General features: G+C 36.2%; 2 protein-coding genes and 1 long non-coding RNA gene across 3 annotated transcripts; all 3 read right to left on the reverse strand.

Annotated features, from left to right (window-relative positions):
• Nucleotides 1–10,368: 10,368 nt before the first annotated feature.
• Nucleotides 10,369–13,351, reverse strand: LOC145127039 (uncharacterized). The gene is made up of 6 exons (XM_079062291.1): nucleotides 13,313–13,351; nucleotides 11,570–11,653; nucleotides 11,233–11,484; nucleotides 10,724–10,831; nucleotides 10,578–10,631; nucleotides 10,369–10,470 (listed from the first exon to the last, which is right to left on the reverse strand). Exons 1-6 carry the CDS (start codon nucleotides 13,349–13,351, stop codon nucleotides 10,369–10,371), a joined length of 639 nt encoding a protein of 212 aa, XP_078918417.1.
• A 485-nt stretch (nucleotides 13,352–13,836) lies between these two features.
• LOC145123420 (uncharacterized) lies at nucleotides 13,837–19,049 on the reverse strand. The gene is made up of 3 exons (XR_013715137.1): nucleotides 18,700–19,049; nucleotides 17,596–17,664; nucleotides 13,837–17,506 (listed from the first exon to the last, which is right to left on the reverse strand). It is a non-coding gene; the product is annotated as an uncharacterized LOC145123420 (long non-coding RNA).
• A 1,139-nt stretch (nucleotides 19,050–20,188) lies between these two features.
• LOC145127040 (uncharacterized) lies at nucleotides 20,189–32,647 on the reverse strand. The gene is made up of 15 exons (XM_079062292.1): nucleotides 32,599–32,647; nucleotides 32,415–32,495; nucleotides 32,100–32,180; nucleotides 31,305–31,385; nucleotides 30,989–31,069; nucleotides 29,787–30,099; nucleotides 29,510–29,683; nucleotides 28,941–29,059; nucleotides 28,592–28,652; nucleotides 28,240–28,356; nucleotides 22,257–22,397; nucleotides 21,570–22,168; nucleotides 21,156–21,386; nucleotides 20,602–21,048; nucleotides 20,189–20,541 (listed from the first exon to the last, which is right to left on the reverse strand). Exons 1-15 carry the CDS (start codon nucleotides 32,645–32,647, stop codon nucleotides 20,189–20,191), a joined length of 2,928 nt encoding a protein of 975 aa, XP_078918418.1.
• Between the last annotated feature and the right edge of the window lie 39,442 nt (nucleotides 32,648–72,089).

Here is a 72,089-nt window from a genome sequence, read left to right on the forward strand (position 1 = left end):
GATGATGATCAGATCTGTTTAGATAAAACATGAAATCAGATCGATTTGTTTACCAGATGAGATTGTGTTTCAAACCCAATCCATGCTTTCCACGAACACATCCAGGCTTGTTGAACTGATTAGCGACCCGTTTGGATATTTTCATCTTTGGATACGCCCTTTTCCCCAATTTCTTCATCTTCTGCCGCTCGAATTTGTTGTTCAAGCATTTCGGCACCAATTCGTCGTCCAAATCATCATGATCATGATCATCATTGATTTCTTCTTCACCCTCATCTGCATCCTCTTCATACGGATCATAACCACCGTGACCATCATCCTCCAAGATCACGTGATGGAGATCATCGATTTCATACGTGTCTTTAAATTCCTGTTGATTTCAGTGGTCTACAAAATGAAAACACACAAAAAACAAGAGTATAAGTTACCAAATCAAGCCAAACTAACTACCTCACAGTGGTGAGTGATTTCCTCTACTAAATACTGCAAAGATATGACAGGCGACGGACATCTGTAAGCCAAACTAATTGCCTTTTTCATCTCAATTACTTTGTTAATTCATTCAATCCTAACATGCCAGACTTCAATTGAATGAAAATACTTGGGAGAAGCATGGCCGCTGGGGAAGGACCGGTGGTCAATGGCAAAGGTGAGGAACGAGATGTTTGATGAGACCGATAAGAAGGAGATCGAGCAGAGATCCGATGAGAAGATTAACAAGTAAGGTCAGGAGTAACGGAGAAGCAGATCGGAGAGGAGAGATAAGGAGGGAGAGGGGAGAGTCGATTACGAAGATGAAAGATAGAAAGAAGGTAGAAAAGAACAAGGCGGGTTTTCAAATTTTTGGGGATTTCATTTTCTCCCATTATCTGCTAAACGCGCGTTTCATTAAAATTATAAAGCGACAGTTATAGAGGACGTGCGTTTAAGATAAAACGCCCTCCGTGTTTTTAATTTTTTTCTTGCGACACAAATTTAAAGGCTCACAATAACACGTGACCTAAATCCTTAAATTTTTGGAAAGATGACACTAAGGTCACTCTCTTTTGCATAACATAAATCAGTGCGTGTCGTGGTTTGTGTGTCATTAAAGACATATATTCTAGTAGTGAAACGATCTTTATGATTCTCAAAGAATGAGAGGCAAGGAGAAAGATCTCGTGTTAAATTAGATAGCGTTTGCTACATAGACTAGATATGACCGAACAGAACTGAACATAACTAAATTTGATTATTCGTATAGCGGCTGGTACGATTAGAACACAATAAAACAAGATATAAAAATTAACAAGGTTGCCCTTGATTCAAATTAATACAATATATCCAACAAAAGCACCATTGCTTCAAAATTAAATAAGAATAAGAAGACTAACACATGAAAGACCATTAGACCAATAGTGAAGAAACCCAAAACTAAATCCAAAATCCAAGAACACATAAAACAATTTCGTACAGTTTACTCATTATTTTCCTTTTTTTTTTTTTTTTTTTTGTACGTATAAACACAAAAAAAATGTCTTCCATATCACAGAGCATAGCAACAATGATGATAATATCAAAATAAATACAAACCTTTTTACTCGTTAAAGGATACACATTTAACAAAATTGTATTAACCTCTTGAAAATAATAAAGTATCCAAGAAGAATCTGGACAAAACTTCAAAAAGTCTTTTAATTTAGAAAAATAAAACGTCAACTAAACCTTGTTTGCAGCGACAACAAAAAATAATCGAATCAAAATAAAATTTGGATATTTAATCAACAATTCGAGTTCAATACAATCATTATGAAAATTGATGAATCATTATTTTTTTCCGTCGCTGATTGAGAAAGTAGAAAGCCAATTGAATTATTTATTCTTGTCCAGCTTCACCCCCAGAATTTATATTTATATCGTTGACTTCCATGTTAATTTAAGAATACGAAATCGAAACCCAAGAAGACAGTGTTGATTAAATTAACAATGATTATTTGGTGGAGTATACACAGCTAAATGGAATATGTATCGCCGGAGTGGATAATATAGTATTACAGTGCTAGTCTGAGTAATAACTGTTGGTGGTCGAGAGGAATGGTAGACACGTTCTTTATCATTTGGAGAGAGAGAGAGAGAAGAGAGGGGTAGAGATGAAGGGCGTTTTCTGTTGGATTAGGTGTCTAAGCCCATAACTATAATTGGTATGTACTTGAATTGATAGCAGCACAGTCCTTTTGGGTTGCCCTCAACCTAGCAACTGGACAAAGAAATTATGAAAGGAAAGATATTAATTTATAAGATTAATAAATTAATATATATATAAATGATTTATTAATATGTTAATGGATTAATATATTAATTAGAAATCATTATGTTTAATTAATTGTTAGCCAGAAATTAATCAGAATTGATTTTGGGGTTAAAAGAATTAATTATAAGGTACAGGGACTAGTTTGCAATTATCTAATAGTTGAGTGGAAGGCTCTAGAACCCCCTTGGAAGAGGGTGGACGAAATCTTTAGGGGAAACCCTAATAATTTCGTCCATAGGGGCTTGGATAAGGCCCTTGGGTTTGCTTAGGCCCTAAGCAAAGGATAACTAGGGTTTCCCTTAAACCCTAGATCCCTCAGCTATTTAAGGAGCCTCCTGGCTCACATTTGAGGTACTGATTCTTTTGAAGAACACCTTGGCCGAAATTGCATACTCCCTCTCCTCTCTCTTCTTCTACTTTCCTTCTTGCTAGTTTGGGTGTGATTCCATTAAAGGCATTACACTTGTGGTGCTAAAGCTTCCAAGAAGATCAAGATCAAGACCAAGGGAATATCAATTGTTTGCTATAACAATTGAAAGGTATGTAAACCCTAAACCCTAGTTTGTTAATTTCGAAATTAGCCTCTCTCCTCTAGGGTTCTTGTTTTGCAATTCAAAGTTGTATGTTCAATAGTTAAAACATAGATCCAAAGTAGGTTGCATGTGAACTTAGGAATTGTTTTCTAGTTTATTTGTTGTACCTAAAACCCATCAGTGGTATCAGAGACATTGTTGTTTTAAATTGAATTGCTACAATTGTTGAATTGCAAATTAGGGTTTATAGCTATTAAACCCTAAAGGCCAATTTTTCGATTTCTAGGGTTTTGGATCAAAGGGTTTTTTCGAAAACCCTAGCCTCCAAAGAATCCTAATCGAAATTAGGGTTAGGGTTTTGAAAACCCTAGCCTCCTCCCTTATGAATTTCGAAATATGCTAAGAGGATAACTAGGGTTTCTTGTTTTTGGATAATTGTTACTTAATTAGATTAATTGGATAATTATCCTTACCCTATTTTTCGAAATTAGAGGGATAAGGATTAGGATTAAATTAATTGATTAATTTAATTAGATAATCCTTACAAGATTTAATAATTTGATTAATAGTTAATTAATAGATAAATATTAAATCTAGTTAATTGGTTTATTTAAATTTGAAATTAATAGCTTAAATTTCGAAATTTATATAAACCCTTGAAGTTTTAAAAAGTTTTAAAACACACCTTATATATATATTATAATTAAAGGTTTAATATTATATGTATAAGAATATGGTCAGTCAAATCGCTAGTATGCCTCATTCACGAAACTAATCTATAAGGGGGGTATAAGGAAACTGCCTATAAAATGGTAGTTGAATGGGTGTCCACTCTCACCCACCGCTTCCTTGATTAGTGGAGGGTCGTTAGCAGAACGGATTTGATAGGACAACTACTTCTCATTAAAAGTATAATGATATTAAAAGTACTAGAACATTATTTTCAAAAATCCCAACTCTAGTTACTTTAGGAAAAATGTGAAAAGTATGCTAATCCATGAAATTGCACATTATACTTTACTGGTCGTTAGTGGAGCGTGTGTGGTTAACTAGCACACTAAAAGGCACTAATAAAGAGTAGTAATGGGTATCTCATAATTGTCATTTTGATGGAGCGTGTGTGGTTTACCAGCACATCAATAGTGAATGATAAAGACAATGAGGTTACCAAGCACATTTGCATGGTTATTCACATCTTGTTTGTGATCCTCGGCATCCCAGTCACAAATAGAAGAGCATAATCTGAGATTAAAACATGCCATTGAATAGTTTCAATGTATCTCAAAAGAATTAGGAATTTCACTTCGTTTGTTTCGTCTAATGGTGGAATTGGTGAATCGTCATTCACCTACCTTTATGAAATTTGCACTTGGTTCTCGGCATCCCATTTCTAAGTTGTGAATCTTCATAGTTGGATCCTAACCTTGATATTATATCTTTGAGTTATTCTATTAAGGTATCTTGAAATCTAACTAAAACTTTCTTTCTTTTCAGATGTCTACTCCTGGAAATACTTCTGCTTCGTCCTCCTCCAACCAAAACTTCTCTTTGCTCAATATCTGCTCCAAAGTCGTTATGGATGGCTCAAACTATAACGATTGGATGCGCAACATCAAGATGGCTCTTCGTTTCGAGAACAAAGAATATGTTCTTGAAAAGGAGCTCAAAGAGCTTGATGAGAATGAAGCTACTCCTGAAGATCTTGCTGCCTACAAGAAACATTACGATGATGCTACCAAAGTGGCATGCATCATGGTGGCAACTATGTCCCCAGAACTGCAGAGGTACTATGAGGACTACTGGCCTTTCGAGATGAACAAGGACCTTATGGAAAAGTACCATAAGCGAACTCGTCAAGAAAAGTTCGAAGTAGTCAAGTCACTCATGGCTTGCAAGATGAAAGATGGGGAGTCGGTTGTGTCACATGTGCAAAGAATGCAACGCTACATAGAGCGTTTGGTCAAGCTCAATATTCATTTTGATGAGGAATTGGCCATTGACATGGTCTTGAACTCACCTCTTGAATGTTATGGTCAGTTTATTCTAACTTACCATTTGAACAATACTGAGCAGACCTTGGCCCAATTGCACAACTTGTTGCAGACAGCTGAGGCAGGGATGAAGGGTAAAAGTATACCCTCCACACCTACGAGTGCCCCTGTTTTGGCTATTGGACAGGGAAAGGGGAAAAAGAGGAAAGGTCCTCCCAAGCAAAACTGGAAGAGCAAGGCTCAAGCTGGGTCATCTAATAATGGCCCAAAGGCTAAGCCCAATGGTTCCACTCCCCATGTTTCTGATCCAAAAGAGGCAGTTTGCTTTTACTGCAACCAAAAAGGGCATTGGAAGAGATCTTGCCCACAATATCTGCAAGATATCAAGGATGGCAAAGTGAAGCCATCTTCGGCAGGTATTTACACTATTTCTGCTAATAACTCATTATCTTCTCGTTCATGGGTCCTTGATACAGGATGTGGTTTTCATATCTGTTCTGATTTGCAGGGTCTAAAGGAAAGTGAGGAGATAGAGCGAGGAAGGATAAACCTGATCATGGGAAACAGAAAGTCTTCACCAGTAACCAAGATCGGAGTTTATCAGCTTCTGCTTAGTAATGATGTTAGATTAGATTTAATAAATTGTTGTTATTCGTCTGAGATGACGAGAAACATTATTTCATTTCATGCATTGTTCAGACAAGGTTTTACATATTCTTTTAATGATTTGAATGGTTCAATTTCTGTTTATAAGAATGGTGTTTTTATGTTTGGAGCTTTACCTTGTAATGGTGTGTATGAAACAGTGACTTGTGTTGATAGCCTAGGAAATAGTGTACTTAATATTGACTTGTCTAATAGTGTAGACAAGGCATGCTTGTGGCATTGTCGTCTTGGACACATCAACAAGAAACGCATAGCCCAATTCCAAAAGGATGGAGTGTTGGAATCATTTGACCTAAAGTCAGATGACATGTGTGAATCTTGTCTTTTGGGAAAGATGACAAAATCACCATTCACAGGGTCTTGTGAAAGAGGTGAAGGTCTGTTGGATCTCATACACACGGATGTGTGTGGGCCCTTCAGATCAACTACAAGAGATGCTAATCGATTCTATGTGACTTTCACTGACGATTATAGCAGATATGGATATATCTACTTGATCAAGCATAAGTCAGAAACTTTTGAAAAGTTCAAAGAGTTCAAGCATGAAGTCGAAAATCAATTGGGCAGAAAGATAAAGATACTTAGATCCGATAGAGGCGGGGAGTATCTTAGTATCGAGTTTAACGACTATCTGAAAGAATGTGGGATAGTCTCACAATTGACTCCTCCTAGGACACCACAGTTAAATGGTGTAGCTGAGAGGCGCAATCGAACCTTGTTAGACATGGTTCGTTCTATGATGAGTCGGGCTTCGCTTCCTATTCACTTCTGGGGGTATGCCTTAGAGACAGCCGCCCACATCCTCAATCTTGTCCCTACAAAGAAGGTTGCCAAAACACCTCACGAAATGTGGACATGGAAAGTTCCCTCGTTAGCACATATTAAAGTCTGGGGTTGTGAAGCTTTCGTAAGACGAGAGACTCACGACAAGCTAGCAGCTAGAAGTGAGAAATGTGTTTTCATTGGTTACCCAAAGCAGTCTTTTGGATATTTGTTCTACAGGCCTAGTGAAAACGTGGTCTTTGTAGCACGAAGAGGAGTCTTTCTTGAAAGAGAGCTCATATTCAAAGAGGACAGTGGGAGCACTATTGACCTTAAAGAAATTCAAGATTCAGCCAATGAAGGAACCTTAGATGACACTAGCACTCAACCAGAGGAAACAGTTCCTGTTGAACCAATCGATAACTCATTACCTCTTAGAAGATCCACTAGGGTGAGTGTGCCACCTGAGTTGTATGGTTTTCATATTACTTCAGATGGTGACACATTCATAAGTGACAGAACACTGGTAAACTTAGATGAACCAGTCACTTATAAGGAAGCAATGGCAGGCCCAGAGGCTTCCAAGTGGAAAGAGGCAATGGACAGCGAGATTAAGTCCATGTATGACAACCAAGTTTGGAATTTGGTTGATAGTGCACCAGGTCGTAAGACAGTTGGGTGCAAATGGATCTTCAAGAAAAAGACAGACATGGATGGAAATGTGCACACATTCAAGGCTCGACTGGTTGCAAAAGGTTTCACTCAAACCCCAGGGGTTGACTATGATGAGACCTTCTCGCCAGTGGCTAAGATTAAATCTATTAGGATATTGCTCGCCATAGCTGTCTTTCATGATTATGAAATCTGGCAGATGGATGTCAAAACTGATTTCCTTAATGGGAAGTTGGCTGAAGATGTTTACATGAGTCAGCCAGAGGGTTTTGTTGATGCAAAGTTCCCTAATAGAGTGTGCAAGCTTGAGAAATCCATTTATGGATTGAAACAAGCATCTCGCAGTTGGAATCTTTGCTTCCATGAGAAAGTCAAAGAATTTGGTTTCTCTAGAAGTGAAGATGAGTTCTGTGTGTATATCAAGGCTAGTGGGAGTATAGTAACTTTTCTGGTGTTGTATGTCGATGACATATTACTCATTGGTAACGACGTTCCAACCTTGAAAGAAGTTAAGTCTTGGCTTGGAAAGTGTTTTGCCATGAAAGACCTTGGAGAAGCTGCCTATATTCTTGGGATTAGAATATTGAGAGATAGAAAGAAGAGACTAATTGGACTTAGTCAGAGCACATACTTGGATAAGGTACTAAAGAGGTTTAGTATGGAAAATTACAAGAAGGGAGAGCTACCTATCCAGAGCAATACCAAATTGAGTAAGACTCAATGCCCGAGTACAGATGTTGAAATAGATGACATGAGTCGTGTACCTTATGCTTCCGCTGTCGGATCGATCATGTACGCTATGACATGTACTCGTCCTGATGTGGCATTTGCTTTGAGCATGGTCAGTCGCTATCAGGGAAACCCAGGTAGAGCTCATTGGATAGCAGTTAAGAATATACTCAAGTATTTGCGAAGGACAAAGGACTGGGTCCTTGTGCTTGGTGGCAGTGATACTTTGAGAGTAGATGGTTACAGTGATGCCAGCTTTCAGACGGATAGAGATAACTTCCGTTCTCAGTCGGGCTGGGTATTTTTAATGAATGGAGGAGCAGTTACTTGGAAGAGTTCCAAGCAAAATACGGTGGCTGATTCTACTTGTGAATCAGAGTACATAGCAGCAAGTGAAGCGTCGAAAGAAGCAGCTTGGTTGAGGAACTTCATCGGGGATCTCGGAGTTGTTCCAACCATCCAGGAGCCTATGGAACTGTTCTGCGATAATGAAGGAGCGGTTGCCTTGACAAAGGAACCGAGAGATCATGGTAAGACCAGACATATCGACAGAAAGTACCATTTCATCAGACATAGAGTTGAAGAAGGCCATCTTATAGTTAAGAGGGTGTCATCTGAAGATAACCCAACAGATCCCCTCACAAAGGGTCTGAGTAGGGCTAAGCATATTCAGCATGCTCGGAGCATAGGACTGAAAGATGATATTAGTTTTAGTAGTTAGATTAGTTTTTGAAACTTGTAACAAAGTAAATCTAATTGACTTTTGGTGATTAAATAATAAAGTATTATTTATAAGTTTGGCTACTACCTTTTGTCAATTGTTTATTATTGTGTTTCAATTTTGCATGTTTTACTTCCTGAATAATGAGATTATTCAAACTCCACAGTCGCTCGTACTCTTGGAAGTAAGTAGTGAATTAAGACTGTCATGAATTGGATTGCAGATTGTCTAAGGATAGACATGGCAATAGAATTGCTGCAATGTTCATGACTACTCAGAAATTGAGATTTGAGTATTGGATAAACCCTCGCTCAGAGTATCACTTCATGGAATTCATCACGAGTAATACTGAGACGGTAATATCTTATAATCTTGAAACGAAGATATATGAGTTGTAATTTACAAGTCGGTTGTGCATTGGTGATACGAAAACGCATCAGTAACTTGGTGTTATAAAACGTATTGTCATGCATAATTTGATGAGTAAAAGATACAAGCATATGAGTCAACGTTTATTCGTTCCTTTTGCCCTAACAGGAAAAGCGATATCTGTGGGCCCCTCGATGATTTGGTGTTGACTTATGTGCTGGGCCCAGCCAGGACTAAATTGATGTGTTCAATTAGAAGTCCTACATCATCACAAATCAGGAATCGGGAAACATAGATTCTGGACAAAGAGATTGATTACATTCCATGTCTTATGTCTAGGGATATCTAGCAGAACGAAGGATTATATGATCACTTATCTTAGGACACGTAACTGACTGGGTCAGAGTTCGGCAGCAGCTTTTGGAAGCTACAATTTGCTGGTCAAATTTAGTAGGCATACTAGCAATTATAGTTACAGACTTATCCAAGTGGGAGACTGTTGGATTAGGTGTCTAAGCCCATAACTATAATTGGTATGTACTTGAATTGATAGCAGCACAGTCCTTTTGGGTTGCCCTCAACCTAGCAACTGGACAAGGAAATTATGAAAGGAGAGATATTAATTTATAAGATTAATAAATTAATATATATATAAATGATTTATTAATATGTTAATGGATTAATATATTAATTAGAAATCATTATGTTTAATTAATTGTTAGCCAGAAATTAATCAGAATTGATTTTGGGGTTAAAAGAATTAATTATAAAGTGTAGGGACTAGTTTGCAATTATCTAATAGTTGAGTGGAAGGCTTTAGAACCCCCTTGGAAGAGGGTGGACGAAATCTTTAGGGGAAACCCTAATAATTTCGTCCATAGGGGGTTGGATAAGGCCCTTGGGTTTGCTTAGGCCCTAAGCAAAGGATAACTAGGGTTTCCCTTAAACCCTAGATCCCTCAGCTATTTAAGGAGCCTCCTGGCTCACATTTGAGGTACTGATTCTTTGGAAGAACACCTTGGCCGAAATTGCATACTCCCTCTCCTCTCTCTTCTTCTACTTTCCTTCTTGCTAGTTTGGGTGTGATTCCATTAGAGGCATTACACTTGTGGTGCTAAAGCTTCCAAGAAGATCAAGATCAAGACCAAGGGAATATCAATTGTTTGCTATAACAATTGAAAGGTATGTAAACCCTAAACCCTAGTTTGTTAATTTCGAAATTAGCCTCTCTCCTCTAGGGTTCTTGTTTTGCAATTCAAAGTTGTATGTTCAATAGTTAAAACATAGATCCAAAGTAGGTTGCATGTGAACTTAGGAATTGTTTTCTAGTTTATTTGTTGTACCTAAAACCCATCATTTTCGTCATTGTGGTTTATGTTCCATCTAGTTCCACCATTTTGGGTGGGATTAATATTTCATTCTGAAGTAAGACATAAGAAACAAAAGCATGGATCTAAATGTCAACAGACATTCATAAGTCATATAAGTCACAACAAATCCAAGCGTGTTTCAAAATTCTACATACCACAAACCATTTATAAACATATAACATAAAAAGTAAAAACCAAAAGGGTATTCATCCATTCATTTATTGCTTACTTTACTTCTCCATGGAAAGACTAAAACGAAAAACATCTAGAAAGTAAGTCCATCTTGAGGCACCACCATCTCCTTTTCTAACCAAGATGTTCCTTGAAATGCCACCATTGATGTCAATGTTTGTCTGTATTCACTCCTCTGTACAAATATATAATATAATATAATTATCTGTAATAATGAAAACCAAATTTCTGAATCCACATGGATTTAACATCCTCGACAGTAGGAACCACCATCTTCTTAACCTTGAGATACCTGAGTAGCTTCTGAAAGCAGTTGAAGAATAGTTGGAAGTACCTCTGGATTCAATCAATGTATTCATAAGTTTTTTACATACAAATAAATTAAAACAAACTATTGATGTTGAAAATGTGTAAATAAGCATGTTTACCTTTCCTTGGTTGGTTTCATTTGTAGTAACTATTGCAAGCTCTGCAACATCTGCCCAAAATACACGAAACATTCCAGCTGTAACAACCGTTAACCCGCACAATTTACACTTATATTAATTATTATAATTATAACTTTGTATAGCATATAAAAAAATAGAAAATGACAAGTGTGAGCTTACTGCATTGTCAGCATAGCACAATGTACTCCTGTGAAGTCAGAATCGCCCATTATCTACCTATTGGTTAGAGAAAAAGAAAAGAAAAAAAAATAGATGCTAAAAAGAAAAATAAAAAATAAGTAAATTGTTATATATTTGCTTACACATATGCCTTTGATGGAATAAAATCACTTCCAGTAATGGAATCAACAATAGGATTGAAGCATTTTTGTTGCAATCAATGAAAACACCGGCAGAAGTAAAATAAATTGTTATTAATTAATTAATCTTTAGAAGCAGTGAAGAATAATAATAAAATCAATAGTTTATAGTTTATAGATTATACTCACATGAAAGATATCAACAGCTTGTGAAAGCAACACTTTGTTCTCATTAGAAACTTCTTTCCCACGCGAAACAATCCACTTCACATCGGAATTGCTGATTCCGATTCCGTTCGCATCACAGACCATAGACTTCTCCCTGATTAAACACGTAAGAGAATGAGAGACCTTCACGGGCCCACATGCCACCAATCTCTCAAGAACCAAATTAAGTATTCCACAGTCCACACTACATAACCAATTGCCAGATGGCAACTCCTGTAACACATGAACAATCAATCATATGTAATCAAGTGAAAAAAGCAGGAAATTTTAGTAAATAACTAAATTCAAATTCACACACCTTCAGATCAATCTTCTTATGTTCCCTCAAACAGCCAATATGATATTCCCTCTCATACTGTAAGGTCGTAGGGGATAAATCTAACTAACAGAAATGAAAACACAGCATAACAGAATTTTTTAAAATGACCATTTTAACCTTGGACCAAAACTGAAACAAGCAGTATCATAGGGACCAAATTTGTGATTTTATTTTCATTCTTAGTTAAGGTTTATAAAATTTTAAATGTACATATGCTTATTTTGTTAAAAGTTTCATATAGTTAACAACGTTATATCTGTACAAAGCGCAAGGTATTTTAGTGAACAAGAGAAAATTTACAAGCTTGGTCCATATGATATACTATTTTTTTAGTTTTAGTCCAAAGGCACAATGGTTATTTCAAAAAAGATTAACAGCTAGGCTGTTAACTAATACATGCCAGAGACCAAAATCACATGAAATAGTGATATAAGAACCAAAATTGCAACCTTATACCTTTAGGGACAACAATGAAGATATAGAAAATAAGAAAATGTCCAATTAATACCCTAAGTGTAGCAACTAGTCATGTGCATATGAGAGAGAGAGAGAGAGAGAGAGAGAGAGAGAAAGAGAGTGCCACACATGACTAGTCATCATCATGGAAAAAAATGTGGTAGTCTAGTAATGGATTTTGGTACATAGGGTCTTGCCTTCTTAGGTTGTATTGTAGTATTTGCATTTGCCAAATTTTCCCATTGGGTAAAAGGTTTAATGTATATATCTTGTTCATGTAGGTTGATACCAATGTACTCAACATGTATTCATTCTATGGCTTATTTGTTATTTTAGGTTAATACTAAGAAACTTATCATGAATTCATTATAATTTATATTCTTTACCTTTATGGCTTTATCAAGTACCCAACTTCAATGTACTCAACATGTATTCATTCTATGGCTTACTTGGAATGGATAACGGATATACATGTGTTTTCCAACCAAACATGTTTCCTTAAATTATGCTAATTATTACCTTAATATACACAAAAACATATTTCTTTTTTTTGTTTTTTCGATTTTTAGAAAGATATTTTTATCGAAAATTTATTTTAAATATATCAAAATTCATAATTTCTCATTCTCTATAAATAGACATCCATATTGATATAGTTTTAAGATAAAATAAAAAAATATATTTTTTAGAGTTTCAGCTATCGTTATTCATAACTGAATAAAAACGCATCAGATTTTTATTACAGCACATTCGTTATTCACTTATGAATAAAACGCATGCTTAACTTTTTTACAGTTTAAGTATCGTTTATATATGAATATAACATGTTATAAAGTTTTCTTACCTAAAATATATTTTTTACATCATCTTTCGTCACCTGTTATATTTATATATGAATAAAACGTGTATTAATTGTTGTCATATGTTATATTCATATAATAGGTGTGAGACCCGTGAACTCACACGATCATACTTTCATTTGTATCACATAATGCATTATGATGCTATTAAGGGATAAAAAGGCAAGTATGATGTTATTATGGTGTAAAAACGAAATATGAATTATGATGCTATTACAAAAATTCACAAACAAAAACAACACCAGCAGGGGAAATGTGGTAAGTCGATTATATAATTAGAGTGATTTGAGGTTTACATAAATCTTAAATAATTATGTGATTTAAAAACTGCAAAATCATAAAACTAAACACACATATAACTCTATAATGTTAAAAATAAACAGTTAATAAATTAGAATGCTATTACATTATGCATATCCTGTAAAGTTGAATTGTTTAATTTCATTTATTAAATGCAGAGTAAAAAGAACGATAGAATGCAGAATTATGACTTAGTATAAAATAGTTTTTGTTGCAATGCAAAATTATAAAGTAGAATGCTATTACATTATGCATATCTTGTAAAGTTGAATTGTTTAATTTCATTTATGAAATGCAGAATAAAAAGAACGATACAATGCAGAATTATGACTTAGTATAAAATAGTTTTTCTTGCAATTTGTGTATTTTATTAAAACAAACATATTTAATACAGTAAAATCATAAAACTCTATTATATTGGAGTAAAAGAAAGCTAATATGTGCTATAAAGAGAATATGTGTTATAAAGTTGATTTTTTATTTGCTTTTTTGCGTTTTTTAAGTAAATATGTATAAATTTAAGGGCAAACCAGGAACACATAGCAAAACTTGAAAAACTGAATAGAAAAAACAAAATGCAATTTTCACCAAAACAATCCTAATAACTTCATAAAGGTAATTCAAGCCCAATAAAATAATGTCAAATAGTTCCAACCATCAAAGCAAAACAAACCCACACAAAGAAAAAACAAAAGTTGAAATAGTTTTAAAAGGGAGAATGCACTTAAAATATCCAATTGGTTTTAAATGCTTAAAGATGCATTTATTTCTCTATTTTTGGAATCAAAAGTTCCATTTTGCCATGTCCCAAAAAGCCATCATCCATGATAGTTGAACGCACTTTTGTCGATGACATTGCTCGTGGGTCATCAACATCGTAAACTTCAGAAAGATTGTGCTTTAGCTCTGCATTAGGGAGGAGGGAGTCATTCCCTCCCAACCCACTGAACCCACTGCCACATCACATTTTCTCTTTTATTTTTCTTCATCTTTTTCAACCCACAACACACGGAAACCCTATCTTTTGAACTCACTCAACTTATTCAATTAAAAATAAATACAAAACAATCAAAGGTAAAATCTTAATTAGCAATAGAGTTACCGGCGGTACCACTCCCGCTTCTGTTGAATGTGAAGCCACAGCTGGTCAAAAATGGCAGGAACAATGTGAAGTTGTGAAGCCATAATTGTTGAATGTGAAGCCACAATTGTTGAATGTGAAGTTTTTTCAAAGGTTGGCTGAAGACCCAGTTGTGTTTTTTGACTACTTCTGATTTCCATCTCTATATAAGAGATTCATCTGTATTTGTAAAACTTGTATCTAGTGTAACACAGAAAGAGTGCAGATTAGCACCAAGAAATGTAAATTCCTAGTTACCGGTGGACGTAGGTCAGAGAAGGACCGAACCACGTTAAATCCCTCATGTTCATCCTTGTGTTCTTGTTTTTCGTGAGCTGTGTGTGTGTTTAGAGTCGTGTGTTAAGTGTCTCGATCCTAACAAGTGGTATCAGAGCCTTGGTTTAGCTCCAGAGAGTGATTTTCTGTTTTTTGGTCGAAATTTTTTTTCGTCAAAAACGATTTTGGTGTATACCATTGGAAAGGTCTCGTTCCGAAGATTCCGAAAATATTTTTTTCTGAATTTTTTGACCACCGGAAGACGTCCAAATCGCCGGTCAAAGGTTTGCCGGAATAGTGACCGGGAAAACCAGTTCGCCGGAGAAGACGACACTGTAGCACCAGACACTGTAGCAGTACGCCGGAGAAGACGACACTGTAGCAGGAACTGTAGCACGACGTCAGCAGTGACGTCAGCAGACACTGTAGCATATTTCAAAATTTGCAATTTGGCCCCTGAATTTCCAGAAAATTGCAAGATAGGTCATTGTTCTTTCAGAAAATGGCAGAAAGCAGTAAGCTTCAGATTGAGAAGTTTGATGGGAAAGATTTTGGTTGGTGGAAGATGCAAATTGAAGATTTGCTCGTACAGAAAGACTTGGACGCAGTTTTAGGTGAAAAACCGGAGGCGATGACACAGGCAAACTGGGAGACTTTGGATAAGAAGGCCAAGACATTTATTAGACTGACGTTGTCAAAGGATGTTGCCTTCAATATTTTGAAGGAGACCTCGGCAAAGGGAATCATGGAGGCATTGTCTAATATGTACGAGAAGCCGTCGGCAGCAAATAAAGTCTTCCTGATTCGGGAACTAGTCAACACGAGGATGAGGGAAGGAAGTTCAGTTACAGTACACATCAACAATTTGAACTCGATTTTATCCAAACTTGGGTCAGTGGGAATAAAATTTGAGGACGAAATTCAAGTTTTACTACTGTTATCATCATTACCTGACAGTTGGTCCGGAACAGTTACAGCCGTTACTAGTTCCGCAGGATCGAAAGAGCTCACTTTTGAGGGAATTCGGGATTTAATTCTAGGCGAAGACGTCAGACGAAGAAATTCCGGGGAATCATCAAGTGAACAATTGAATGCGGTTAGAGGTAGAAGAAATAACAGAGGTAGTGGGAGCGGGAACAGGAGAAGGAGTCAGTCGAGGACTCGAAATGATGTGACTTGTTGGAACTGTAAAGAGGTTGGACATTTCAGGAATCAATGTCCAAAAGACAAGAAAGAAGTTAACGTTGCAGTAGACCATTCAGATGATGATGTTTTGATCTGTAGTGTGGAGAGCAATGTGGATTCCTGGGTTATGGATTCGGGTGCTTCATTTCACGCTACCCACATCCGTGAAGCACTGCGGAATCTAAAAGAAGGGGATTTTGGTAAGGTAAGACTGGCGAACGACGAGGTTCTTGATGTGACGAGCATAGGTGACTTAGATCTGAAGACTCCAGTTGGTCCATGGACTTTGAAGGATGTCCGAGTAATTCCAAGTCTGAAGAAACAGTTGATTTCTGTTGGGCAGTTGGATGAACAGGGACACGAGGTTAAGTTCAGGAATGGGCAGTGGAAGGTTGTCAAAGGAAATCTTGTGATAGCTCGTGGACATAAGAGGGGTTCATTATATATGGTCAGTTTACCATCTGAGGGAGTAACCGTCCCAGTTCAGAAGAAAAACAAAATCCGGTTCATAGAGTCTCGTGGACAGAAGAAGGTTTGCTTTGCAGATGGCAAACCCAGAGTCACAGGTCAGATTCAGGTTGAACGTGTTTGGAACGGTTCAGAAAAACCAGTCAAGGGCATTCATAGCAATGGGAGCATGTGCTTTGTTTCAACTACAATACCCAGAACACAGTGGGTTAAGAGAACCAGTATTCCATCTGTAAAAGTCTCTCCAGATTATCTGCTTCACATGGAGAGTGTCGTTTGTTCTTAGGATGTTCCAGGATCGGGCAGTTCATTTCAGTGGGAGCCGGTGGAGACAGAGAACAGGTCAGTGGCAGACTTAGCCATGACTGATGCGTTGGAGCTAACGAAAGCTTCAACTGGCCTTCAGGTTAATTGAAGAGAAGGCCAGGGTAACTAGGAAGGAGTTAAGATCAAATACATATGCACAGTTGAAGCACAGGTGAAGATTTTTCCGTGGCTTCAAGTGGGAGATTGTTGAATGTGAAGCCACAGCTGGTCAAAAATGGCAGGAACAATGTGAAGTTGTGAAGCCACAATTGTTGAATGTGAAGCCACAATTGTTGAATGTGAAGTTTTTTCAAAGGTTGGCTGAAGACCCGGTTGTGTTTTTTGACTACTTCTGATTTCCATCTCTATATAAGAGATTCATCTGTATTTGTAAAACTTGTATCTAGTGTAACACAGAAAGAGTGCAGATTAGCACCAAGAAATGTAAATTCCTAGTTACCGGTGGACGTAGGTCAGAGAAGGACCGAACCACGTTAAATCCCTCATGTTCATCCTTGTGTTCTTGTTTTTCGTGAGTTGTGTGTGTGTTTAGAGTCATGTGTTAAGTGTCTCGATCCTAACAGCTTCAACGGGTTGGTTAATTGGTTTCAATAACCCACTTCATCATCTTTCTCTACTTTCTCTCTCTCATTTTCTCTTGTACCATTTGTTTTAAAACTTGTACCTTAGTTGTTTTGTATTTTTTTTTAGTTGAGTGGGTTGAGAAAGATAGGATTTCCGTGTGTTGTGGGTTGGGAAAGATGAAGAAAAGAAGAGATAAAAATTGATGTGACAGTAGGTTCAGTGGGTTGGGAGGGAACGACTCTCTCCTCCCTTAGAAGATACAACTTTAGAAAAACGGTATTTGGCCAACGGACTTGTCGCTGTGCTTTTCTCAACATTAGAGGCCGGAGTGATATTATCTCCCGTGAATGATATTACATCCTTTTTTAAAGTACATAAAAATGTTACTTAAGTAGTAATGCAAATGAAGTTAAATTTAAATTTAACTTTAAATGTAAAATAAATAGCACCTTTAAATTGGTAGTTTCTTGAGATGTGACTTCAAAGGTTGGAGTGTTGAAAGAGTCGGAATCAACATGCTGCAGATAAGAACATACTAAGAATTGCTTAAACAATATAAATATTATAGGGATTAAATAAATTGTGCAAAATTGATACATGGTCAATTGTAAACTTCTTTTCAAGTTCAGAAAGTATTTTATAGTCAGCAGTCAATTTGCATATTCAATAACCCTTGAACTTTATTTTTCAAATTATAATAAGAAACGCAAATTTCATCTCAAGCAGATCAGTAATTTCAACAGGGAAAATATCAGGATATTGTGTAAAAAATGGAATAAATATGAATTATTATTTGAGTAGGGTCAAAACAGTACAATTGGTTCCTAATAAAATATACTTTCAATTTGTTGTTTAAAGTGGCAGGAATTTATTATTTGTTAAAGTATAATGCTGTTTTTTTGCTTTTGATGTTCTGTTATAAGTTTTTTTCTGGCAAAATAATATAAAAATTCAGGGGGCAAATCAGTCATGAAAAATAATAACAGTATACGTAATAACGAAAAAACTGTAAAAATATAATTTCATAGAGTACAATTCTGCATATTATGCGTATTGTCTATAGCTTAATTGTTTAATTTAAGCTTTATTTTAAAAAATGGATATGTGAAGGGCAAAGTACAACAATGGTAACCAAACAAAAGTCACAGTCCAATATTTGTTGTTGTATTAACTCATGGTCCTTAATTATGTTGAATAATCCTACTATTTCTTTCAGTAATGCATGATATTTGCAAATCCTATATGCAAAAGTATTTGGTTCAAAAGTTTTTGTAAAAACTTATAATGCATCCAATACATTGAACGCATTTCATCTACAATCAGCAAATTTGTGAAATAGATTATATAAGCATGTTATATACAACTGAATATAATAGGAATTTCATTTGTCTGAGGCATTTTAGCAAACACATAGAGTGCGAGATATGAACAATTTAGCAAACATAAAAAATTAACCATGTGAATGAAGCATTCAATCAACAAATAATGTAAGATTAGTTTTTGAATATTATCAGACGATGGTATGTATAAGATGAAGGAAATAAAATACATACCTGTATACAGACTGAGTTGAAGAAGAATAACGATTGCAGGTTGAACTACAAATGGGAAATTGCGAATACATGATAGCAAACGTATTTATACACAGTTTTGATTATATAATCCATTATGTTTCCTAAAATATTGAGATATTACGCTGTGAATTTAAAAATCAAATCCTTTATCGTAGCCAATAATTTGAGGAAAACATCAATTCCCTGTCAAATTTTTGCTGATTTTTAGGGGATTTAAAATTGACTTCAGATTGTATAGTTATACAGGCAAATTGTCGGTAAAATAAGAAAATTTTGTATCGAATTATCGTGACGAGATATACTATACAGGAATGCGAGCGTGACAAACTTGTTTTGGTAGGGAAAATGAAAAATAGTGTCATTTTAAGAAAATGATTTTGAAAATGTAGTGGTCGTCCTTAATTTATTCATTTTTTTTTTGTATTAAAAATGACATTGATTGACATTATTTTGTCAATTATTTCATAAAATACAATTTGTCTAAGTTTATTAATTTGGCATAACTAAATTGAAAATAAATAGTAATACGAAGATTATAAAATATATTTTTTATTTCTATTTTTAATCAAAATGACCATTTTCACCTTAATTTATATCCAATTTAGTTAGATTTTACATGTGTATTAATAATTTATTTTCATTGTTTTAAACTTGGCATACCGAAAAAAAAAAACAATACACTAATATGAAACTCTTAAAACATAAATCAAATTTATTTGTTAAAAGTTGTTATTTTGGCCATTTTAACGGCAAATAATCATTTTGACAATCATACAATAAATATCATTCTACTTGAATATTAGTTTCTTATTTTTTTTAAATGTACAATTACTAAAAAATTTATAACTAAATGATTAATGATTACACATTCATATTTATTTTAGCATGGTATAGTAATATAAAGCTGAAATTTAGAAATAAATATAAACAAAATGATGATTAATTCAATAATTGAACCTATACTAATAAAAAAGAGTATTGAAATATTTTTAAAAATTACTCACAAATTTCCAAATACTTCTTTGAATACAACATTAGAGGTTTTATTGCTAAGGTTACCATCACTATCTAAAATTAATATTTTTAATCCATCTTTGCTTTTAACTTTCGACAATGCAACATACAACTGTCCATGAGTGAACAATGGTTCTCTAAAAAATAAACCCATTTTTTATAGCGATTGTCCTTGACTCTTGTTTATTGTCATTGCAAAACATACAACCAATGGAAATTGTCTTCTTTGAAATGTGAAAGGAACTCTTTTTTCTGAAGGAGTTAAGGACATTCTTGGAATAAAAGTACGGTTTTCTATATTACTTCCGGAAATTATCTCTGCTTCTATAACACGGTTACCCAATATTATAACACGGTTACCCAATGTTATAACACGTAGTCTCGTTCCATTACACAAACCACTTTTCGGATCAATATTCCTTAGTAACATAACTGGAACACCGACTTTTAATACTCACTTATGGATCAGCAAACCTGACGGTTTAAGATCATTTAGAACATTCGGCGAATACAAACTTTCATCAAAGTCATTATGAACAAAATCTGAATGACAAAGACTGTCTGAACTCAAGTATTCTTTTTCATCACCTGGAAATAGTGATAACAGACGATCATTTATTTCTTGAACAACTTCGTTTTTCAGTGCAAGGATTGCTCTTTCTTGAAAAAACATGGGATGCTTGGCATTTTCAATAATAGAAGGATAGACAAATGCAATTAATGAACCGATTGAATCAGTAATGAGAAGATCATCTGGTATATCAATAATTGCCTTACCATCATTGAAACCACCAACATTTCCTTCTCCTATATCCAAAAGCCAATTTAGAAAGGTCTTTGTTTCTTCAATGTCATTTGTTCAATCACTCAACCTCATGTTTTTCGTTAATCTTAAGACTTTGCAATCTGACCAAATGTAGGAGGAACTTAATGAAGCATTCACAATGTCTTGTCTGCTTCCGTTTGGAACAACAGGTAGAATCTGCCTAAAATCGCCTCCAAAAACAATTGATTTTCCTCCAAATGGCAATTTTGAGTTGCTACGAAGATCACAACTCAATATATCCTTCAAAGATCGATCTAACGCTTCAAATGCATGTTTATGAATCATTGGTGCCACGTCCCATATAATTAATGATGTTCTTCTTAACAAATCGGCAACATCACAAGCCGGTGCGAAAGAACAAAAAAAATCTTCAGTGAGATTTATAGGAATTATAAAGCGAGAGTGTTTCGTTCTACCTCCTGTCAGTAATAACGAAGCAATACCACTTGAAGCAACATTTAAAACGATATCACCTTCGGATCTTAAGGCTGCAGATAATGTCTTCCAAAGAAAAGTTTTCCCAGTACCACCATAGCCATATACAAAAAACACGCCTCCTTTTTTTTGAACAGTTTCATGATATCGTCAAAAACACCTCTTTGTTGAACTGTTAATGAATCCATCAGCTGAATCAACTCGTTGTGTAGAACGGTCCTGTCAAAATCTAGTTCCTCGGTTATCAAACGATTATTTGAAGAAGATATAGATTCATGACCAGGGTAAGGCATCCCATAATAATATTTAAGGCTTGAGTTGTTCTGGAATAAAACTTTTTCAATCTCATAAAGGGTCAAGTTCTTAAGTCGATCCTCAGTAAGCGATAAACCTGTATAAATTGAAAGTTAAATATTTATAAAGAAATATACACAATCATAAGTACATAGAAATAATGTTTTCAAAAATAATATGTTAATATATTACGAAAAAATGTAATTGTGAATAAAAAAACTTACTAAAAATAAGTATATTATTAATGCATATATTTAAATGTTGAAAAATATCATAATACCTGGAGACTTTAATCGCATCTTTTGATTGTATAGAATTCCATCTGATAAATATTTCCATGTATTTTCCCAAACACAGGAAGGTTTAGACAAACTATTCGACTTTAGCATAATTGCAAATAGAGATCGTAAATAGTAACCAGAGCCTGAATGACTGGCTTCCTCGATGGCGTCAATATATTCTCTATCATCTTGTAAAAGTCCAAGAGCATAACATGCCTCTCTAAAAGTAGCATATTCGTGTCCATTTACCGTACGGATATCTTCAAACGATTTTGGACCTTTGACTTTATTAAAAGGAATTCTTAAAAAATATGCTTCACCGAGATTAGGTGAAACTGCATGAATTCTACCGATCGATTTTCCTTTTTTTCTTGGCTTCCTGCAACGATCTTTCAATTTCCATAAAAATTTTGTAGGAAATTCAACATATGAAAGTTTTCGTGCTTCTTTATTATGTTCGTTACATGTCATCCAAGCTAAGAACAATGAAGAAGAAACAGATTGTTTGTCGAGGACATCGTTAATATCGTCGTCTGCACCATACACAACATTTTGTTGTCCAGAAAGATGGAAAGGAAGTCTAACAACAGAAGGATACCTGTAAATAATTATTATTTAATTAAGAAAAATAATTAGTATTCACAATTTATATTTTTTCTAAATCAAAATTTGTTTAGTGCTAATACCTGTAATGAACGTCAAATCCAAACATCCGCCACGAGGCTTCACATGCAGACAAATATCTACAATCGTAGTATTTCTTTATTTCATCAACTGCATTTTTAGTATCATATGTGTTGTTGCTTTGGACAACTACCGTGGTAGCACTATCAGGACCCTTGTTAATATATTTAAACAAATATTTGATGGAAGCAGCCTGATTGCACCATTTGTAACGCCCGTAGATCCGGGCTAAGCAATTTAGAGACGACAAACGTCAAAAATGACTTTTTGATAGAAGAGTGTTTAGAATAAATAATCTTAACCAAGTTGTAGTATACGTAACAAGGTTTCCGTACATATAAAGAACGCTGAAATCCGAGTTATAACGAAGAAGTTATGACATGTCGAAGTTTCGTGACAGATTCGGCACGACGTTGTAGGACGTAAATAGTGAATTTACGGTAGAGCAATATTTAGCCTTAGTGATCTAAACGAAAGTCGTAGAATACGTTAAACCGAGAGCGTGCATAAAAAGAACGTCTAAATCTAACTTCGTATGAGGAAGTTATGATTTTTCGAAGTTTCAACTTAGTGGTATGCAGCCCAAAGTTCGAATATGAGATCGAGTGATTTCTAGCTGAAATAATCTAAACGAGAATCGAATATCTCATCGACAGTAGTCCAACGGTAAAAAGACAGACGAAAACGGACGTCAGATGAAGGAGTTGTGAATTTCTAACGGAGTTTTCCTGTCCCGGCCTACTAAAAATAATATAATAAAAGTTAAAGTCAAAATTAGCCGATGAAGTCTAAACGAGAGTTGTAGAGCATAATCTCACCTACGCGTGCATATAAAGAACGTCGAAAATGGAGCTCGTATGCGAAAGATATGAATTTATGAAGTTCGGGGCGCGAACTCGGTATTAATGTCTTCTGGAGCCTGACAGACCCAAGTTGCGATGACGCAACTGATGATTACTGAACTCACAACGTGAATATATGAGATTCATGACGTGAATCCACAAAAATGGCCCTATAAATAGAAACAGAAGGGCAGCCGACCATAGCTGCTAATTCACTTACTCTCTCACTCTCGATACCCTCTCTAGCCCTCTTAAAGCACCCCCAAAGCCCCAGTATCATCCTGACACCCGAAGCAAGTCCCGACGCTCCGAAGATCCAGAGAAGAAAATAGTTTCCGAGCCGAAGCACTGCCCGCGAGAAGCCCGGTGTGTGAAGATATCCCGGATTCATAGAAGAATACTACTCTAAGAGCCGTAGTGCTGTCCGAGCATCATCTTAACAAGTGAGTGCATAGTCTCTTTCATAAACACGATTTTAATACAAGTATAGTTTGAATGTATTAAGTATACGTTTTGAGAGAGTGTATAATCCCTTTTTTCTAACACATAGGTATGAAGTATCTTCTATAGAATACGTGCTATGTGTATATATATATTATCTGTGTATTTGGAGTGAGTATTGAATGAATATTTTATACAGGTTTTAAGCTGTATGTGAAAGTGTGTATATATATATATATATATATATATATATATATATATATATATATATATATATTTTATCTACAAAAAATGTTGGGTTAGAACATGGGTAGATAGTTGATGTGTGATAAAATGGTGAGAGGCCTCGATGTTATTGTGATGCAGTCTTCTAGCAGAGTTTAGATAACGACCATGGACTTTTCTAGACAGTCTAGTGGAACGCCGACAGGCTCGCCACCTGTAGGTGTTAATGAACTTGGGTGTTCATTTGCTGTAATCCATCCCCCACATGGTTGCCTTGTATGACTTATATTGCTGAGGAAACCCCGAAGCATGTGTTGTCGCCCCGATGAAAATCCTTAGGCTAGGTCCCTTGTGATAGTTGTTTTAGGGACGTAAAGTGAGGATAACGGAATGGGTAATCAGGTTATTGTTGGTTGATGAAATTAATATAATTATTTATTGTGGGTTGAAAACCCTATATGCTCACCAGGCTCCCAAGCCCGACCCACTCAGTTTTCTCTGTATTACAGGTAGTGGCGCGAGAGCATAAGTTGGATGACTTATTAAGATATATTGATTACAGACCTGTTGTGTAAATATCTGTTGTAAGGCTTATAATGTGCCGTTTATGCTTTTGTCTGTATCGGAACATGACATCCCGAGTTTTGTTATATAACGAAAATAAATTTCTTTAAGAAATGCTTTGGTAAATCTTATTTTATCATATTTCGTTTTGGGAACAAATTCCGCAACACTTTTAAACAAAAGGATTACTCTGAAATTATTTTAAAAGCATAAATTAAACCGGTCTTTTCAGGCCATGAATTTGGGGATGCCACAGTTGGTATCAGAGCATTAGTTTAAGCGAACTAGGAATTTGTAGGATTTCTAGATTTAAAATTAGAATGCTAAGTGAAGATTGTGAGGGAAGTGTCTGTTATATTATAGACACGAGCACTAGTTTATTTTAGGAAAGATGTCTAAAATGCTTTTATGTGCTAAATGTTATATGTTTGCCATATATGATATATTTGTTCGGATCTACGGTTTGTTGCCAACCGGATTTGGAAACCTTATGTGTTTAGGATTCTAAGCGTACGACTACGGTATTAGAACTAGCATGTAAACATTTCAGAGTGATAAGGAGATTTATACGTCTATCGTAAATAAAGCTTTCTTATCTTAAATTCTCTCCCGATACACCGAACGTCTGCTTGGATGTACAAAACGTTATGGTGAAGACTCGTAGAGAATTGAGTAAATGGAGGAAATGAAAGGCTTATGATAGTGAATGACACCTATCAGAAGATATCGTAAGAGTGGTATCTTGCCTTTAGAATATGTCTGATAAAATAACGAAACGTTTAGAGGAGTACGGTACGTCTGAAGTACATCTTCGATTGGCAGGATGATGGAACGATTGGTGTAATTCTTGAAGTTGTCCCATCGTATGGAATTTCCGTCACCAACCGAGTTGAAGTAGAATTGATGATTGAAGATACGCATGGAAGAAGTCCTAGTAGAGTCTAAGAGAATTTTTATGATTAATTGGACACATTCGTATGTGTTAAATTGTTTTGTGATTTTAGGACTTGGGGACTGCGAGACAATACTTGGGACGGGTATGAGTAGGTGTGAATAGTAGTAGAGGTCTATACTACTAGAAGCACAGGACTCACGCTTGGATCAGGGAAAGTCACAAGGTTACCAAGAAGCTAGTGATTGGTATTGTTTTATTCAAGTATGTCGTTGCCATTGTTTTGGTAATGACTAATGAGATGATTGTTATTCCGACCCTAGTGGTCATATCAAATTGAGTCCGACTACGATGAGTTTGTTACATGGTTCAGAGAACCAAGTTCGATGTAACATCTGACTTAAGTCAGAAGATTGAAATCAATGCGATCAATAACATCACGCTCGTTGTTAAAGAAGCTTGTAGCTAGAAATGCTACATGCTAAAATGTGATTATATCACATTAGAATATGAAGGAAGGTATATTCCATTCTGGAATTTGACTCTAAGAGACTTGAGTCTAAGCGTTGCATCATACGATAAAAGATCATTAGAGCATGACCCATCGGTCTGTTACAATAGATAAAGGAAAGTACTTATTGTAAGAAGAAGAAGGAGTCCTCAATAACGATTTTTTTTGTAACTCGAAGGTTACGATTGAAAGTCCAACATAGTACGAGGAGCAGGTGCAAGATTGAGCATCGCCTGCGGTCAAGAAGCCCAAGAGTTAGATACTCGTTCGAAGAAACATATATATTACGGTTATTACTTAGGATGGAAAGATAACGTATGGAATCATTATACGAGCCCTATTTTCGTTGATGATTCCGGGACGTAATCATCCTACGGGGGAGATAATTGTAACGCCCGTAGATCCGAGCTAGTTAATTTAGAGACAATAAGCGTCAAAAATGACTTTTTGATAGAAGATTGTGTAGAATAAATAATCTTAACCAAGTTGTAGTATACGTCACAAGGTTTCCGTACATATAAAGAACGCTGAAATCCGAGTTATAACGAAGAAGTTATGACCTGTCGAAGTTTCGCGACAGATTCGGCACGACGCTGTAGGACGTAAATAGTGAATTTACGGTAGAGCGATATTTAGCCTTAGTGATCTAAATTAAATTCGTAGAATACGTTAAACCGAGAGCGTGCATAAAAAGAACGTCTAAATCTGACTTCGTATGAGAAAGTTATGAGTTTTCGAAGTTTCAACTTAGCGGTATGCAGCCCAAAGTTCGAATATGAGATCGAGTGATTTCTAGCCGAAATAATCTAAACGAGAATCGAAGATCTCGTCGATAGTAGTCCAACGGTAAAAAGACAGACGAAAACGGACATCAGATGAAGGAGTTGTGAATTTCTAACGGAGTTCTCTGGTCCTGACCTACTAAAAATAATCTAATAAAAGTTAAATTCAAAATTAGCTGACGAAGTCTAAACGAGAGTTGTAGAGCATAATCTGACCTATGCGTGTATATAAAGAACGTCGAAAACGGAGCTCGTATGCGAAATATATGAATTTCTGAAGTTCGGGGCGTGAACCCCGACACTGTGTCAGAGTTCACGACGTGAACACAGTGTTCACGACGTGAACTCAGTATTAATGTCTTCTGGAGCCTGACAGACCCAAGTTGCGATGACGCACCTGATGATTACTGAACTCACAACGTGAATATTTTAGATTCACGACGTGAATCCACAAAATGGCCCTATAAATAGAAACCGAAGGGCAACCGACCATAGCTGCTAATTCACTTACTCTCTCACTCCCGATACCCTCTCTAGCCCTCTTAAAGCACCCCCGAAGCCCCGGTATCATCCCGACACCCAAAGCAAGTCCCGACGCTCCAAAGATCCCGAGAAGAAAATAGTTTCCGAGCAGAAGCTCTGCCCGCGAGAAGCCCGGTGTGTGAAGATATCCCGGATTCATCGAAGAATACTACTCTAAGAGCCGTAGTGCTGTCTGAGCATCGTCTTAACAAGTGAGTGCATAGTCTCTTTCATAAACACGATTTTAATACAAGTATAGTTTGAATGTATTAAGTATACGTTTTGAGAGATTGTATAATCCCTTTCTTCTAACACATAGGTATGAAGTATCTTCTATAGAATACGTGCTATGTGTATATATATATATTATCTATGTATTTTAAGCTGTATGTGAAAGTGTATATATATATATATATATATATATATATATATATTATCTACAAAAAATGTTGGGTTAGAACATGGGTAGATAGTTGATGTGTGATAAAATGGTGAGAGGCCTCGATGTTATTGTTATCCACTCATCTAGAGGAGTTTAGATGACGACCACAGACTTTTCTAGACAGTCTAGTGGAACGCTGGCAGGCTCGCGACCTGTAGGTGTTAATGAAATTGGGTGCTCATTTGTTGTACTCCATCCCCCACATGGTTGCCTTGCTTGACTTTGACTTATATTGCTGAGGAAACCCCGAAGCATGTGTTGTCGCCCCGATGAAAATCCTTAGGCTAGGTCCCTTGTGATAGTTGTTTTAGGGACGTAAAGTGAGGATAACGGGAATGGGTAATTGGGTTATTGTTGGTTGATGAAATTAATATAATTATTTATTGTGGGTTGAAAACCCTATATGCTCACCAGGATCCCAAGCCTGACCCACTCAATTTTCTCTTTATTATTGGCAGTGGCGTGAGAGCATAAGTTGGATGACTTATCAAGATATTTTGATTACAGGCCTGTTGTGTAAATGTATGTTTTAAGGCTTATAATGTGCCGTTTATGCTTTTGTTTGTATCGGAACATGACATCCCGAGTTTTGTTATATAATGAAAATACATTTCTTTAAGAAATGCTTTGGTAAATCTTATTTTATCATATTTCGTTTTGGGAACAAATTCCCCAACTCTTTTAATCAAAGGATTACTCTGAAATTATTTTAAAAGCATAAATTAAACCGGTCTTTTCTGGCCGTGAATTTGGGGATGTCATACCATTCAACATTAATATGAGCTTGATATCTTTTCAAAAAGACTTTATGATATGGAATGACACTTCTGTTGTCTAATTTCACACCTGAATTTTCAACAAATGAACCATCATTACGTCTCCTGTATATAGGATAACCATTTGAATCAACAGAAGTATGATCTAAGAATGGCTTCGGGAAGTTTTTTGAACACTTGTTATCAATCATGCATGGGCATTTAGGATTATCACCACCACAAGGACCATGCATCATGAACTCGCTGACAAGTGCATATAATTATGGATCCTCATCTTTGTTTGGAATTTCTGCAGAAATAACTCGATTGTTCAACGGTAGGCAACTTGTAATCAGAGTACATGAATGGACATGTATGGGCGTGAGGCAAGCCACGTTTTTGAAACTTCACCGTGTAAACAACTACAAATGTATATTAATAAATATCATATTATAAAATATTGAAAATATAAAAAAAATAACAACTATAAATATAAACATGTTAAAATTATAGTTGTTATACCGAACCCAATAATGCATTTTTCTTTAAGTCTGTAATCAATGAATCGTGCTTCATTTTAAATAGCCTAGATACGATATACGACCTGTCTTTGGGATTGACCGTTGTATCCTTAGGAAACCTTTTAATTTTTGGCCACTTTGGATTACATGTTACAGTTATGAAAAAATCCGAGTACCCATACCACTTACAGAGAGACATGACATCTAAATAGTTCTGCATCATGTATCGTGCACCACCTGTAGAAGAAGAAGGCAAGATCACGCGTTTTCCGATATTGTAAATATCAGTATTTCCATGCCTTTGTAGGCTATGCAAAGTTTCATAAGATTCGCATCTAAGAAATTTTTGTTGATTGCGTACGTAATATAGTCGCTCACTTTCGATCATCGTATAGGCATCAACCAGGAATTGTTGAAAAAGTCTTTTTTAGCTCAAAACTAATGAAAAAATATTCACTCTGTCTTGAATTCTATAAGAAAAGAATTCTTTCATTGTATAGTTGCGTCATTTGGTATCCGTTAAAGGCGTAACACCTCTATGAGGGATGTCAACTCTATATCCATCATCTCCATAAGGAAAGAGTAGTGGGTATTGAAGAGAAAGTTAAGCAGGATGTAATTCATTTATACGTTGTAGACTTCCTAATTGAGTTGTTCCAATGATATCTCTATTATCAATTGAATCACCAATGTCACCAACAATCAAAGCAGCAACCTCAGAAGCAGTAGGTAAGTTATACGTTCATCCATCTTTTTGCCTTCTTCCTATAAGACGTAACTTTAAATCCATATGAGGATTTTCAGAAAAACAATCTCTTGCCATTCTATACCACTTAACCAGTTCATTTGTTGAATCCAACATAACCTTCAAGAACTGTATGATCTCGATATCAAGTGAATGAGAAGGTGATATACACTCGTCTTTTTCTTTGCTGTTAATAATAAAGGTTGTATGAAATATTCAGTAATTAAATAATTAAATATATAGATAATAATTTTTTTTAAAAGCATACGAAAATAAATATGAAGACGAACCTGAAAGCGTTTTGTCTATTTGTAAGTTCGTTTTCAGTATCATATATGTAAAGTTGAGAGAACTTTGGTTTGGATCCATATGAAGGTATAAGACTTCCCATACTATGATAATTTTGACCACTAAGTCTGAAAGTGTATGGAACATTGCCTTTGTTAATGGAAGATTCAATTTTTCCACCCATCGAAGTAAACGAAAACACCGAATTGAAGCGACAAATATTCTTCATGAAATATTTGCATTTGGGATCAAGATGACGATATAGATTTAGGTATTCTGGATGTGCTTCTTTTAATTCAGGAAGCTCAACTTTGCCTTTACCACAACACATGGAAAAATATGTGTTCTTCCCAAATTTATTATCTTGATGGGCTTCATCTTTTCATAATTTTGCATGACAGATGGCACACAAAAGAGTCTCATCAACATGGTCCAAGTAATCTGATATATATAAAAAAGTTGTTAAAAGATTGAAAAAAATTAAAGTTTAATAGAGAGTTAGTTTAAATTAAAAATAAATGGAGTTAAAGCTAATGAACATCACCTTTTCAGAGACCTGAAATCACATCTTTAAGAATGTGATGATCACTTAAGTCTTCATCTGATGTCAAGTCAAAAAAGGGTATAACAGATATATTTGCACTCTTCCTTTTTAAAGTTTGATTCGCAAACGACAAACTTATGGAAGAATCTCGAGTGATTCATGGTGAAGTCGATGACCTCATATGATCAAATAATACATAATATTGTCCATTTCCTGAGACAATGTTTTAATTGTTAGTATTGAATTTAGAAATGAATTGGATATAAACATAATGCATGCAGATCGACATAAGTAACACATAAAAATAAAAAAAGTTAAATGAAATGTATTCGTACTGTTGGAAATGTTAGATAACGGAGTTCTTAGATTAAAATTGGAAGTAGATTCGGAAGTTTGTTGAACACGACCAAGATTAGCTATAAAATAAAAACATTAGTAAGTACAGATATGTATTAATTAGTTCAAAAAGAAACAAATGGATTTAGATGAATGAATATTTTTCATAAACTATATGGAATACCTGTTCGCGTGGTGGATAATGTTCGATTGTTAGTATTGAACTTAGAAATGAATCAGATACAAAAATAAATTGAAATATGTATAATGCATGCAAATCGACATAAGTAACATATAAAAATGTTAAACGAAATGTATTCATACCGTTGGAAATGCTAGATAACGGAGTTCTTAAATTAAAATTCGAAGTAGATTCGGAAGTTTGTTGAACACGACCAAGATAAGCTATAAAATAAAAAAATGTATTAATTAGTTCAAAAAGAAACAAACGGATTTGGATAAACGAATATTTTTCATAAACTATGTGGCATACCTATTGGCGTGGTGGACAATGTTCGATTGTTAGTATTGAACTTAGAAATGAATCGGATACAAACATAAATTGAAATATGTATAATGCATGTAGATCGACATAAGTAACATATAAAATAAAAAAATGTTAAACGAACTGTATTCTTACCATTGGAAATATTAGATAACGGAGTTCTTAAATTAAAATTGGAAGTAGATTCGAAATTTTGTTGAACACGACCACGATTAGCTATAAAATAAAAACATTAGTAAATACAAATATGTATCAATTAGTTCAAAAGATACAAACGGATTTGGATAAACGAATATATTTTAGATACTATATGGAATACCTATTGGCGTGGTGGACATATCATTACATCTTCTCTTATCCAAATACATTTTTCTTTGTTTTCTTTTGACCTTGACATCGTTATATAATGGACCTTTGATATTAACAACGGAAGAAGATTGGAAACTTGTGTGCTGAAATCCATATGCTATATTTGGGTTAACAGTGTTCATCAAAACGGGTAACATATGTAGAGTTATGTGAATAAATTATATGTTGTTGCCGATAACCCACATCTGATATATAAAAGTAACAAAAATAAATAAGAAGAGATATTAGTTATATGACATAAAGATTCGATTGGATCTAATCCAATATTTTGTATAAATTAATTGATATCAACCTCTCAAATTACAATATAAAAAATTCAATTATATACAAACGATTACCAATTGGCTTACAAACGATTAGTTCAAAAAGAAACAAATGGATTTACATGAATGAATATTTTTCATAAACTATATGGAATACCTGTTCGCGTGGTGGATAATGTTCGATTGTTAGTATTGAACTTAGAAATGAATCAGATACAAAAATAAATTGAAATATGTATAATGCATGCAAATCGACATAAGTAACATATAAAAAATGTTAAACGAAATTTATTCATACCGTTGGAAATGTTAGATAACAGAGTTCTTAAGTTAAAATTCGAAGTAGATTCGGAAGTTTGTTGAACACGACCAAGATTAGCTATAATAAAAAAAATGTATTAATTAGTTCAAAAAGAAACAAACGGATTTGGATAAACGAATATTTTTCATAAACTATGTGGCATACCTGTTGGCGTGGTGGACAATGTTCGATTGTTAGTATTGAACTTAGAAATGAATCGGATACAAACATAAATTGAAATATGTATAATGCATGTAGATCGACATAAGTAACATATAAAATAAAAAAATGTTAAACGAACTGTATTCGTACCATTGGAAATATTAGATAACGGAGTTCTTAAATTAAAAAATGAAGTAGATTCGAAATTTTGTTGAACACGACCACGATTAGCTATAAAATAAAAACATTAGTAAATACAAATATGTATCAATTAGTTCAAAAGATACAAACGGATTTGGATAAACGAATATATTTTAGATACTATATGGAATACCTATTGGCGTGGTGGACATATCATTACATCTTCTCTTATCCAAATACATTTTTCTTTGTTTTCTTTTGACCTTGACATCGTTATATAATGGACCTTTGATATTAACAATGGAAGAAGATTGGAAACTTGTGTGCTGAAATCCATATGCTATATTTGGGTTAACAATGTTCATCAAAACGGGTAACATATGTAGAGTTATGTGAATAAATTATATGTTGTTGCCGATAACCCACATCTGGATATATAAAAGTAACAAAAATAAATAAGAAGATATATTAGTTATATGACATAAAGATTCGATTGGATCTAATCCAATATTTTGTATAAATTAATTGATATTAACCTCTCAAATTACAATATAAAAAATTCAATTATATACAAACGATTACAATTGGCATGCTAGACGTAACATTGGATTTTCTTTTATCCATATGTAATTTTCTATGGTTTCGACATTCTTTAGGTTCCGTAGATTCCATATATTGTTCGAAACCGTTAAACTTTTATATTCTTGTAATAAATAGTGTAACGAAAAGTGTTAATTTATTTAATTAAGTTGTTACTACTTATAAGACTGTCCATATGATCATTGAATATAACCACAAATGATCATTGAATATAACCACAAAGAGACTCAATTCCACAAGAAACTAAAAAAAACCACATCAACGTGGTTAATTACACACAAACACACAGTGACAACATGAAACAGAATTAAAGACATAAAACAGAATTAAAGACACACAAATAAAGAATTAAAGACACACAAATACAAATGATGGGTGTTGTTCCGGCTGCAACCCCATTCATACACATAAAACAGAATTAAAGACACACAAATTCAAATGACATACATAATTACACACAAACACACAGTGACAACATGGTTAAAAAAAATTGAGTTTAGCGATGTGTAGAAGCATATTCCAACCTTGCGTAGAAGCTGCAATGTAACACATATACACTTTATTTAAGCAAATTGGTATATATAATGACAGTAAAATGTATGCACGATGTTGCATTTCTGAAAGATATTTTACTTTTGGATTGTTCGCATACACAAACAGCAAAACATAATACTTTCAATTTGGTGTTTAAAGTGGTAGAAATGTGGTAGTATACTAATTAAAAAGACGATTCTACCCTTATACCTACCAGTAACTTTGGGGCATATCAATTTTAACAAACAAACAACAATAAACAATTTGAAACATCTTTAATCATTCCAACAAAATATAACTATTATGTTATCATGAACAAAAAAGATTCAAAATCAAACTTATTCAAGAAAATTTAATCACATCTATGATTTTTTTTTACTGAATGTGAAGTGATAATAACTAATGTTCTTGATATTTTGATTGCAATTATGAAGGATTGGTTTTCGTGGAAGCTAAAATCATCGGTTGTAGACTCTTTGATTTCCTTCAAAATCCAAACTACGAAACACAAAGCTTACTATTTCCTGAAGGTTTTTTATGGAAAGGATCATGCATAAAAAACCTTCAGGAAATAGTAAGCTTTCAGTAAAACTTACGTCACAATCCAATATTTTCACAGTCCAATATTTGTTGTTGTATTAACTCATGGTCCTTAATTCTGTTGAAACCTTCATTAAGGGAATTTTGGATAAATCAAATATCAATATTATATTAAGCAAAATTTTACATTCCTTATTTTACAACTAGTTTCCATTGGTTGCTTGACAGCCACCGGACCGCCATTAGACTAATACTAAATTCAATGGTATATCTGGTCCTATTCACAGATTGTACTTCTCAATTCTTTAGTAATACTTTTAAATAAGTACAATTTTTTTGCAGCTAAATATTCAAAAATATTATAAAAAAATGAATTTTTGACTTGACAAATTTAATTCTCTTTTTTCTAAATCGTAGATTTTAAAGATATATATATATATCATGTGTAAGAAATATTCACAATTTAATGTACCATATTCACAGTTTAATAAACATATTAATTCACTAATATACAATTTAATATTTTCATGCATACATTCGTTTACGTTTTCACACAAAATTTATATAAAATATATAATTTAATACAATCCATTTTTAGTTTAATATATTAAATTCACAACATAACATAATTAAAATTCATTATACACTAATTCACATATTGAAAGAAGTCAAACCCAAACTCTACCACTACCATCACCAACTACTACCACACGTCACCACCAACCACATGTGTTACCATCACAACCATCATTCCTTCCAAACCAGATCTATATATATAAAATAATTCATTAACAAATTAAATATTATTTTCAAAATTTAATAACTAATTAATTCACTTATTCAACGTTTATTGCAAAATAGTTATACAAGACAAACAATAAATACATTCACAAGAAAAATAACACAAACATTCATACATAAATCATTCATATTTTAACAAAAACTTCATTAAAAATTTACAACTTAATACAGTCCATGAAAAATTTATATAGAAAATTCACAACTTAATTCAGTCAATTCACAGTTTAAAACACAAAAATCACAATTTAATACATAAACTTCACAACTTAATATAGTCAATTCACAGTTGAGATAAAAAAATCATAGCTTAGTGCAATATATTTACGGTTTTGAACACAAAAATCACAACCTAATGCAAGAAAGTCACAACTTAATACAATAAATTTACAATTTAATACAAAAAATATATATTCAAAACCATATTATCAATTAAAAACTCTTAATACAGTCAATTCACACTTTAATACGTCAAATTCACAGCTTAATACAATAAATTCATAGTTTAAAACACAAAATTCACATGTTAATATAGTCAATTCATAGTTTAAACAAAAAATTCACAGCATGCATATATAAGCTAGTGCTTCTTTCAAAGTGTATTTACACAAATATTCAAAATTTAAATTTTACTTACCTTCTTCAAAATTAGATAAAATCAAATATGTGTATAAATGTATAATGTTTCTTTCATCTCATATTTTCGAAGAAAAAAATTCATAAAATATTCACAACATAATATGGTAAATTCACATAATACAATTCACAATTCATGGGTTAATACAGTCAATTCCTAGTTTAGTATACGAAATAAACAATTTAAAACAATAAAATCCTAATTTAATACAAAGTTGCAGATAATCATTCACCATTTAATACAACAGTTTAATCACTCATTCACAGTTTAATACAATAGTTTAGACACTCTTTCACAGTTTAATCATCGGTTTAGACACTAAGTTACAAACTAAAGACATGTACTAAGACACTAATACATTTTATTAAACACCTTGTGTACCAAATTTTAATACTATATTATATTTTATCATTAAATTTCACAAAATCAGTTTCACATTAAAAGTTCATTTAATATATATATATATATATATATATATATATATATATATATATATATATATATATATATATATATATATATATATATATATATATATATAATGTGAAAATATGCCTTATAGGATCCAACTGTGCTTCGGAACTTCATTTGTGAATTCAAGCATCCTATATCTATCTTATCTTCCAGATTACTCACTATCAGGTGAGTTCATACCCCTTAACTTATCTTTTAAATGATTTTAAATTCTTTTACGGGCGGGGGGGGGGGAATTCAGTAGAGAAGCATTATTAATTAAGGAACCAATGAACTAATTCAAAGCGTCGAAATTTAAAGCGATCAACGATAAAAGAAAGGTTTGTAGACTTTTACAATAGACGCACATGCACTGGATTATAACAAAATCCTCTCCTTTTTTTCGTTTAAATTTTTTTTAGGCCATGTTTTTTATCGAAAAAAAAACCGAATATACCGTTGTTTACGATTTTTCGTCCTCCTTCCATAGAAAAGTTAAGGTCTATTTTTTTATAGAAAAAAAGTTAATAAATATATCAAAATTCATACTTTTTGATACTCTTTAAACATAGATTTATATTGATGTAAAAAAAATCGATATTTCAGTTCAGATTCACATTGCGAACTTGTTCAGATTTGCATTGCGAGCCTGTTCAGATTCTCATTGTGAACCTGCTGAGATTCACAGTGTGAATAATAGTAAGTCATATTCACAATCTGAATCTGAACTGATCGAACTTTTTTACATTGTGAATGTTAAAAATTAAAATATTTACAGTTTAGATTCACAGTGTGAATCTATACTGATCGATTTTTTTTAATCGGTGTTGATGTTTATTAATAGAGTACAAAAATTAATATTTTTATAATTAGTTTTTTTTTTGATAAAAATCAACTTAAATATTGAAAAAACTAACAAAATGAATTGAGTTTTTTTCGAAAAAAAAAGTTTGTTTTTTATATATCAACATTGATCTCTATGGAAAGAGGACGAAAAATCGTGAACAATGGTATATTCGGTTTTTCTTCGATAAAAAATGTGGCCTAAAAAAATTTTAAAGAAAAAAAAAGTTGGGTTTTTTGGTAAGGGGGTGAATTTTTCGGTATAATCCGGCGTGTGTGCGTCTAATGTACAATTGTACATCTGTTTCCTTGGCCGTTTTTCATTATGATTTCCAACGCTCACGATTGGTTCGTTGATAATTATGGTTCTTTATTGAACCTTATTCTATATATATATATATATATATATATATATATATATATATATATATATATATATATATATATATATAAAGAAATTTATCCTTAAATTAAAGTTTTCTAGTATTTAAAAGTTGAATCGATTCATATTTCTTTCGATTAGTAATATTTTAAAGCTATTTGATTTGTTTAGAATAAAAATATGTAATAGTTTATGGAAAAACCTAACAACAATTATGATTGGCCGATTACTAGATAATTATTTCATCTAATATTTAAATAAATATGTTAGAATCAATGAATACAAAAGGACGTATATGGAAGCTAGTAATCAGCGACGGAGCTTGAACAATTAAGTTGGGGGCCGAAAATATTATAACCTGAAATTAACATTCTTAAAAAAAACAAATTGTTTTCAATAAATAAACACCAAAATCACCTAGAAAAAGAATTACAACTCAGTCCGGCGACCTTTAATGTCTTTAAACAAAAACCAAATCAATCTTTGTTTTCAGTTTTGTTTGAAGCATAACCAAATCAATTTTTTTCTATTCCTGTTTGGTGTCCTAGAGCTTACATTAAATCAAAACTGAAAGAAGACTAGAAGAGCTAAAGTGACAAATCCTAAGTTCATAACTCATAAATCAAATTGGCAAATGACAGCCAAGTTAAAAAAAGAAACTCTAATTCCTAATTTAGAGTTTGGACCGACAGAATCAGAAAAAAGAGATCGAGAGAATTAGAGAAACTCAGTAACGCAGAAACAGGCAACAACAAACAGCAACAGTAGTGCAGCACCAAGAATCAACAATAAGAAAAGAAAGAACAGGATTCGGGTCTCGGGATGACGGGATTCCATACCTGATTTCTGTGAATGGCGACTTGGGCACTTGGCGATGGCGAGAGTGAGACCAGGCGACTTGGCGAGACAGCGACACAAGGCACAAGCGACTAGCGAGACAACAACACAGCGACACTGAGACAGCAGGCGAGATAGGCAGATAGCGACATAGGGAATGGCGAATTGGGCAAATGGGGATGAACCGATTTTGATATCTTGACCTCGCTTGGAGAATTCGGACTACTAGAGTCTGATGAGGAATCGGGAGGGGCCAAAGCCTAAGTTTGAAGATAGTAGGGCTATTACTAATTTTTTTTGAACTATAATTCCTACTTCTAGCCCAAAAATTAAGGGGGGGCCACTGCCCTTCCTGGCCCCATAGATACCACGCCCCTGCTAGTAATTAGGAACCTAAAATGTAAAATGACTATGTGACAGCTAGCAACTTGCCAACTGTTAACATCTCCATCCAAGCAAATGAAAAGAACGATATTAAGCAATCGTAAGAACGGTAACATTAGACACAAAATATAGACCTTGCAATTGTTCGAGCATCTCAATATCATCATCGGATAAGATCTTTCTGGAACTTCATTAATCAATCATAAAACACCACCAGATGTAGCTTCATTACTCCAACATCAATCGAGATCGATATCAACGACTGTAGATTTAGATCTGCTTCTCGCTCTCTACATATATCCGACCTTCATCTTCATTTTACAGTTATAACATCGCATCACCTATTAACCAAAGTTTTCAAGTCACCGGAGACAATGGTGAAATGTAGTAGCAGTGGAGGTAACAACGGTCTGACACGGTGATATATTGTCGGTCCGGTGTTCAATGATCTGGTGAGGTGCGACAGTGATGCTTCCTCTGGAGGCAGTAAATGGACGACGTCTACGGTGATGGCTGAGGTTTAGCGGTAATGACCATGATGAATGTGGTCGTTCAAAACTGTTTTAATCAGATTTTATCAGATATGTATTTTCATTGGCGGTAGGGTAGCGATATAGGAGAAGGGAGACGGAAGTGACAGAAGTCGCCAGAGGAAACAATAGAGAGCATGTTGTTGATGGTGGTGCCGACCGTCGACAATCGTGAACTTGATGATGGCTAGAAAAAAGTGTGAGTGAGAAGATAGATGAGCTTGTTCATTGTAAAGAGCAATTAGATCTAGACGTGATTTTGAATCCAACGTTATGTGTTTAAGAAACTGGGTTTTGATTTCACATTATTTACTACCATGCTACTCGTCTTTTATGTTTATTAAAATGAGCTAATATTTGTATTTAATTACAATCAATACATTCATTAGTTTCAACAAATAATTGACAAAAACGTATAAATTACAAATAATTATAAGCTAAAAATAATGGTTCATAAGAATCTTAATCTTTTTTTATTCGCATTTGATCATATATATATATATATATATATATATATATATATATATATATATATATATATATATATATATATATATATATATATACTAGTCGTTAACCCGCGCCAAGCGACGGGGCGAATAGTTTTTTCAGAAATTAGTTTGTAGAGGTGGTGATTAGTTCTTTTGCGCAAATAGTTTACTACATCTAAACAATTATCAATGAGAGTCATGCTAGCATAAATGAATTCCATAAAAACTAAAAACGAAAAAGTTTGGACATTTTACTAATGCACACGAACCTATGATTGATTGTGCATTATTAATCGTGCAACACTTCTTTATACACCACATTTGATGTATAGACTTCACTGCCATTGAATTGTTCGTCAAGCTTCACTAAAACCTTTGTATTGAAACATGATATCCCTCTAGACAATGCCACATAAAGTTGGTCATGCGAGAAAACTGATTCCTTAGATAGATACCTACATTTGGAATTTTTAAGGGAGAGTGAACTGTTCTCCCCCCTAGCATGTTATTAGCTGCAACACCCGATGAAACGGTGGTGAGTGCAAGTAAGCAAGTAAGCTTTGTAAAAAAAATGTCTTTTCTGTTCCACCGAGACCGTCTATGAAGAACACTCTTGGAATATCATTATCGACATGCCACATGATCTCATCATACGCAAATTTCTGTTCATAATAGAGAAAATCTCAGGCCACTAAACATTCAGATTTTTATGATTATAGAACATTCTTCTTGTACTTCACGAAAAACTCTAAATTCTAAATCGACATTTTGATCTATCTTTGGAAGATCAAAATCATCAATATCATCACCCGAAGATTGTAGGAATACCAAGATGTCAGTGAGATTCCAATGAGATAAAAATACGATATCGTAATGTTTTTTCATTCGGAAACATATTATATTCTAAAGAGACGGCGGTGACAAAAAAAGTTGGTGAATAGCTTCGTTTAGGAAAATAATTTCATTTCAGAAATTAGTTGCCTACCGGAAACTTCCAATATTCCAAAGAATGTCCAAAGAGGGAGACGATAGTTTTTTTGCCGAATAGTTTATTTTAGGTGATTAGTTTCCATTTGGAAAACAACAAATAGTTTTCTGTCGGAAATCAGTTTCCTTTAAAAGTTTTTTGTTTTTTTTATGCCCGGGCGATAGCTTCTTTTTGGTCATACCTTCGTTTATGTTTATATAACACTAATGGTTTAAATTTAATATAGGCAAACATAAATACCATATCGTTAAACAAAAGTAACATGCTAAATTTCATAAATTAGTGAATGTTTATATCAATTAGTCAACTGCTTAGATCATTAAACCGAATAATAAAATAAGAATAAAAAATCAATCCAACTAAGGTTGAAAATAAAAAATATGCTACCTTTTTGGTTAAAATAAAGATATGTTTCATTTTGATTTAAAAATATAGATACGATACCATTTTTTCAAAATCTATCTTACTAAAACAAATATATGTAAAATCATATAAATCATCAAATAGGTAGATTGTTATAAGTACCATAAAATATATATTTTGTTACTGATGAATTATATATTTATACATGTTTTGATTTTGAATTTATGTTATAAAACAAATATATACATAACTATATCATTAAATAGATGATGTAAAGTTAAAATAGATAACAATTATTTGTACCAGGCCAACAATAAGCATCGAGCATTAAGGGTTTATACATAAGTTCCAAATATGACAATGAAGTTACATACAACATTGAAGGTACAAATGAACAAAGTTGGGGCCCTTAAGTTCCAAATGTGACAATAAAGCCACTCAGTAACAAAGTCTCTCTCAACTAACCTGTGCACCAGACAAACGAAGGTAAAACATTTTGTTACTATAAGACAAACATTTCAACAAATATATATTGTTGGATAATTATGGGACCACTTCATAAATATGTACGATATATTATTAAATCCAGTTATTATGGTAAGAGTATAAATTGTTGATGGACCGATTTATAGAATATTTACTTACCTTGTGGGTTGAGTTCCCGGTTTGACTCAAGATCCTCAAGATCCCTTCCATCTCTCACTTTAGGGTATATCTCCATCTATATATACATGTGATGAGGAGCAATCAAGACACACGAAAATACACTAATAAATTTGTATGGTTCATTGCTGAGGGATTTTAGAGAGAGTTCTTGAGATTAACTAGAAAACTCTTCCTAGTCTCTAGATCCGAAAATCTCAATGGAACAAGGTATGTAATCATTCTTTCATGTTTAAGTTTTCTTTTAATCAGATTCGAGATTAAAGATCCAAAATTATGCTTCCGCGTTTTATGTTTTGGTTATGAAATTAACCAACTTGGTATTAGAGACTACTCGAATTTGTTAAAAGAATTTTTATGATTGGTTTAAAATATCATAATGAAAATACCTATTTCTTGAACTTCTTCTGCAGTCATCGGAATTATATACATGAACATTTGACAACAAAAATCAATTTGTATTATCGTTGGGTTTTGTGATAAAACCAACGTCGGTCATGAATTTATCAAATTCAATTCGATGATATTTAATAAGCATTATTTGTTTTAATAATAATAATTAATCTTCGTATGAATAGTGAGCTAGTTTCTTACTTTTAACGAAATGCCCTTAAACAATAATATTTAAATACCACCACTACATTAAGATTTATTTCTTAAACCATAATGAAACCAGATTTTGTTTATGTACAACTATAATTATTTTATATTGTTGTGAAATTATAATAAGGCATGGAATCCGTTTTTTTTTACCATTGCATATCATGGGATTTTCAAAAGGATTAATTTTTAGCAAATACGCTTATACGGGGATATTATTACGATAGATTTTGATTTTATTTAATTGGCATAAAGTATTATGGGCATTTAAGGAAATTATTTGATAACATCTTTTGTTATATTAACTTGACACCATTTTATGTATGGTAGTCTTTTATTTTTGGTTATCAATAAACTACAGTTATGACATGTTTATTTATTTTCAGAGTAAATTAATTCACACAATATGTTACCTAAGTGACATCTTTTGTGAAAATTAATTTACAAATAAATTATATTGTTCGGGTATGTGTGTTTATTGATGCGGATATCAATCGACCCAAAGGTGGGTTAATATTTGGCCGGATAAATACATGTTTGATGATAAATATGCGACAATTTTTAGGTTACATGTCATTAATAAGTCAATCCAAAGATGAGCTTATTAATTGACATGATATATTGTCAATTTTTATTATCAAAATTTATAGTTTATTTGTTTATATATGCGGATATTAGCTGACCCAAAGGTAGACTGATATTTGGACGAATAAACATATATGTGGTGATAAACATGTGACGATTTTTTGGTTCCATGTGATTAATAAGTCAATCCAAAGAGGGGCTTGTTAATTGACATGATTTATTGTCAATGTTTATTTATAAAACAAGGACATCTCTTGCAAATTAGTATTACTGTCCAAAGACTTGATATTAATGTTGTGTTGATACCTTATAAAAATGTCATAAATTGAATTTATTGATTACAGTTTATGGATTAATGAGCATAAAAAATAGATTTGCTCATGTTTTAATTATGGTATTATATCTGCTAACATTGATCACATTTATGATTCATGTAATCAATGAGATTAAATTTAAGGAATGAAATGAGGGCATTATGTTAGTTCTCGATTGCATGGACATTGACCTTGCATTTTGGATAGAGCAACATTTTTTGAGGATGTTGAGTTTGGGGGAGAAACAAGGTTAAAACATTGTCTTTAAGGAGGAATCAATTTTGATTCCTATTATTGCTTTCGATAGTATGCAAATTATGGAAAAGTGATCGACAATGTTATTCAATCTCCTATTCAGAATACACAAACTCAACAACCTCAACTTTGGATATCCTATGCGTGGTACCACATTTTTCATCAAATTTTTTTTTATCTCTTTTGGTTTTGAGGTAAATACAATAGATGATTTTGTGTATCACAGATTAAGTGGGAGTAAATTTATCTTTTTGGTTTTGGCTAGATATCTATGCAACTCAAGTTTGGATCATAAGAAAGCAACCAAATGGATTTGAGATATCTATATATAACAAAAGTCTATATGCCCAACTATAGGAAATTCAGATGTTTTGGAGATCATTTTTATTAAGAATTTATTAGATGCCAAAATGGTTACTGATCCATATCAGGATACTTTTACATTTTAGCATGATAAACCATTTCATGGAATATACTTCGGTAGCTTCTTCCATAATGGTAGCATAATTTGTAGCATGGTATATGGTTGCGGAAATTTGTCACGAGGCTACACATTATTGGTATTGAAAGACCACTAAAGTTGTGATAATAAGTCAGCAATGTTATATTCCAAAAACAGAAGTTCTATTAAGTCAAAGCATATTGACATCAAGTTTCCTTCTGTTAACACAATAGTGCAAAATGGAAATATATATAGCACATATGAACAAACTCCATGAAAGCGGATCCGCTCATAAAGGGATTACCTCCCTAGGTCTTTCATGAGCATACTACACACGTTGGTGTGATATTTGGTTTTAGTGGGAGTTTTATGGTGCTTTATGTTTTGTTTAAGATCAATTATGTTTTTCTGTACAGAATTAAGAATTCAGTTAACTCCATTATTAGTTGCACTTATTTGAAGTTTGATCTCACTTCAATCTAAAGAGGAACTCGTTGGAAATCTATTTAGATTTTAAAACCACACATCATGTTTAATCTATGTCGTTAGTTATATATGTATATGTGACCATTGATAGGTATAGTTACGTAAATTGTAACGAAGGCCGCTTTGATCCTATACTATTATGATTAGTGGACGAGATTGTTTAAGGGTACCAATGTTATAATAACATTCATTAAAGCGCTTATACAGTTATACATACATTTATATATTCGTGGTCCAGTGGGAGATTGTTGGATAATTATGGGACCACTTCATAAATATGTACGGTATATTATTAAATCCAGTTATTATGGTAAGAGTATAAATTGTTGATGGACCGATTTATAGAATATTTACTTACCTTGTGGGTTGAGTTCTCGGTTTGACTCAAGATCCTCAAGATCCCTTCCATCTCTCACTTTAGGGTATATCTCCATCTATATATACATGTGATGAGGAGCAATCAAGACACACGAAAATACACTAATAAATTTGTATGGTTCATTGCTGAGGGATTTTAGAGAGAGTTCTTGAGATTAACTAGAAAACTCTTCCTAGTCTCTAGATCCGAAAATCTCAATGGAACAAGGTATGTAATCATGCTTTCATGTTTAAGTTTTCTTTTAATCAGATTCGAGATTAAAGATCCAAAATTATGCTTCCGCGTTTTATGTTTTGGTTATGAAATTAACCAACATATATAATTTTACTTTTTATTCTAGCACAAAAAGTGTTGATACATAAATAGTTTTAAAAAAATATTTAAGGCTTTTGGTATTTTAAAACTTATTTGATGTTGAAGAGTAGATAAAAATATCAAATAGTCGGATACATACACACATGGCCACTCCATTCATAACCACTAACACACAACACCAACACATAAAACAACAAAAAATGAAAAGAGATGGTAAGAAAGTGCTTACCTCCAATTTACCAATACCAACCATCGGAGCCTTCAAAATTTTAACTTTAAGGCTGAAAATATTCTGCAGCAGGGAAATGCAACATGTTTCTTTCTCAATCTCTCTGTCAATTCCAACAACCAAAAACATCCTTCAGTAAAGGTTCGTAACCAAAATAAAGAAAATAAGTAAAAAAGTAAAACATTTTCTGAATAGTGACTGTATGTTATAACATAACTTTGAAAATGCCAAACTTTGTAATCTAGGGGGTATCTTACTTGAAAACCATTGAAAAAAATGCACCACGAGAGAATGTAGTTTTGAGAATAGACACCTGAACAATTGTTCTCGCCAAAATAAGGAATCCTGGTCTTATATAACTGCTAAATTTCTATAAGTTTGCATCATCATTTCATGTAAAGGTTATTAAAAGTATGTTACCTAGAATAACAATTAGCTGGGAGGTTGAACACTTAACAAAGCATTACAAACCAGAATAACAAATAACTACTAAATTTGTGTAAGTCTGCACTATTCTAAATCAGGTGCTAAATTATAACATAGAGAAATTTAGAGCCAGTTACCAAAAGCCCTTGTTCTCATTTCGTGTCTCTTCATTGACTTGGCCTTTCTCCATTTTGAAAGTCATCTCTTTTAAGGTCAAGACCTAATTAATTAACATACACACAAAAAAAAATAAGAAGCATATAATGAAAAACTAATGATTTTAATGGTTGAAAATCATACAAGTGGTTCAAAGTAAGTGGTGTCTATGATCCACTTGGGCACATCTTTGATGTTTTCACTCCAATTCGTTTGACACCAAATCCACCTCCGTCTCCAAACACACTTATACATATCACATCCTAGCTACATGAATATGAGACCACCGACCTACCTGAAATTCAAACTAAAACTGAAAATATCAAAATCATTTTCATGATGAAACATGATGAAGAACTAACAATCAGATAGAAAGATTAGGGTCTACTGGTTAAAATAGGTTTAAGACTTTGTGATGAAGCCATAACAGGGGTTTCACAATGACAACAACATCCAAAAAATTGTTTTCCTTTGATGAATGACTCCACTCATTCAGTTCACGGGATGATGAACACACAAACACACATAATTATATTAAAAGTGATTTACATTGGTTGCAAAGGTTTTGATTCTGATTATTTTTTCTTCTTACATGAGAGCAGATTTGGAGGTAGATCAAGAAGAACCATCTCAAGAACCACCTGTACTTGGAACCATTTTACAAAAAAGCTAAATTACTTCCTTCAAATGAAAAAAGAAAGATGGGCCAGAAATGTTGGCGAGGAAGTATAACGAATAGAAGGTGAAGATGGTGGTGGCAGATGTGGGTTAATCGAATCCATCTCCATCTGATTTCAGAAATTATGGGTCAAAACATGGGTTCATCATATCCCTCTCCATCTGTTTGGAGGAAAACACAGGTGAAATCAAATTTGAGATGGGGCAAGGGAAATCAACATGGGAATTAAAAGGGACAAAAAAAAAAAAATACCTGAAGACATTTGCGGTTGTAGGTGTTGGTGTTATGTAGCTACTAAAACTCCAAAAGTTCAAAAAATCCATATCAAATCACAATAAAAAATCAAGAACATGCTCATAAATGAAGAACCTGCAATCAGAAAAAAAAAACTAAAGACTAATGAAATCATAGATCCACGACACTGACAGAGAGAAAGGGAGAGGGATAGTGGGTGAGAAACCTTGGTATGCATCTGTCTTCAAAATACCAAACAAAACGTCGATTGTGTATGTGTTTCTGGGTTTTCAAAGAGCAGAGAGAGATGGATATGGTTTCTAAAAAGCTCTAGCAAATCTGGCCCAGGTGTTTCTTCAAACAAATTCATAACTCTCACCGAATTTTGTTCGTTCCTCCGCCTTATATCTGAAACAACAGGTCTCTTAGCTCATGCTCTCATAATCGGAGGAACATATGCTTCCTTTGCTCCACCGAAAACCATCGTATCTGAGCCTAGTGGTTTATCGATAAATGATTCAGGTGATGGGTCTTTGAAAGCCTACGAACTATAAAAACAGATCGAAATTTCAAATTTCATCACCAAATCGGATAATGATGGAGTCGTGGTTTTTGAGATTGAACGCTGCTGAGGGAAGTGAGAAAGAAAAGGAGGTAATGAATTTTGAAATGGGAGCTAGGGTTTTTAAAGATATTATTGAAGAAAACTCCATTAGAGAACATAAAAGTGTAACAAAAAAGCCTTGCTTATTATCAATTCAAGTTTTAGAGTGAAGAACCAATGAAATCCAAAGCCAATATAAAAAATCAAAATCTTCAAGAACCCAAATAGAAACCAAATATAAAAAATATCAACTTACGGCTAGAAAACATAAATTGATTTAAGGTTCTTACCTGGTACTATCAGACAGGGGTATGTTGTCGCTAGTTCAACCAACACGTGATAGAAAACCTTCTGCAAAAAATTAAACCAAATAATCAAAGGAATAAGGTACAGAGAGAGAGAGAGAGAGAGAGAGAGAGAGAGAGAGAGAGAGAGAGAGAGAGAGAGAGATTGTGTGTGTGTGTGTGTTTAAATGGAAACTGAGTCTCAAGTCGAGGAGAAAGAAAGAAGAAGGAGATTGGTAGTGGTGGTTGTTTCCTTAACTGATGCTCGAGATGGTTTCGATCATTCAAATGATGGCTAATAAAGGTGATGAAGCTATGTTAGCAGAGTTCGATTTAGGGTTTTAAGAGATAAAATGAGAGAAATATGTTGAGAGATGGTGAGTGTGGCAGAGGAGATATGGTGAAAAGAATGAGCGTTGCAGTTCTTGAAATTAGCAGAAAAGAGATATAGGGGAAGTCAGGCCTAACTTGAGAGATCTTTGCCGAGATTTGATGATTCAACATAGACTTCAGATTAATAGGCTGAAAGTGAGGAATATTGATTCAAAGGCCCGACTTGACTTTTGTTGACAAATATGATTTCAATGCACTAAACGTTTGTTCGACTTTAGACCTTTGCATGGCTTAATGAAGCCCAATCACCAAAGAAGAATTCCAAAGGTCAAAATCACTCCAAAATGTCTTAAAACTTCTTAATACCATAAGGCCTTAGTCCAAACTTCCAGATTTGATTCAAAGGGACTTCTTAAGTCATATAGTTCCTCACTTTATGACTTAGCATGATTTAATGGGACCCAAATTAAAACCCTAAGTCCCAAGCTTCACCAAAATACTACCAAGTCGTGAATGCAAGGTTTATACTCATCAAGATCCAAACTTTATGACTCCATAATCCCAACAAAGGCCAAATATGAAGCTTAAAGTTTCTTGAGTAACTTCTACTCACAAGAACCACCACAAAGGGACCAAAATCATAACAAAATGCCACCTAGCTAGATCTAAAAGAAAGAGTTATCAAGGTTGAGACTTAATTTTGTTGGATTAGGTGTCTAAGCCCATAATTATAATTGGTATGTACTTGACCCGATAGTAGCATGGTCCTTTTGGGTTGCCTTCACCTGAGCAATTTGATAGGATGAACTTTTGAGAAAGAGGTTATCTGTGATTTATTAATATATTATAAGTATAATATATTAATTGAGAAATCATATTATTTAATTAATATTGATCAAGAATTAATTTGGAATTAATTTACTGATCAAAAGAGACTGATTAAATTTACAGGGACTGATGATGTTAATCGGTGATACTTATAGTTTTGGCCAATGATCCATGGTTGATTAGGGATGGGCTAAACCTATGTGATAGTCCATGAAGGTTTAACCCATGGAGCCTAATAAATATGAAGGGTCATTAGGGTTTGCATGGATGAAACCCTAGTCTTTGCAACACTATAAAAGCAACCCCTTAACCCCAAAATCGGCTAATGCATTCTAAAGAAGAACCATAACCGATTTTTGGTGCTACCTAGCCTCTTCTCATAAGTCTCCTCTTGCATTGGGTGTTTGTGGCACATTAGAGGCATAACACTTGAGGTGCTAAAGGTTTCAAAGGCCAAGAAGTAGAAGCTACACTAAGAGGTATTCATCTAACTTGATTTTGTGTTGTATATCTTCTATTGCATGCTAGTTTGGGTGTGTGCTTTGGAAAATGAGATTGAATGTATAATTAGAGAAAACTTAGATCCAAAGCACCTAGGATTGCATGTGAACCATAGGAGTATTATAGTGCTCAAAACCCAACAGTGGTATCAAAGCCTAGGATTGTTTTCTATTATATTGATGCTTGGTTAATTTTCAAAGCTGAAAAAAATCACATTTCTGGCCTCTGACTGATGAACTCGGCGAGTCCAATGATCTGACTCGACGAGTTCACTCGCAGGCTGGCAACTCGACGAGTCCAATTCATGCACTCGTCGAGTAGAACCTACTACATGCAGATTTTCAAGCTTTTGGCCAAAATTGGATTAGGATCATTACCACAAACTGTTTTGTATCATAAAAATCGTGTTTTTTTGATATGGTAATGATTATCCTCATCCAATTAAAGGACAATTGTCAAATTTTAAGATAATAAGATGATTATTTGTATTATTTGATATGAATTGCCTTGCTATATGAGTTAGAGTAGATCAACTTGATGAATAACAAATTATATGATAATTGAATAAGTTATTTTTGATCTAAGTGTTCTTGAAGAGAGTTTCATAACTTGCCCTCAAGTTATGAAATATGAAAAGTCTTATTCATGAACATTAAAACTCAAAAGTTATGGAAACCAAAAGTTTTGAAGAGTTACAAAACTTTCCCTCAAGTTTTGGAATTTGTAAAGTCTCACTTATGAAACATTTAATTCCAAACCTTAGGATTTTACAAGTTTAAAATTCAACCCTTATACTATTATAACATTGAAAGTTTAATAATTATATATATGTATATGACATGTTAGTCTTATCGTTAGTAGGCCTCATTCACGAAGCCGGTCTATAAGGGGGTATAAGGTTATTGCCTATATAATGGTGGTTTAATGGGTGTCCCCTCTCACCCACCGCTTCCTTGATTGGTGGAGGGTCGTTAGCCGAACGGGTAGGATAGGACATTATTTCTCATTAAAAGTATAATGATAATTATAAAGTAACTAAATATTTATTTAATTCTCATTAAATGGTGCTATTCCATGAAATTGCACTTTGCACCTTGCCAAGTTGTTAGTGGAGCGTGTGTGGTTAACCGGCACACTAATTTGGGACTAACAAGGGTGAGAAAGGGTAGCTTGATGTTTGTCATAGATCAATGGAGTGTGTGTGGTTAACCGACACATTGATTAGGTGATAAGTGACATCAAGAGTACCAAACAATTTGCATGGTTTTTCACACCTTGTTTGTGATCCTCGGTATCCCAGTCAGAAACTTGAAGGACATATTCGAGATTTAAACATGCCTATGAAAGGTTCAATGAATCTCAAAGAACCTAGGAGTTTCAATTCATTTAAAGCTTAATAATCAATTTTGTTTTTCATGGAGGAAATTGGTAAATCGTCATTTACCTACCTTCAAATATTTTGCAATTGGATTACGGCATCCCTCTTCCGAATTGTAGAATATTGTGTTGGGTCCTAGCCTTAATATTTCATTTGGTTGTTATATTAAGGATGATTATCTAATCTAAACTTTTTTCTTTATCCTTTTCAGATGTCTATCCCAAACAATGCTTTAGGATCCAACCCTTCTATCTCGTTCTCCCTCATTAACTTGGTTGGGAGAACTATCTTCGATGGGTAAAACTTTAACAATTGGATTCGCAACATTCATATGGCCCTTCTCTACGAGGACAAAGAATATGTCCTCGATAAGGAGCTAAAGGAGATTGATGAACAAACTGCTACTCCCGAGCAAATCGAGGAATACAGGGTTCATGTGAGGGACGCGACAAAGGTGTCGTGCATTATGATTGCTACCATGACTGCTGAGCTTCAAAAGTCCTATGAGGACTTTTGGCCCCTCGAGATGCACCAAGATTTTATGGAAAGGTACCATCAAAGTGCTCGGAAGGAAAGGTATGAGATTATTGCCTCCATGATCACAACCAAAATGAAGGATGGAGAGTCCATCACGACCCACTTGCAAAAGATGAAGAGATTTGTGGACAACTTGCTAAAGTTGAATGTGAACTTCGATTAAGAGTTGGCTATCGACATCATCCTATATTCTTTTCCTCCTTGTTATGATCAGTTCAGAATGACTTATCATATGAACAAGGAGGAAGTCACTCTGAGCAAGCTTCAAGGCCTACTAAGAACTGCAGAAAGTAATTTGAAAAGGCAAAGATGTTGTACCCACTCCTATTGTTGCTGCCCATGTTCTGGCAATTGGACATGGGAAAGGAAAGAATAGGAAGGCTCCTTCCAAGAGCTACAAGGGAAAGTCCCATGGTGGATCCTCTTCAAGTGGGACCAAAAGCGGTTCTACAAAACCTTCTTCCAATCCAAAGGAAGCAGACTGCTTCCATTGTCATGAAAAGGGGCACTGGAAACGAAGTTGCGCCCCAAATACTTGCAGAATATTAAGGATGGGAAGATACATTTCACTTTCACAGGTATTTACACTATTCTATCTAATAACTCATCACATGCTAATTCTTGGGTCCTTGATACAGGTTGTGGATTTCACATTTGTTCTGATTTTCAGGGACTAAAAAGAAGTAGGGATGTGGAGCACAGGAATATGAACTTGATCATGGGGAATAGGAAAATGTCTCCTGTCACCAAGATTGGAGTTTATTCTTTATTTCTTAGTAGTGGGTTAGAATTAGAGTTGAATAATTGTTGCTACTTGTCGGATATGGCGGCAAATATTATTTCTTTTCATGGTTTGTATAAACAAGGTTTTAGATTTTCATTTGATAATGAAATTGGTTCTATTAATGCTTTCTATAATGGTGTATTTTATTTTTTTTGCATTGCCTTGTAATGGTATATATGAAACTGTGATGGTTTTAGATAAATTAGGAAATAATGTGTTGAATATTGATTCGTCCAATGGTTTGGACAAGGCATGTTTGTGGCATTGTCGTCTTGGACATGTAAACAAGAAGTGAATAACCCAACTCCAAAAGGATGGAGTCTTGGAGTCATTCGACTTAAAGTCGGATGACACTTGCGAATCTTGTTTTCTTGGAAAGATGACCAAGTCACCCTTCACTGGTACTTGTGAAAGGGGTAAAGGTCTGTTGGATCTCATACACACCGATGTGCGTGGACCCTTCAGATCCGCCACAAGGGATGCTAACTGCTTCTATGTGACTTTTACCGATGATTACAACAGATATGGCTATATCTACCTAATCAAGCATAAGTCAGAAACCTTTTAAAAGTTCAAAAAGTTTAAGAAGGAAGTGGAGAATCAATTGGGCAGGAAGATAAAGATGCTCCGATCCGATCGAGTTGGTGAGTATCTTAGTATCGAGTTTCACGACTATCTTAAGGAATGTAGAATTGTTTCATAGTTGACGCCACCTAGGACACCGCAGTTGAATGGTGTAGCTGAGAGGCGCAATCAGACCTTGTTGGAGATGGTTTGTTCCATGATGAGTCGAGCTTCGTTACCTATCTCGTTCTGGGGGTATGCCTTAGAGACTGCCGCCCATATCTTTAATCTAGTCCCAACTAAGAAGGTTGCCAAAACGCCTCATGAAATGTGGGCAGGGAAGGTTCTCTCGTTAGCACATATCAAAGTTTGGGGTTGCGAGGCTTTCGTAAGACGAGAGACTCACGACAAGCTCGAACCTCGTAGTGAGCGATGTATTTTCATCGGCTACCTGCAGAAGTCTTTTGGGTATCTCTTCTATAAACCGAGTGACAATGTTGTCTTCGTTTCCAGGAGAGGGGTTTTCCGTCAGAGAGAACTCATATGCCAAGAGGACAGTGGGAGGAAAATTGACCTTGAAGAGCTTCAAGAGTTAAGTGATGAAGGGACCTCAAACCCTAACACTCATCCCGAGGAGGAAACTCCTGTTGAACCTATTGACGAGTCATTACCTCTTCGACGTTCCAGTAGACTTAGAGTTCCACCTGAGTTTTATGGTTTCCATATTATTATTGAAGTTGATACGCTTATCAGTGATAGAACACTGGTAAATTTGGATGAGCCATCTAACTACAAGGAAGCCATGGCAGGCCATGAGTATGCAAAATGGAAAGAGGCAACGGACAGCGATATTCAGTCCATGTATGACAATCAAGTTTGGAACTTGGTTGACAATGTACCATGTCGCAAGACAATCGGGTGCAAATGGAATTTCAAGAAGAAGACCGGCATGGATGGGAAAGTACACACATATAAGGCACGACTGGTTGCGAAGGGCTTTACTAAAACTCAGGGAGTTGACTATGATGAGACCTTCTCACCAGTAGCGAAGGTTAAATCTATAAGGGTTATGCTAGCCATAGTTGCATTTCATGATTATGAAATATGGCAAATGGATGTCAAAACCGCTTTCCTTAATGGGAAGTTGGCTGAAGATGTTTACATGTGTCAGCCAGAGGGTTTTGTTAATGCAAAGTACCCTAATAGAGTGTGTAAGCTTGAGAAATCAATCTATGGATTGAAACAAGCATCTCGCAGATGGAATCTTTGTTTTGATGAGAAAGTCAAAGAGTTTGGTTTTTCGAGAAGCGAAGATGATTTCTGCGTATATGTCAAAGCTAGTGGGAGTATAGTTAGCTTTTTGGTATTGTATGTAGATGACATACTACTCATAGGAAACGACATCCCAACCTTGCAGGAGGTTAAGTCCTGGCTTGGGAAGTGTTTTGCTATGAAGGACCTTGGGGAAGCTGCTTACATTCTAGGGATAAGGATATTAAGAAACAGGAGTAAAAGACTAATAGGACTTACTCAAATTACCTACTTAGATAAGGTGTTGAAACGTTTCAACATGGAGAATTCCAAGAAAGGTGACTTACCCATCCAGAGCAATACCAAACTGAGCAAGGCGCAGAGTCTGAGAACTGATGAAAAGATAGCGGATATGAGCCAAGTGCTATTTGCCTCCGTTGTTGGCTCAATCATGTACGCTATGACGTGTACTTGCCCTGATGTGGCTTTTTCTTTGAGCATGGTTAGTCGATGTCAAGGGAACCCTGGTATAGCTCACTGGACTGTAGTAAAAAACATTCTTAAGTACCTGCGGAGGACTAAGGACTGGGTCCTTACCCTCCGTGGGAGTGATGACTTGAGAGTGACATGGTATTGTGATGCCAGCTTTCAGACCGACATCAACAACTTACGCTCTCAGTCAGGCTGGGTGTTTACCCTAAATGCAGAAGCTGTAACATGGAAAAGTTCCAAGATGGAGACTGTAGCTGATTCAACGTGCGAATCAGAGTACATAGAAGCGAGCGAAGCATCGAAGGAGGCGATATGGTTGAAAAACATCATCGGAGACCTTGGAGTTGTACCATCCATAAAGGAGCCTATGGAGATTTTCTTCGATAATGAAGGAGCTGTCTTAACCAAGGAACCAAGAGATCATGGAAGATCCAGGCATATTGACAGAAAATACCACTTTATAAGACATCGAGTAGAAGAAGGACTACTCGTTGTAAAGAGGGTATCGTCAGATGATAACCTAGCAGATCCGCTTACGAAGGGACTGAGTAGGGTCAAGCACTTGCAGCAAGCTAAGAGTATCGGGCTGGAGGACGAGATTAGTTTTAGTGAATAGATGTACATTTAGAAACTTGTAATAGCAAAAATGTAATTGACATTTGATGATTGAATAAAAGGAGTTTTATTTATAAGTAAAGATACTATCTTGTGTCAATTGTTTACTATTGTTTCACTTTTGCATGTTTTGACTTCCGGAATAATAAGATTATTCAAAATATCCACAGTCGATCATACTTTGGGAGTAGGTTATGAGGTTAGACTGTCATGAATTGGCTTGTAGATTGTCTAAGGTGTTAGACATAGAAAACGTTTGCTACAACATTCATGAGTGCTCTTGAAATAAGATTTGAGTATTGGATTAAACCCATGCTCACATGAATCACTTCATGGAATTTATCACAAGTGATTGTGAGACGATAATATCATATAGTCTTCAAACCAAGATATATGAGCTGTTGACTACGATTTGGTTGTGCATTGATGGTATGAAAACGCATCAGTAACTTGATATTATAAAACGTATTGTTGTGTATGATTTAACGACTAATTAGTACAAGCATATAAGTCGAAGTTTATCTGTTCCTTTTATCCTAAGAGGATTAAAAGAGATATCTTGGGCCCCTCGATGATTTTGTTTTGGCTTATGTATCGGGCCCGATCAGGACTAAATTGATGTGTTCAATTAAGTTCTATGTCAAACAAATCAGAAATCGGGAAACAAACTGTTGGAAAATGAGTATGATTTTATTCCATGTCTTTGTCCACACGATATATTGTAGAACAGAGGATTGCATGATCCCTTATCTAAAGGACGCGTCACTGACTAGGTCAGAGTTTGACAGTGGCTTTTGAGAGCTATGATTGCTATTCGGATTTTGAAGTTGCATTGGCAGTTATAGTTATTAGACTTATCCAAGTGGGAGACTGTTAGATTAGGTGTCTAAGCCCTTAACTATAATTGGTATGTACTTGACCCGATAGTAGCATGGTCCTTTTGGGTTGCCTTCACCTGAGCAATTTGATAGGATGGACTTTTGTGAAAGAGATTATGTGTGACTTATTAATATATTATAAGTATAATATATTAATTGAGAAATCATATTATTTAATTAGTATTGATCAAGAATTAATTTGGAATTAATTCAGTGATCCAAAGAGACTAATTAAATTTACGGGGACTGATTATGTTAATCCGTGATACTTATAGTTTGGGCCAATGATCCATGGTTTATTAGGGATGGGATGAACCTATGTGATAGTCCATAAAGGTTTAACCCATGGAGCCTAAGAAATATGAAGGTTCATTAGGGTTTGCATGGATGAAACCCTAGTCTTTTCCACACTATAAAAGCAACCCCTTAACCCCAAAATCGGCCAACGCATTCTAAAGAAGAACCATAACCGATTTTTGGTGCTACCTAGCCTATTCTCATAAGCCTCCTCTTGAATTCGGTGTTTGTGACACATTAGAGGCATCACAATTGAGGTGCTAAAGCTTTCAAAGGCCAAGAAGTACAAGATACACTAAGAAGTATTCATCTAACTTGATTTTGTGTTGTATATCTTCTATTGCATGCTACTTACGGTGTGTGCTTTGGAAAATGAAATTGCATGTATAATTAGAGAAAACTTAGATCCAAAGCATCTAGGGTTGCATGTGCACCATAGGAGTGTTATAGTGCTCAAAACCCAACAAATTTATACCTCCAGAGGTTAGATCTAGGTGAACAAAGTCTAGATCTAAAAGCTCCAAGTCAAGCAATGACTCTTCAAGAAGTTCCTTCTTCCTCCTCAAGCACCAAAAACACACATAAATCACTTTGAAGCTCAAAAATCACTCAAACGGGGGCTAAGGGTCGATTTCTAGGGTTTAGCGGGATGAAGTTTGAAGATATTAGGGTTAGGTTATGAGATAAGGAGCTTAAATAGGGTTCAACACCCTAAAATAGGGTTTTGGTCTGACCGGAGTATGCCCAATGTAATTATGGTACGCCCAACGTAATCCATAGAGCACCCACGACCATCTTGATAAGTACGCACGACGTACGCCCTATGTACTTCCCTTTTTACTAGTACCCTGCACGTATACCTGTGTACGCCCTGCGTACCCGACTAAACCCTAATAACCACCAAACTTCCGAAGGCCATAACTTCTTCGTTATAAGCCTGTTTCCGATGATTCTTATATCCACGGAAAGGTAACAAGAAGCCCTACACTTCTATCAACTCATACCATCCTTAAGATCTTCCGAACAAAAATCCAATTTCCACAAAAGCCCGAACTGACACTTTACCGAAATACCCCTAGGCTCCAAAACACGAACCGAACACCCGGATCACTTCAAACACATCACTCACACCCAAGTGGACTTAGATCCCACCTTTTCAAAGGCCATAATCCTTATGATAACTGATGATCGGGCCACGGCGCCGAATGTTGAAACGATTCGAAACTGAGTGTTACAACTCTCCCCCACTTAAATTCGATTTCGTCCTCGAAATCATTCCTTACCATCACCGGCAAGTCCGACATCCTGAGGGACACAATCACAACCTTGAGTATACAACGGCCTTCCCAAGGCAACCGAAGCCAACTCACACAGAACTTTCCAACCCGAAGAATACAAATCCAAAATCCCATGCAGAAAACCAACCATACTTTACTTGAAATCTAAAATCTAAAATTGGTGTGACTCCTCGACAGACCGTCCATACTGTACCACTACCAGGTCAAAACCTCATTGAATCCCAGACTTAAACAGAACGCTTTCAACCCTTGAATGACTTGATGCTTCTAATCGGAACAAAATCACTGACCAATATTGTTGTGGAACACTCATACTTGACAGAAGGCTCAGATAATCCTTCGAGTAGAGGACTCACCCCTGCAACGGTTAGACTCAAACGAGAGCTGCGTAACATGGTCAAATCTTTTACTCTGAGATTATTTAACCCAACTGCAAGTGACCTAACATATTCTCCGATTTACAGGCGACTCCACACACAAGATCCAATTCAATAATACCGCCTTGACTCATCTTGATGCCCTTCACAAATAGAACCAATCCAAGACACAATCACATATGCTTGATCTATCATCAAAACTGAATCCATTCCTTACCCTTAAACCCCTCGATTGATGCCCTCAGCATATAGATACCCCCAAATTTTACCCTACTGAAAAGAAGAACTTGCACATAAACACCCGTGATTCCCAACTCGATATCTCAACAAAAAACAACCCAATACATAACTCATAACTCGAGACCCACAAATTTGCACTTGCATTTCACCTAAAACCATTTGATTCACGACAACCCCTCACTAGACTAGGATATAAAGGTTACAAAACCATCACTGAGACTACCAGTCTCACACCTGGTCCAACCACCAGATGTCCAAGAGTCCAAATAACAAGGCTACCCAGCCTATAAACCCCTCTGCATCACACACATACCATCCACTTAATCTTGCCACTGAAGATCCTAGACCTTAGCTCAATGGCCTCTATCGGGCCCCACCAGTATTGCCATAATCACACGGGTCCCACCCAACTATACCACGGAGCGGACTCACTTATGGGTCCCACCCATCAAGAGCTATCCAGGCCCGATTCCGCCTCGGACCCCAATGGTCCTCAACCTAAAACAGAGAAATACTCCTCGACAATCCTGACTGGCGTGCCCAAGGCACCAACTGATTCCCTCTTTTATGCTCATGACCATCTCCAACGATAGTCTACCTCGAACTGGTGAATGCTACGATCTCATCGTAGTCTTACAACACTTCAACCCAACCATGGTTACCACCCATGGCCATACCATAGCCAAACCATCACAACCCCACTCATCCTGAGCCGAAACCTGCATCCAACTGTATCAAATCAGATGTTCGGGTCATACTACGAATTTCGAAGCGCTCAACCTAGAATTACCCACAAGCTTGCTAGGTATAATAAAGAAGACGCCGACCAGCGGTTAGAAGTTTCCTGAACTCCCAATTACACAATCTCAATCTAAACGGTCACTTGAGTCGTGTCTCTTACTGGCCAGGATGTGAAACTTGCCCTAGTTTCACACCCTTCCGAACTTCCGGAAAGTCTGATCGATTCTCCCCCACTAGGATTCAGGAGAGCTTTCCCATCTCTTAAATCCTGATGAATTCCCAACCCGACGGCCTTATATAACATGAACCGCCTATGACCTGTTCTAACACTACTAGCGTTCCGTTACTAGCCAAATCCAAAGATCGCTCGACTTCTGAAACCCTGAAGAATACTCTTGAAATCTTAACCAATTTGATATTCCAAATCACCTCCCATGATACCATACCAATTCCTAAGTTCTTATGCTGGCGACTAAAATTATAACCCTTTCCCTGAACCGAAAAATCTTTATCCCACCTTCCATTCTCAAAGAATCATTGAATTCTAACTGAATACAACCCATACGAATATAAAACTCCCCTGACACGTCCAATGACCAACAAATCATGCATCTGACATCACCATCTTCCTGCTACTGCTCATCCCCAAGGAACGGTAGGGTTTGAACCTAAAAGTTCTTCCATAGACAATCGCTGATCATACTAGTATAGATGATAAAACCACTAAACTCTGACCAAAGATCTTCCAAGCAACGCCCCTGGATTGATCCTGACCAAGACCCAGATCCTTCACTGAACATGCTGAAACCCACTTAATCAAGATATGATCATCTGAAGATTCATCGAAGATTCTCGGCATGCAGAAGGGCATATAAAAATCTATGATAACCCAGAAAATAGCAGAGAACAAACCCGAAATATAACTTACCCATACCCAAGTAAAATTCCAACGCAATACAAATTCCCGATAACAGCCCAAAAGAAAATAGAAGATGGCATACCCGCAAAAGCATCTAAAGGAAATCCTGACCTCCTCCTACTGAATTACCCCGCCCATCCTGAGGTCATCGTGCAAAACTCACCCCCAATCCTAAATGGGAAGAACTAACAATAGGATCCTCCACATGTATCCATATTTTCCTCAAGAATCCTCCATAGGCTTCTTAGATTTACAAGATTCTCCCTGATTCGAGTATGGATCATGTGCTTTTAGTAGTATGGGCACAATACTACCTTCTACACCTATCCATATTTTCCTCAAGAATCCTCTGGAATCCTCTAAGTCACCTTCTCAAATCCATATACCAAACACTCGCTACCCAACGCAAAAAAACCCACCGAAGCAATCACTAGGCTTTACTTGGTTCCCGACCTTACCCTGCCATCAGCTGCTGAAAAACTCCCCATAATGCCAATCACCCACCTCATAAATACCATCACATGCAAAAAAGATTTGAACCTTGTCACATGTGACTTGACATATTCACTTAATAGTTAACTCCCATCACTTGAGAGTTCCACAAATCACAAAGCAAGCAGCGTTCGAGCAGTAGCACTCCAATCCGACGTACCACCACTCAAAATTAGGAGCTCCCACTCCCGCTACTGATTTCCTTACACATCCAAATCATACCCGAACCAACATCCCAAGCTTCCTAGGCTACGAGGCATCACATAACAGGCCAACCTATCTCTGGCTATTCAGAACTAGCATGCAAGTCTACAAGCTCATATAAAAAGCATACAAAGGCATCTCTCCTAGCATTCTATCCTGCAAAAACTGAGCAAATCCTTAGCCTTAACTAACATGCGATTCATAGATTCATGGATCAAAACATAACTGATAACATGTATGGGTATTCTGGGAAACTTACTTGAGCTCGGCTGATTGCATGCACCATACCTTTATTCTTTTAGAAAATACCCTTTCTAAAAGTATATCTATTTTTGAAGAACTTTACCAGACCCTCAGTTTGAGTTCAGACACACCCAGGAATGTGCCCAAATCCCTCAAACCAAGGCTCTAATACCAATATATAACGTCCCAAAATAATGACATAAAATTTTCGTTTATCAAATAAATAAATCGATAATACATATCATTTCCATAAAACCATGGTAATCAAGATTTAGCAAAATAAATAAATAAATCGTTAATACATATCATTTCCATAATGGTTCTTAAGGTTCTTAATCTTTTTTATTCCCATTTGATCTTATATATATATATATATATATATATATATATATATATATATATATATATATGGCATTTAATCGATAACATTTCTTATTTCGAGAGTATCGAGAATAAATTCGGAGAACATAATTTTTTTATTAAAATTATAAAATATTATTCAAATTAGTTAAAAACAATTAAAAAACCCACTAACCAACACCACACACCACCCAACCAAGACCAACCACCACCACTACCTACCACCCACCACCACTCACCACCATCACCAACCACCCATCACCCATCACCCACCACCCAAAACAAACCACCAACCATCACCACCATCAACCCACTACCAACCACCCATCACCACAATCTACATCCCACTACCAACACCCACCTCCATCACCCACTACCACCACCCACCATTATCACCACCACCACTACCCACCACCCGTCACAACCACCAACCACCGCTCACCAACACTACCAACCACCCACCATCATCAATCACTACTACCACCCATCACCACAACCTGACACCACTACCAATTAAACCACCTGTCACTACCACCCATCATCTATCACCCACCAAAACCACCACCCACCATCCACTATCACCAGTTTCCACCAACAACTACCACCACCCGCCACCGCCACCCGACTTGTAACATCCCAAAATAATGACATAAAATTTTCGTTTATCATATAAATAAATCATTAATACATATCATTCCCATAAAACCATGGTAATAAAGATTTAGCAAAACACCATCGGATCAGAGTTAATAACTGAATGTGGAAAACATGTGGTGTGTACCATATAACCATCTCGATCTCTTCCATTTGAAAATTAAAGTACCTGAAACATAAACTGAACGTAAGCACAAAGCTTAGTGAGTAACCCAAGATACCACATACCATACGTATCATATAAGGGGCCCTGCCCAAATGAGATACGAGCCACACTCGCATAACGGGCCCTGCCTAATGAGATACGGGCCCCTCCCATACTAGCATAACGGGCCCCGCCCAATGAGATACGGACCCCACCCACACTCGCATAACGGGCCCCGCCCAATGAGATATGGGACCCGCTCACACTCGCGTAACGGGCCTCGCCCAATAAACATACATATATAAGCACATACAAGTATCACACAGAAAAAAAGTATATTAATATAACCAATTGAGGGTCGGATTTGGTGCCTTAGACCCACTAAACCCAGTGAGGAAACTCACCTTGCGCTGCCGGATCATATAGAAAATCCCTGGTTTCTAGCTGACAGATCCCCGAACTGTCAAAATCAAAACAACACCCAATAAACAATTGGTTTCCAATCTATATCCATAAATCCATACTCGGGGTAAAAAGACCATTTTACCCCTAACCTAGCTTGGACCAAGACTTAGGCCCAAAGCATATAATCTACAATGCCCATATACCAAAAACCACCCAAGGCTCAATCCACGACCCAACTTTCCAAATTGGGCCCAAACCCATTGTAGGCCTTCTCAAAATAATTATCAGCCCAAAACCTGATGGCCCAGCAGGTCCGAAGGCAACTAAGCCCAAAAGATGGCCCAAACGAAGCCTAATATATACAATCCTTCCTCACTGAGTATGCCCTGCGTACTAAGTGGCTACGCTAAGCGTACGCATAAGAAACCTAGTACGCCTCGCGTACGAAGAGGTACGCCCCGTGTACTGACCCTGCCCACAACCAACCTAGAAAACGTCTTAATCCCTTAAGCCAAGACGTCCAAAACCTCAGAATAGCTAAATATAAGTGACTTGATCCATAAAGTTGAAGGCTTTAAACCTTTGCATGGCTTAATGAAGCCCAATCACCAAAGATGAATTCCAAATGTCAAAATCAGTCCAATATGTCTTAAAACTTGTTAATACCCTAAGGCCTTAGTCCAAACTTCCAGATCTGATTCAAAAGGTCTTCTTAAGTCATAAAGTTCCTGACTTCATGAATTAGCATGACCTAATGTGTAACGCCCGGGTTTCGGGGCTAAGCATTTTTAGACGATGTAATAGTCTAGGTCAACTATTGTAACTCTTTTTGAAGTAATAAAGATGAAATATTTGAATACTATGTGAATTATGTGTATTTGTGTGCTTATTACTTAGTTATAAAAGTATAATTAATAAAGAATAAAAATAAGCATTAAAATTAAAGTGTGAAATACGCCCAATATCTTTACATAAAGTTGTAGTGGTCAAAACAAGGATTCCGGGGATATAAAGAACGCCGAATTCCGAGTTATAACGAGGAAGTTATGACCCGTCAAAGTTTCGCGACGGAACCGACACGACACCGGGAAGCGTAAATAGTAAATTTACGATAGAGTGACTTTTAGCCTTAGATATCTGAACTAAAGTCGTAGAAAACGTTAAACCGAGAGCGTCCATAAAAAGAACGCCCAAATCTGACTTCGTATGAGGAAGTTATGATTTTTCGAAGTTTCGGCTTAGCAGTGTACAACCCGAAGTTCAAATATTAGTTCGAGCGGTTTTTAGCCGACAAAACCTAAACAAGAATCAAAGATCTCGTTAATAGTAGCGTATCGATAAAAAGACAGACGAAAACGGACGTCGGATGAAGAAGTTATGAATTTTTAACGGACCAATCGTGTCCCGGCCTGTTAAAAATATAACTTTTAAAATAAAGTCAAAATTAGCCGACGGAGTCTAAACTAAAGTTGTAGAGTATGTTCCCGCCTACGCGTGGATATAAAGAACGTCGAAAATGGAGCTCGTACGAGGAAGATACGAATTTTTGAAGTTGGTACTCGGATTTGCGAAGCTAATTACGAAGTTGCAGACGTGGCCGAATCTTAGCCGTTCCTTATTGCCCACGCCTCGTTTTGGATGAGTGACACGTCGCAGCTCAGACGCCTAGCGTAGCCGAGGAACGCCCAGCATCCGTGTATGCCTCGCGTCCGAGCCCGGTACGCCCAACGTTCCGATCCTTGTGCGGTCTGTAGAAGAGCCATGCCGCCCCACTAAGTCTGCGCCACGTGTCTCGTACGAACCCTTCTACGCGCAGCGTACACCTTCGGTACGCCCAGCGTAGTCCGAAGTCTCGCCTATAAAAGGAGACCGAGGGCTGCCTCCATTTTCACACCAAAATCACTTCTCTCTCTAGCCTACCCTAACCCCCTAAAAGCTTAGGTAAACCCCATTGCACCCGAAGGAAGCCCCGAGGCTCCCGGAGTCCCGAGAAAAAGGGTCTTTCGGTTCGGAAACGCTGCTCCAAACGAAGCCCGATTTTCTATAAAACCCGCTGTAAGTGAGCTACGCCTACGCAATTTTTTATATAGCTTTTAAATAATTATAGTAATGTTATTAGGTCCTTAAAATAAATATTTGGGCTATTATTATGAGTTATATTGAGTGTTATTTAACGCTTATATAATAGTAATAATAGCTAGACTATTAATTAGTCGCGGTTAACGTTAAAACTAAACCCTAGTGGTATTGATACTAGGTTTTGGTCAAGGAAAGATTGTTTTCAGATGACGAAGCGCTGTCCAAGTACCGAGTCACCACCTAATCAGGTGAGTGCATAGTTACTTTCATCTTACACATAGATATGAAGTATTTTATATAAATTACGTGCTACATGTGCATATTATCTGTATACTTGCTATCTATGCTGGATGAACGATTTTATACATGTTTTAAATGATTTAAACTGTATATGTATTTTATATCTACAAAATGTGTTGGGTAAAACATGGGTAGATGTAATAGTTTCTGTGTGACAAAATAAAATAATGAGAGGCCTCGTTATAGATGTTATTGATGATCCAGTCATCTAGCGGAGTATAGATGATGACCACGGACTATTCTAGAAAGTCCAGTGGAACGCTAGCAGACTCGCAACCTGTAGGTGTTTATTTTAACTGTGTGCTCACAAGTAGGACTCCATCCCCCACATGGTTGCCTTATTTGACATGAATTGCTGAGCAACCCCCGAAGCATGTGTTGTCACCCCGATGAAAGTCCTTAGACTAGGTCCCTTGTGTTAGAAGTTTCAGGGACGTAAAGTGAGGATAACGGGAAGGGGTAATCGGGTTTTTTTGGTTGATGAAAATAATAAACTTATTTATTGTGGGTTGAAAACCCTATGTGCTCACCAGGCTCCCAAGCCTGACCCACTCAGTTTCTTGTATTACAGGAAGTGGCGCATGAGCATAGATGTTTGGATGAGAGATAAGGGATTATAGGCCTGTAAATACGAAATAATGTAGTAAGGCTTATGTTGTACTGTTTATGCTTATGATCTGTATCAAACATGACATCGCGAGTCTTTTAATTAAATACATTTCTATGGAAATGCTTTTGATAAATCTTTATCATATTTTTGTATTGGGACAAATTCCGTAACTCTTTTATTTAAAATGTTACTCTGATTTTCAAACAAGCATAAACAAAATCGGTCTTTTCTGGCCGTGAAAATGGGGATGTCAAAGTTGGTATCAGAGCATTAGTTTAAGCGAACTAGGAATTTGTAGGATTTCTAGACTTAAACTTAGAATGCTAAGCGATGATTGTGAGATGAGTGTCTAATATATTTTAGACACAAGCACTAGTTTATTTTAGGAAAGATGCCTAAAATGCTTCTATGTGCTATATGCTATTATTTGTTTGGATCTATGGTCTGTTGCCGACCGGATCTGGAAACCTTATGTGTTTAGGATTCTAAACGTATGACTACGATATTAGAACTAACATGTAAACGTTTCAGAGAGATAAGGATGGTTTAAACGGATATCCTAAATAAAGATCTAAATTGACCTTATTCGGTGTATTGATCAAAATAAGAAGAACCCGCAGTGGAGCCGGGAATGAAAATGGGAACAGAAACCAACCCCCAGTGATTGAGCAAATACCGGTTGTGGTTGTCGTTGCTGAGCCAATAACGATGGCCGAAGTGCAAGCGATGATCCAGGCGATGTTAGATCTTCAAATGGAGGAAACTAGATGTTTGATCCAACAGAATCGAGAGGAAGCTACCATACAGATCGAACAGCCCGAGTTGAACGAAGGGCAGTCTGAGGAGGGGAACTACAGTGGGACCGTTGGTCAAGTCAACCCACCAATAGTTCGACAAAACAACCAAGATAACAGAGTCGAGAAGAATGGATGCAAGTACAAGGACTTTCTGACTTGCAAGCCATCGACCTTATCTGGAAAGGAAGATCCGATCGGGGTCATGGATTAGATCTCGGAAATGGAGTTAGATTTCATGACGTGTGGTTGCAAAGGCAAACTACATACCACATTTGCAGTGCGTCAGTTCCGAGGAGGCGCTGTGCGTTGGTGGAATACCCTGGGGAAGACCTTGAGCCCCTGCAGCTGACATGGGCGGAGTTTTTAGTACAATTCAAGCGCAAGTACTGCTCAGCCCAAAACCTACTCGAGCTAGAAAACCAGTTCCTAACCCTGAAGAAAGGAAGCATGTCCATTGATGAGTACACTAACAACTTCATAGAGAAAATGGAGTTTGCCTTGCGTCTTGTTCCGGATGAGTTGAAAAAGATTGACAAGTACGCCAAGGGACTTCCATGGGAGTATGCGGTGCCGGTACGTCAGGCACATACTCTGGAGGCGGCTATCTGGGCTGCCAAGTCTGTGGAGGAGATGATCAAGGGAAGAGCTGCCAGCAAGGTTGAGGTTGGCGAGAAAAGGAAGCTCGAGGGGTCTGCTAAACCCAACACTAAGAAGAGAAAGTTCGGTTCAAAGAAGTTCAGGGGAGGAGGAAATGAATCGAAATGGTGCGAGAAGTGCAAGAAGAAGCACTCGGGAAAATGTAGCGAGGAAGTGACCTGCTACAAGTGTGGGAAAACGAGGCACTATGCAAATGAGTGCACCATCAACAAGAGGGTGTGCTACGAGTGTCGTGAAGAAGGGAACATTCATAAGGATTGCCCGAAGAAGAAAGATGCGGAAAGGCCCAACATTCCACCGAAACCGAAGGCGAGAGCCTTCCAGATGACGCTCGAGGCTGCGAAGGAGGCAGCAGATGTCGCTTCAGGTACCTTTCTTGTAAATGGTTTGCCTGCCAATATACTATTTGATTCCGGAGCCAACTACTCCTTTGTGTCGCATAAATTTGGTGGAAAATTAGCATTGCCTGTAGAAAAACTTGATAACGCCCTAATTGTGGAAGTTGCTAGTGGCAAGTCCGTACCTGTTAGTAACCATATTAGGAACATCGTCATCGACCTAAACGGAAACGAATTCCACGAAGAGATATTTCCCATAGAGTTGAACGGTTTTGACATCGTTTTGGGAATGGATTGGCTTAGCGCCAACGATACTGAGATTCAATGCCGAAAGAAGACAGTAAGGGTAAACCCACCCGGAAAAGAGTCATTTATGGTGTACGGGGACAAACGCCGAGTAAATTCTGGAATCATCTCCCTGATGAAAGCCAGAAAATGTTTGTCCAAGGGATGTGCATCATACTTGGCATTCGTTATCGATGCTAAGAAGGAAAAGAAGGAGGTGCAGAGTATACCAGTCATGTGTGATTATCCGGAAGTCTTTCCCGAAGATCTTCCTGGATTACCACCTGATAGACAAGTGGAGTTTCGTATAGACTTGTTACCAGGAACGACACCGATAGCAAAGGCACCATACCGATTAGCACCGACGGAGATGAAGGAACTTATGACGCAACTTCATGAGTTGTTGGACAACGGTTTCATTCGACCTAGTTCATCACCCTGGGGAGCTCTGGTTCTATTCGTGAAGAAGAAAGACGGAAGCATGTGAATGTGCATAGACTACAGAGAACTGAACAAAGCAACGGTGAAGAACAAGTACCCATTGCCGAGGATTGATGACCTATTCAACCAACTGCAAGGTTCGAGCTATTTCTCAAAGATCGATCTTAGGTCAGGATATCATCAGCTAAAAGTGAGAGAGCAGGACATCGAGAAGACTGCATTCAGAACGAGATATGGACACTATGAGTTCTTGGTTATGTCGTTTGGACGAACCAATGCTCCAACAGCATTCATGGATTTGATGAACAGGGTTTGTAAACCATTCCTCGACAAATCCGTGATAGTGTTCATAGATGAAATTCTCATTTACTCGAGAAGCCAGGAGGAGCATGGCCAGCATCTACGAGAGGTGTTAGAAGTCTTGAAGAAGGAGAAGCTTTACGCTAAGTTCTCCAAATGTGATTTTTGGATCCGAGAAGTCCAATTCTTGGGTCATGTGGTTAACCAGGAGGGAATAATGGTTGACCCAGCAAAAATCGAAGCTGTGATGAAGTTGGAACGACCGAAAAGTCCCACGGAGATTCGAAGCTTTTTGGGATTAGCCGGATACTACCGACGATTTATCCAAGGTTTTTCTTCGATAGCTGATCCATTGATAGCATTGACCCATAAAGGAGCTACATACACATGGAGTGAGAAGCACGAAGACGCATTCGGGAGTCGGGTTAGGATGTGTCCTGACTCAAAGAGAAAAGGTGATAGCATACGCATCTCGACAATTGAAGGAGCATGAGAAGAACTACCCCACTCATGATTTGGAGTTGGCAGCAGTAGTTTTTACCTTAAAGATATGGAGGCATTACCTCTGTGGAACGAAGTGCAAACTTTTCACTGATCATAAGAGTCTCCAGTATCTCTTTAATCAGAAGGAGTTGAATACGAGGCAACGACGTTGACTGGAATTACTCAAGGACTATGACTGTGAGATACTTTACCACCCTGGTAAAGCAAATGTTGTCACTGATGCTCTCAGTCGAAAAGTCAACCTTGAGAGAAAAAGGCGAACAACATTGAGAATAGAAGTTGTCTCGACGATTGTGGAAAACATCAAGAAAGCTCAAGAAGAAGCTTCAGAAAAGAATGACCAAAAAGAAGAACGTTTGGGGAAAAACGTTAGTGTTCGGTACAAACGGTCAATGGCTTAAGGTATTCCAAGATCGGATTTGGGTACCTAAGACGGGAGGTATAAGAGATCTTTTGATGGAAGAGGGACACAAGACCATGTACTCAATTCATCCCGGTAGCACAAAAATGTATAGGGACCTAAAACCCTACTACTGGTGGTCGTTGATGAAGCTCGATGTTGCGAAGTATGTGGCCGAGTGTGTGACATGTGCAAGGGTTAAGGCACAACATCAGAAACCGTATGGGAGTTTAGAACCCTTACAAGTACCCATGGGTAAATGGGAGGACATCATGATGGATTTTGTAACTAAACTGCCCAGGACGAAGAACGGTCACGACATGATTTGGGTAGTCGTGGATCGTTTTACTAAGAGTGCACACTTCATAGCTGCTAACTGGGACGATTCAAACGCTGGAAGATATGCTGAGAGCATGAACCCTCGAGTTCCAAGGGAACTGGGACGAGCACTTACCTCTGGTAGAGTTTTCCTACAATAATAGTTTCCATTCGATCATCAAGATGGCACCTTATCAAGCCTTATATGGACAAAAGTGTCGCACGCCGTCTTGTTGGCTTGAGGCTGGAGAAAAGCAGATTATGGGCCCTGAGAGAGTCCATGAGACTGCTGAGAAGCTGAAGGTGATTAGAGAAAGAATGGTAGCAGCTCAGGATCGTCAGAAGAGCTATGCCGACAAGAAGAGACAACTGATGACCTTCGAAGTTAGGGATTCGGTTTTGCTTAAAGTCTCACCGTGGAAGGGAGTTATAAGATTCGGAAAACGAGGAAAGTTGAGTCCAAGGTTTATTGGACCGTTTAAAGTTCTTCAGAAGATTGGGAACCAAGCTTACAAGTTCGAATTACCCGAAGAACTGGATGGTATTCATAACACCTTCCATGTGTGTTATTTGATGAAGTTCATGGGAGAAGTTCCCGACATAATTCCAATCTCAGAGTTAAGAATGGATGAAAACAAGAGGCTGATTGAAGAGCCCGAGGCAATTGTTGACCGTAAGACTAAGAAGTTACGACCCAAGATGGTCGACTTAGTGCTAGTCCAATGGAAACATTCGAATGGGCCGAATCTCACTTGGGAAACAGAGGATGACATGATGAGTCGCTATCCGCATCTGTTTGCTGACGCATGATTCCGGGACGGAATCATCCTATGGGGGAGAGAAATTTAACGCCTGGGTTTCGGGGCTAAACATTTTTAGATGATGTAATAGTCTAGGTCAACTATTGTAACTCTTTTTGAAGTAATAAATATGGAATATTTGAATACTATGTGAATTATGTGTATTTGTGTGCTTATTACTTAATTATAAAAGTACAATTAATAAAGAATAAAGATAAGCGTTCAAATTCAAGTGTGAAATAAGCCCGATATCTTTACATAAAGTTGTAGTGGTCAAAACAAGGATTCCGGGGATATAAAGAACGCCGAAATCCGAGTTATAACGAGGAAGTTATGACCCGTCAAAGTTTCGCGACGGAACCGGCACGACACCGGGAAGCGTAAATAGTGAATTTATGATAGAGCGACTTTTAGCCTTAGCGATCTAAATGAAAGACGTAAGAAACGTTAAACCGAGAGCGTCCATAAAAAGAACCCCCAAATCTGACTTCGTATGAGGAAGTTATGATTTTTTGAAGTTTCGGCTTAGCAGTGTACAACCCGAAGTTCGAATATTAGATCGAGCGGTTTTTAGCCGACACAACCTAAATGAGAATCTAAGATCTCATTAATAGTAGCGTATTGATAAAAAGACAGACGAAAACGGACGTCGGATGAAGAAGTTATGAATTTTTAACGGACCAATCGTGTCCCGGCCTGTTAAAAATATAACTTTTAAAATAAATTCAAAATTAGCCGACGGATTCTAAACGAAAGTTGTAGAGTACGTTCCCGCCTACGCGTGGATATAAAGATCGTCGAAAACGGAGCTCGTACGAGGACGATACGAAATTTTGAAGTTGGTACTCGGATTTGCGAAGCTGATTACGAAGTTGCTGATGTGGCCGAATCTCAGCCGTTCCTTGTTGCCCACGCCTTGCTTCGGATGAGTGGCACGTCGCACCTCAGACGCCTAGCGTAGCCAAGGAACGCCCAGCATCCGAGTACGCCTCGCGTCCGAGCCCGATACGCCCAACGTTCCGATCCTTGTGCGGTCCGAAGAAGAGCCACGCCGCCCCACCAAGTCTTCGCCACGTGTCTCGTACGAACCCTTCTACGCGCAACGTACACCTTCGGTACGCCCAGCGTAGTCCGAAGTCTCGCCTATAAAAGGAGGCCGAGGGCTGCCTCCATTTTCACACCAAAATCACTTCCCTCTCTAGTTTCTTTCTCTCTCTAGCCTACCCTAACCCCCTAAAAGCCTAGGTAAACCCCATAGCACCCGAAGGAACCCCCGAGGCTCCCGGAGTCTCGAGAAAAAGGGTCTTTCGGTTCGGAAACGCTGCTCCAAGCGAAGCCTGGTTTTCTATAAAACCCGCTGTAAGTGAGCTATGCCTACACAATTTTTAATATAGCTTTTAAATAATTATAGTAATGTTATTAGGTCCTTCAAATAATTATTTGGGCTATTATTATGAGTTATATTGAGCGTTATTTAACGCTTATATAATAGTAATAATAGCTAGACTATTAATTAGTCGCGGTTAACGTTAAAACTAAACCCTAGTGGTATTGATACTAGGTTTTGGTCAAGGAAAAATTGTTTTGAGATAACGAAGCGTTGTCCAAGTACCGAGTCTCCACCTAATCAGGTGAGTGCATAGTTACTTTCATCTTACACATAGATATGAAGTATTTTATATAAATTACGTGCTACGTGTGAATATTATCTGTATACTTGCTATCTATGCTGCATGAACGATTTTATACATGTTCTAAATGATTTAAACTGTATATATGTATTTTAATCTACAAAATGTGTTGGGTAAAACAAGGGTAGATGTAATAGTTTCTCTGTGACAAAATAAAATAATGAAAGGCCTCGTTATAGATGTTATTGATTATCCAGTCATCTAGCGGAGTATAGATGACTACCACAGACTATTCTAGACAGTCCAGTGGAACGCTAGCAGGCTCGCAACCTGTAGGTGTTTATTTGAACTGTGTGCTCACCAGCAGTACTCCATCCCCCACATGGTTTCCTTATTTGACATGAATTGCTGAGGAACCCCCGAAGCATGTGTTGTCACCCCGATGAAAGTCTTTAGACTAGGTCCCTTGTGTTAGATGTTTTAGGGACGTAAAGTGAGGATAACGGGAAGGGGTAATCGGGTTTGTTTGGTTGATGAAAATAATATACTTATTTATTGTGGGTTGAAAACCCTATGTGCTCACCAGGATCCCAAGCCTGACCCACTCAAGCTTATTTGTATTACAGGAAGTGGCGCATGAGCATAGATGTTTGGATG

Source organism: Lactuca virosa, chromosome 7 (assembly GCF_052849685.1).
Source record: "Lactuca virosa cultivar CGN04683 chromosome 7, Lactuca_virosa_CGN04683_v6, whole genome shotgun sequence".
NCBI lineage: Eukaryota > Viridiplantae > Streptophyta > Magnoliopsida > Asterales > Asteraceae > Lactuca > Lactuca virosa.

Bases quoted from the DNA above. Each gene is read 5' to 3' on its own strand.
- LOC145127040 (XM_079062292.1), bottom strand. From the start codon at position 32,647: ATGTATTTGGATAAGAGAAGATGTAATGATATGTCCACCACGCCAATA. The intron at 29,684-29,786 runs GTTCGTCTTCAT...TATTATTAACAG, and splicing joins AATAGACAAAACGCTTTCAG to CAAAGAAAAAGACGAGTGTA. The intron at 22,169-22,256 runs GTATTAGCACTA...AATTATTTACAG, and splicing joins GGATTTGACGTTCATTACAG to GTATCCTTCTGTTGTTAGAC.
- LOC145127039 (XM_079062291.1), bottom strand. From the start codon at position 13,351: ATGAAATTAAACAATTCAACTTTACAGGATATGCATAAT. The intron at 10,832-11,232 runs GTGAGTATAATC...AATTAATATAAG, and splicing joins AAGCTGTTGATATCTTTCAT to TGTAAATTGTGCGGGTTAAC. The intron at 10,632-10,723 runs GTAAACATGCTT...GATTGAATCCAG, and splicing joins ATGAAACCAACCAAGGAAAG to AGGTACTTCCAACTATTCTT.